Source organism: Phascolarctos cinereus, unplaced genomic scaffold (assembly GCF_003287225.1).
Source record: "Phascolarctos cinereus isolate Bilbo 61053 unplaced genomic scaffold, phaCin_HiC Scaffold_726;HRSCAF=1367, whole genome shotgun sequence".
NCBI classification, from domain to species: Eukaryota; Metazoa; Chordata; class Mammalia; order Diprotodontia; family Phascolarctidae; genus Phascolarctos; species Phascolarctos cinereus.
Genome location: NW_027556098.1, coordinates 416362486 through 416434574, shown reverse-complemented (window position 1 = coordinate 416434574; position 72089 = coordinate 416362486). Strand labels below are relative to the sequence as shown.

At 40.6% G+C, this 72089-nt stretch overlaps 1 protein-coding gene and 1 pseudogene across 2 annotated transcripts; one reads left to right on the top strand and one right to left on the bottom strand.

Moving 5' to 3' along the window:
* Positions 1-13767: 13767 nt before the first annotated feature.
* Positions 13768-29133, top strand: LOC110219975 (uncharacterized). Its single transcript, XM_078145935.1, is given in 5 exon segments — positions 13768-13999; positions 23292-23418; positions 24399-24494; positions 26845-27303; positions 27306-29133. Coding segments are annotated over 5 exon segments (2013 nt in total). The 5' UTR covers positions 13768-13789; the 3' UTR covers positions 28427-29133.
* An 11422-nt stretch (positions 29134-40555) lies between these two features.
* Positions 40556-71165, bottom strand: LOC110220171 (homeobox protein MSH-D-like; annotated as a pseudogene). The gene is made up of 5 exons (XR_013482636.1): positions 70984-71165; positions 70438-70574; positions 63373-63499; positions 62196-62291; positions 40556-41679 (listed from the first exon to the last, which is right to left on the bottom strand). The product of XR_013482636.1 is annotated as a homeobox protein MSH-D-like (transcript).
* Positions 71166-72089: the final 924 nt, after the last annotated feature.

Here is a 72089-nt window from a genome sequence, read left to right as displayed (position 1 = left end):
AGGGAGTACACCAGACGCTGAGGGCCTTGTCAGAGGCATGGACGTTGGGGATCTGGCAGGAGGAAGGGTCCTCAGGCCACCAGGGACAAAAATCCTGGGGCCAGGCACCCCTCTGTTTGTTCTGATAAGAGAACGTGTTCTGTAACAAGAGACAATGTTCTCACAGGACACGGGCCTACTGAGAAATTGAGAGGCTTCCCATGGACAGACATGATCTTAGGGCTGAGGCCCAAGCACCCCATCAGTGCCGTGAGAAGCCTCCTGAAATGCAGTTATCAGGGTGATCAATGGAAATGGCCTTCAGCTGGAAGTCAGACCTCATTAGACAGCAGAGAAGTGCTGCATATATGGAATGAAGGTGGGAAGGCATTGGGTCAGAACTCAAAGGGTGAAGGTAAAACAATCTTACCTCATGACTCATTTTTAATTGACCCTTCTAAATTTCAAACCAGAATGCAAATATATATGCACATAAGCAGTTTGGGAAGGTGGCTGTTTGGAATTCAGATCCTATTAGACATCAGGACATGTGTGCTGGAGAGAAGGCTTATAAATGGAATGAATGTGGGAAAGCCTGCTGCTTCACACCATTCCTCATTGGCCTCCAGAGAATTCACACTGGAGAGAAACCTTATGGATGTGGTTATTGTGAGAAGACTTTCAGTGAGATACCACCTCTTATTCACATCAGAAGATTCAGTGGGGGAGAGAAGCCTGATGAAGGTGCTCAGTGGGGACAAGCTTTTCTCTGGAAGGGGGAGATCATTGGACATTCTAATATCTGTACTGGGAAGAAGGCTCCTAAAAGCAAAGATTGTGGGAAGGACTTCCCCTGGAGCTCCTAGGTGACTGCACATTGGAGAAATCCTACTGGAGATAAAGCTCCTGGATCTGCTCAATACAGCCTGTTGCTGCAGCATAGATCTCCCTTAATGACCAAATTTCAAGCTGTGTGTGTGAAGCCCTGTTGTTGAGGTTTAGGGGTGCTGGGACCCCGAAACAGCAGCACAGGTCCTGCCTGAATGCATTTGACCCAAGCCTTCTTTCAGCCAAAGGCAAGGTTTATTAAAGATCTGCCATGTTGGCCAGACTTAAGGAATCTAAACATTTGTATTGCTAGTGCAAGCTAATCAGATTGAATTTGAGCCATTGGCCAGATTTTAAGAATCTGAGCACCTTAATGGAGGCCAAGATGGACCTTATATACAGAAAGACTGTGGGAGGGATCTAGGAGTGGCTGAGTAGTCTGGGGTGACTGGAAGGTGACAGAGGAGGACCGAGAATGCCAGGGATCTGGACCATGTGGCCAAGGGAGCCTGGGATCTAGTTAGGAACAAGGAATGGAGGTCTAGGGTGGGAGCAAGTGCAGACAATGAAAGGGCAGTTGACTGGGATAGGTCCATGCCTCAGGTGAATGCCAGAGACTTGACCATGTGGGGGATTTCAAGGAGAGGTCGAGAGTGGGGATGGGGTGGAGGGGGGTGTCTCCAGAGCCTGTACCTGTCACTATAGACAGAATAAATTCCTCTTTGAAATCCTAATGGTTGGCAGTACTCTCCAATAATGTTCCAAAGCAATCACATCCTGTAACTTCTTCAGCCATTCCCTACTCAGCTGGTACCCACTTTATCTTCTGTTCTTTGCTGACACACAAAAGAAGTCCTGGGAAAAGCCTTTTGGTATATTTTGGACATGCACTTCTGGAACGCTTTCTTTTGGAAGCCCCGGGACAGAGGGGTTAGAGTACTGTGCCTGAAGACACTAGATCTGAAGACCTGAATTCCAGTTCAGTCTCTGACACTCATCATGTGACCCTGGGTAAGTCACTTCTCCTAATTCCTGCCTGAATGTTCCCATCTGTGGAGAAAGGGTAATAATAGCACCAACCTCCATGCATGGATATGAGAATCAAGTGAGACGATGTTTGTGAAAAGCTCTGGAAGCATTAAATCACTGTGGGAATGCCGTCTATTATGGCTTTATTACCATCATTAGTATTACTTGGGTCATAAGTCTTGTAATAGAGTCAGCAGGCTAAAACCCATGGACAGTTTAGCCATTTTTAATCCCAGTTGATAAATATCATGAAGAAGAGTGTGGAGGAAGGCACTGGTTGTAATGGATAGGAGGCTGGGGTTAGAATCAGGAAACCCTGCATTCGAATGCTGCCTGAGATGCTCTGGGCAAGGAGAAACTTCTCTGTGCCTCAGTTTTCTCATCTCTAAAGTGGGAAGGTTGGACTCTGGCTCCAATGGTCCCATTCAATGCTTAATCTGTGTTCCCATGAAAAGTGTGCTGCAAGGGAAATTAATATCATTCTATAATTTGTTAATTTGTGAGCCATCCTTTTTCCTCCTACTTTTGTCAAGACCCTCCCCTCCTGAAAAGGTCAGGCAGTCTCTGAAGGGCTTGACCCAGTGATGGAGCACTCCCAGCCCCCAAGGCATCTGCCCCAAATGGGACCCTGGCTTTTGGTTACTCCATAAACAGGACCCAGTTGCAGTTAGACCCTCCCCCAGGGAGGATGAGCTTTGTCTTTGCTCCCTTCATTAAAATTTGGGGAGGGGCCTTCTGGTGCCAAGAAGGCAGAGTGAGGTAAGCAGCTGACCAGCCTGGCAGGAAAGGTCTGTCTCCCTAGCGTGGAAGGGGAGGCATAGCGCTCTGTGCCCTCTGCCCCGCAGCTTCCAAAGGAAATCATTACAGAAATTCATGTCCAAAATGTACCAAAGCGTTCTTCCCAGGACTTTTTTGTGTGCCAGCAAAGAAGAGAAGCAGCAGTGGCAGCCAGCCCCACAGCAGGGGGCCTGCAGCCAACCAGCCTGGGCAATCCACCAGCAAGACCCCGCCCTCCTGCAGACCAGCAGCCCCCTAGGCAAGCCGGCAGTTTGTGCAGCACAGCAGGGTGCCCCCCCCCCCCCAGTGACCGCACCCACAGCACAAGCCACCAGCTAGGCCTTGACCTCCTTGCTGACCAGTAGTGAAGCCCTGTCCTGGGGCTGGCCATCAGTGAGACCCCACCCCTGGGGCCTGCCAGCAGAGACACCATGTTTCCATAGCAACACAGCCTCACCGCTAGGGCAGACCAGCACCTAACTTCCACACCCAGAGAAATCCAACAGGTAGCCCCCACTCCCATCCCCAATACAAGCCAGAAGGGAAGTGAAAGCCAGTGAAAGCCAGCAGCTAAGCCCTAAAGCCCCGCGAAAGCCAGCAGCACAAAAACCCTGGGACAGTGCACAACCAGAGCCCAACTCTAACATAAAAACATCAAGTCACCAAAAAGGCAGGAAAAATGAGCAAAAAGCAAAAAGAGAATTTGACTATAGAAAGTTACTATTGTGATAGGGAGGATCAAGGCATAAACTTAGAAGAGGACAATAGTGTCAAAATGGCTACACGTGAAGCCTCAAAGAAAAATGTAATTTGGTCTCAGGCCCCAAAAGAATTCCTGGAAGAGCTTAAAAAGGATTTTTAAAAAACAGATTACAGAAGTAGAAAAAAAATAGGAAAAAAAAATGAGAGTGATGCAAGAACATCATGAAAAAAGACTGAAGAGAATATGAAAAGATATACAAACATTTAATGAAGAAAATAACTCTCTAAAAAATAGTAGTGGTCAAATGGAAAAGGAAGTACAAAAGCTCACTGAAGAAAATAATTTGTTAAGAATTAGAATTAAGCAAGTGGAAGCTAATGACTGGAGAGGATATCAAGATATGACAAAACAAAATTTAAAAGGTAAAAAAATAGAAGAAAATGTGAAATTTCTCATTGGAAAAACAAGTGACCTGGAAAATAGATCCAGGAGAGATCATATAAGGCTTCTTGGACTACATGAAAGCCATAAAAAAAGGGGGGGGGAAGCCTAGTCAACACCTTTCAAGAAATTATCAAAGAAAACTGCCCTGATATATTACAACCAGAGGGCAAAAGAGAAATTAGAAGACTCCTCCAGTCACTGCCTTGAAAGAGATACCAAAATGAAAACTCCCAGGAACATCATAGCCAAATTCCAGAGCTCAGAGATGAAGGAGAAAGGACAGCAAGCCGCCAAAAAGAAACAATATTGTGAAGCTACAATCAGGTTTGCACCAGATTTGGCAGCTTCCACATTAAAGAGCCAGAGGGCTTGGAATATGATATACTAGAAGGCAAAGGAGTTAGGATTACAACCAAGAATCACCTACCCAGCAAAAGTGAATATCACTTCCCCAGGGGAAGCATTTCAATTTTTTAAAATGCCTAGTATTTCCAAAGACTTATGCTAGGCTCTGACAGATACTAAGGTACAGAAAACATAGTTCTTTCCCTCACAGAGCTTACATTCTAGTAGATAAGTACGGTACATACACAAACTTGAATCAAACTAAAAATCATAGATAATAGAAAAGTGTGGGATTTTGCTTGGCTGTTCATACTTATTACCAGGGTTTGGTTTTGTTTGGAATGAAGTAAAAAATTCTCCTCTGCTTCCTGCAGTAAAGAGCTGCCCTTCCTTTTCCAGCATCCTCAACCTCTGTTAGTCAGTCCTTGAGCTGATAATGGCTTCCAATGCTTCGTGCGACTGAGCTCCTCAAATGCTGGGCTTTCTCTGCTCCCCTCACAATCATCTAAGGATTCAGTCAGCACCCATGGATCTTACTTAGCTCAACCATGGTGGGCCTGGAATGAATAAGACTTATTATAGGCAGCTGCAAAATGAGAAGGGAGGGAGAAGCATGGATGACAATAAAGGAAAGGCCAATGTGGTAGGTATGAAACACACAAAAATAATGGATTTTTATGAAGCTTATTTTGCTTTTCTCCAAAACTGTGATTTCATCATTGGGAGAGGATCCTTGACTCCTAGCCAGTTCAAATGGGCACCTTGTCTTTAATTTTCTTAAGAAAATTTCCTGAGGGCACTGAGAGGTTAAGTGTTTTGCCCAAAGCCACAAGTAGAAAGATAGAAAGATAGAACTTGAAAGCAGGTCTTCTTGACTCCAAGTATAGCCATCTACCATCATGCCATGCTGTCTCTCTAAGGACTAGCAGGCCTCTAGGTCAGCACTGGACAGAAGGGAGAGAATTCAGCAGCTATAACAGACCGTATACAAATATTACCAAAATTTGAGGGCTTGCACAGCGTGTTTCATTGTATAAAGGAAAACGGACTGAGGGCAGCTGGCCAACAGACATCTAACAAACTCTAGCTACCAGAAATGGTAGATTAATAATCAATTATATTAATGGTTATCTAATCATTATTAGATCAATGTTTTTAATAATGATTAGACTAAAATTATTTAATAATATCTGAATTGATGATTGTCATATTATTAGATCGATGATGAATAATGACCTTAAATATTAAACAATTATTATATTAATAACAATAATAAATAACCCTTTAAAGATTCTATGGTAAGGGACTTCTTTTTTTTCTTCTTAAAAGTCCACAACCTCCCAATGATTCTTACAAATATGGCTGAGTTATTTCCATACTCATCTTTGAGGTTAATTTAGAAAAACTTCTGGGAGTTGGTTCTTGGGAGCAAAGCTTCTAGATCCCTCTCTCTAGACAAGGAAGACAGGTTTTATGGTGAATTAGAAAGGAAAGGGAGACTGTATTTATAATTGATTTGATACAGCTAAAAGAACAGGGAGTTTGTTTTATTGCTTCGAGTGTTTTCTACTGTGAAGCCTTTTTTATTTAAATTAGAAGACTATGCTGAGAAAAGTAACGTAGGACTGCCTTTCCAACGTGACATATTGCTGTAGCAAAATGGAGCAAGCTATGACCATGATTATGGAAATTTAACCATAATACTGAAAACACACTGAATATTCAGGGCCTTTTGTGAAGGAAATGTTTATTTCTTTTAGAAATTACAATGATTCACTTTGTTGGGGAATTTCCTGTTGGCCAGATTTTTCACTTCTATTTCACATGAAAGCTCTTATAAATTAGGTTCTTTCAGACTGTAGAGTATTTAACAAGTTTTCTTATTGAAAACATTGACATATACAAAGTATGCATATATATTTGTAAAGTTCTATTATATTAACACTTTTTATGTCCGATTCTTCTCTCTCTCTCTCTTTTTCTCCTCCCTTTTTCATTCTTTTCTGTAAATGTCACCATAGATTAGTGGACAGAAAAGTAGATTACCCTTCTGAAAACATACAGCTTCTCCATGTAAATGTAAAGAAGGTGGTGATCCAATTTATTATGCCCGGGTTTTCATATCAACACTAAGGTTTCCAAGCAATGCGTAGAATCAATTGTTTTACAATTTTATTTACTGATCTTCATCGAATGGGCCAAAATGGAGAATGCATCTTTTTTTTAAAACTGTGATTATGTAGTAATTAACAAAAAGTCGTTTTTCAAGAATTGCTCATTAAATTTTCACATTAATACAAAGAGTTCAAAATGAATCTTGTGCATTCATAATCCACAACAAAGGAATTAAGAAATTACCTTACTTCTGCCAGAGATGTGTTGGTGTTTGGCATGGGGGTACTTTTGATAATTGGTTTCTGAGGTCTACCCACTGTGATTTGTGTGCACTTCATCTGAATTCACTACATCGTAGATTAGGTATGCTGTGCTCATGTCAGATCCCTTACCTAGATTGTTCAAAATGACCTCTGTACAGTGCTTTAAATAATTGGGCAGTGGCTTAACATTCTTTTGTTAGGCATAATGCTTGCTCTTGTCTTAAAAGATGTCCGAAGTTATGGCTTGTATTAGTGAATGAGTTATCAATGTATAAGCATTGCAATATGGGCTTTGGGGACTTGCTTAACATTTAGGCTCCATATGTCTAAAACATCCTTGTACAGTTTAAATATTTTTCACTGCTATTGGGAGTCCTGGCTTATTTCTAACTTGGCGTAAAGCCTGACTTGAATATATCTTAGCTTTCTTTGGTTTTGTTTTATCCTCCCCCTTTTCTTTTATTAAAACTTTCTCTAAGATTTTTGCTTTGCCCAGGCTGCTGGCACTCAGAAGAAAGAGCTACAATTTTTCTTAACTCAAGCAAAGGTAGCCAACATCTGCCATATAATCCCTGGACAATGGGCTTCATATCAGACTGCTGCAGACACCTTTGTTGGTGGGGAAATTATTAATAGCCATAGAATACACCCCTTTAGTCTTTCTTTCTCTTACCCTGTGGTTTCTTTTCATCCCTTCACTTTGTTTTTACCGTTTGGAAATATGACTTCCATTCAACCACCCATGTGCTAAACCTATAGAAATGAGGGGAGATGTTCCTGGGAGAGTACCATTTCTATTGAATAATTACCAAAGATGACAAAGGCATTCAATCAAGTCTTCAAATTTAGAACATAAAAATGAAAATATGCATATTTTCTAGCTATAGAAGAGTTTCTTCTGAAGCATTCATCTAAATTCATCTTGTTTGATCCAATAACCTTATCTAAATATCAGTTATCATCTTGCATGAGTGACTCCCAGATCTATATATCCAAGCCTAGTCTCTTTTGAGCTCTAGTCCCACATCACCAACTACCTTTTAGACATTCCCACCTTGGTCCCCCATAGATATCTCATGCTGAACATGTTCAAAGCAGTTGTCTCCTCTATGAAAATGACTCCTCTTCTGAATTTCTTTATTTTTAATAATTTTCCCTTCTTCCAGTCTTCCAGGTTTACTATCTTGTAATTATCCACAACTCTTCACTCTCTCAGTGACATTTCCTACATCAGTTGATGATGGTTTAACCACTGCAATTTATTTAGGTTTCCTTGACTGAGTCTAATTTTCAATTCTTTAACTTGTCCTTTTTCATTTGATAATACCATCATCTGAAGCCACCATCACACCCAAAAGGAAGGTGAAAACGAACAAACAAATAATTGTCAATATCCACCACAGTGGCATCCATACCCAGGCCAAATAAAGACCTGTGTCCATTTTTAAGCTAACTTTCTTGTTACTGTGGGCTCACCTCTTTATTCCCTTTGTGTCCCATTTTCAAGTAGCTCTTTGGAAAATTTTGTTTATTATCTTTGCTGCAGGACTCATTTTATTTTCATCTTATCCTCTCATAGAAAACAATCAAAATTGCCAGAACCTTTTCCTGTTTTGTATTTCAGTTCTTCTGAGGCTCCTAATCTTGTTTAGGAAATTAACCATGACTTCCACTAATAAGGAAATTTACACAAATCACCCTTCATTATGGACATCAAAAAAGCTTAAGTTCTGTGTGACCTCAGGCAAGTCACTTAACCCTGCTTGCTTTTTAAAAAAAAAAAAGCATAAGTATAAGGAAATTCACATTCATGCTCTTTTGACATCCATAATGAAGGGTGGTTTGTGTTTGCAATGATTCCTGGGAATCCCAATGAAAAACTTTTTTTTTTTGGCAATTGGGGTTAAGTGACTTGCCCAGGATCACACAGCTAGTGTGTGTCAAGTGTTTGGTCTGAGGCCACATTTGAACTCAGGTCCTCCTGATTTCAGGGCTAGTGCTCTCTCCACTGCGCTACCTAGCTGCCCCTGGAAAACATTTTCTATAGTAACATATTTGCAACAGCTAATCCAGATTTAGTCTCTTTTTTATTTTTCTAGTGTGGTTTACTTTTCGGCTTAGTTATGAACAATATAATCAAGTCCAGGGAGGGAACACTAGAGATTCTAAGAGGCAGAAGTAACTTCTAAGCAAGAGAGACACAGCCTGTGTAACAAAGGCATGTAAGAAAGAGATGATACACAGCATGCTGATTCTATGGAAGAGCAAGTAAGTCAGTGTAATTAGAACAAAAAGTGTATGAGAGGTAGTAAACCTATAGGCTGGAGTCAGATTATGAAGGGGGCTGCATGCTAAGGAGCGGAGACTGTGTTTCATCCCAGAAATGACAGAGAGCCAGTGGAATGATATGGTCAGACTTATGTTTAGTTATATCAATTTAGTAACTATCTGAGAGGTAGTTTGGGAGAGACTGGGAGAGTTTAGGAAGAGCAGATGGGAGATCTTAGAGGCAGGGACACCATTTAATAGGTTATTGTAGGAATACAGGTAAAAGGAATTGTGACTTGTGGGAGAAACATTGTCAAAGTAAAATGAATAACACTTTGTATCAAATTGGATTCACATCCAGTATCCCTGCTCCTCAGTGGGATAAGAATGAGGAAGAGGAAAGAGTAGAGGACGATTCTCAGCTTCAAGCCCTGTTGTGCTTTGTTTCCTCTTCCTGGTGCTTCCTCCCATTGGTTCTAATTCTTACTTACAACATCACTAATGTGAAAATATGTTTAGTAGGAATGTATATGTAGAGCCTATATTAGATTGGTCACCCTCTTAGGGAGGGAGGAAGGGGGGGAAATTTAAAACTCAAAAGGTTATGGAAGTGGTTGTTGAAAATTCAAAATAAATTCATAAAACATTTTGAAAAAAAATCATTTTCTTCAGTGAGCTTTTGTACTTCCTTTTCCATTTGACCAGTTCTGTTTCAGGGGAGTCATTCTCTTCATTAAATGTTTGTATATCTTTTCCTATGCTCTTGAGTCTTTTTTCATGATACTCTTGCATCACTCTCATTTCTTTTCCTAATTTTTCTCCTTTAAAAATACTTTTAGGGGCAGCTAGGTGGTACAGTGGATAGAGTACCAGCCCTGAAGTCAGGAGGACCTGAGTTCAAGTCCGGCCTCAGACACATAACACTTACGAGCTGTGTGACTCTGGGCAAGTCACTTAACCCCATTGCCTAGCCAAAAAAAAAATCCTTTTAAAACTCTTCCAGGAATCCTTTTGGGGCCTGAGACCAAATTACATTTTTCTTTGAGGCTTCATGTGTAGCCATTTTGACACTATTGTCCTCTTCTAAGTTTATGCCTTGATCCTCCCTATCACAATAGTAACTTTCCACAGTCAAATTCTCTTTTTGCTTTTTGCTCATTTTTCCTGCCTTTTTGGTGACTTGATGTTTTTATGTTAGAGTTGGGCTCTGGTTGTGCACTGTCCCAGGGTGTTTGTGCTGCTGGCTTTCGCGGGGCTTTAGGGCTTAGCTGCTGGCTTTCACTGGCTTTCACTTCCCTTCTGGCTTGTATTGGGGATGGGAGTGGGGGCTACCTGTTGGATTTCTCTGGGTGTGGAAGTTAGGTGCTGGTCTGCCCTAGCGGTGAGGCTGTGTTGCTATGGAAACATGGTGTCTCTGCTGGCAGGCCCCAGGGGTGGGGTCTCACTGATGGCCAGCCCCAGGACAGGGCTTCACTACTGGTCAGCAAGGAGGTCAAGGCCTAGCTGGTGGCTTGTGCTGTGGGTGCGGTCACTGGGGGGGGGCACCCTGCTGTGCTGCACAAACTGCCGGCTTGCCTAGGGGGTTGCTGGTCTGCAGGAGGGCGGGGTCTTGCTGGTGGATTGCCCAGGCTGGTTGGCTGCAGGCCCCCTGCTGTGGGGCTGGCTGCCACTGCTGCTTCTCTTCTTTGCTGGCACACAAAAAAGTCCTGGGAAGAACACTTTGGTACATTTTGGACATGAATTTCTGTAATGATTTCCTTTGGAAGCTGCGGGGCAGAGGGCACAGAGCGCTATGCCTCCCCTTCCACGCTAGGGAGACAGACCTTTCCTGCCAGGCTGGTCAGCTGCTTACCTCACTCTGCCTTCTTGGCACCAGAAGGCCCCTCCCCAAATTTTAATGAAGGGAGCAAAGACAAAGCTCATCCTCCCTGGGGGAGGGTCTAACTGCAACTGGGTCCTGTTTATGGAGTAACCAAAAGCCAGGGTCCCATTTGGGGCAGATGCCTTGGGGGCTGGGAGTGCTCCATCACTGGGTCAAGCCTTCAGAGACTGCCTGACCTTTTCAGGAGGGAGGGTCTTGACAAAAGTAGGAGGAAAAAGGATGGCTCACAAATTAACAAATTATAGAATGATATTAATTTCCCTTGCAGCACACTTTTCATGGGAACACAGATTAAGCATTGAATGGGACCATTGGAGCCAGAGTCCAACCTTCCCACTTTAGAGATGAGAAAACCGAGGCACAGAGAAGTTTCTCCTTGCCCAGAGCACCTGAAGCAGCATTCGAATGCAGGGTTTCCTGATTCTAACCCCAGCCTCCTATCCATTACAACCAGTGCCTTCCTCCACACTCTTCTTCATGATATTTATCAACTGGGATTAAAAATGGCTAAACTGTCCATGGGTTTTAGCCTGCTGACTCTATTACAAGACTTATGACCCAAGTAATACTAATGATGGTAATAAAGCCATAATAGACGGCATTCCCACAGTGATTTAATGCTTCCAGAGCTTTTCACAAACATCGTCTCACTTGATTCTCATATCCATGCATGGAGGTTGGTGCTATTATTACCCTTTCTCCACAGATGGGAACATTCAGGCAGGAATTAGGAGAAGTGACTTACCCAGGGTCACATGATGAGTGTCAGAGACTGAACTGGAATTCAGGTCTTCAGATCTAGTGTCTTCAGGCACAGTACTCTAACCCCTCTGTCCCGGGGCTTCCAAAAGAAAGCGTTCCAGAAGTGCATGTCCAAAACATATCAAAAGGCTTTTCCCAGGACTTCTTTTGTGTGTCAGCAAAGAACAGAAGATAAAGTGGGTACCAGCTGAGTAGGGAATGGCTGAAAGAAGTTACAGGATGTGATTGCTTTGGAACATTATTGGAGAGTACTGCCAACCATTAGGATTTCAAAGAGGAATTTATTCTGTCTATAGTGACAGGTACAGGCTCTGGAGACACCCCCCTCCACCCCATCCCCACTCTCGACCTCTCCTTGAAATCCCCCACATGGTCAAGTCTCTGGCATTCACCTGAGGCATGGACCTATCCCAGTCAACTGCCCTTTCATTGTCTGCACTTGCTCCCACCCTAGACCTCCATTCCTTGTTCCTAACTAGATCCCAGGCTCCCTTGGCCACATGGTCCAGATCCCTGGCATTCTCGGTCCTCCTCTGTCACCTTCCAGTCACCCCAGACTACTCAGCCACTCCTAGATCCCTCCCACAGTCTTTCTGTATATAAGGTCCATCTTGGCCTCCATTAAGGTGCTCAGATTCTTAAAATCTGGCCAATGGCTCAAATTCAATCTGATTAGCTTGCACTAGCAATACAAATGTTTAGATTCCTTAAGTCTGGCCAACATGGCAGATCTTTAATAAACCTTGCCTTTGGCTGAAAGAAGGCTTGGGTCAAATGCATTCAGGCAGGACCTGTGCTGCTGTTTCGGGGTCCCAGCACCCCTAAACCTCAACAACAGGGCTTCACACACACAGCTTGAAATTTGGTCATTAAGGGAGATCTCTGCTGCAGCAACAGGCTGTATTGAGCAGATCCAGGAGCTTTATCTCCAGTAGGATTTCTCCAATGTGCAGTCACCTAGGAGCTCCAGGGGAAGTCCTTCCCACAATCTTTGCTTTTAGGAGCCTTCTTCCCAGTACAGATATTAGAATGTCCAGTGATCTCCCCCTTCCAGAGAAAAGCTTGTCCCCACTGAGCACCTTCATCAGGCTTCTCTCCCCACTGAATCTTCTGATGTGAATAAGAGGTGGTATCTCACTGAAAGTCTTCTCACAATAACCACATCCATAAGGTTTCTCTCCAGTGTGAATTCTCTGGAGGCCAATGAGGAATGGTGTGAAGCAGCAGGCTTTCCCACATTCATTCCATTTATAAGCCTTCTCTCCAGCACACATCTCCTGATGTCTAATAGGATCTGAATTCCAAACAGCCACCTTCCCAAACTGCTTATGTGCACATATTTGCATTCTGGTTTGAAATTTAGAAGGGTCAATTAAAAATGAGTCATGAGGTAAGATTGTTTTACCTTCACCCTTTGAGTTCTGACCCAATGCCTTCCCACCTTCATTCCATATATGCAGCACTTCTCTGCTGTCTAATGAGGTCTGACTTCCAGCTGAAGGCCATTTCCATTGATCACCCTGACAACTGCATTTCAGGAGGCTTCTCATGGCACTGATGGGGTGCTTGGGCCTCAGCCCTAAGATCATGTCTGTCCATGGGAAGCCTCTCAATTTCTCAGTAGGCCCGTGTCCTGTGAGAACATTGTCTCTTGTTACAGAACACGTTCTCTTATCAGAACAAACAGAGGGGTGCCTGGCCCCAGGATTTTTGTCCCTGGTGGCCTGAGGACCCTTCCTCCTGCCAGATCCCCAACGTCCATGCCTCTGACAAGGCCCTCAGCGTCTGGTGTACTCCCTACACCTTCCCATCCATGGCTGCCAAAGACACCTGGACGCCGAGGTTACCTAATTAGCATCCCTGGCATTCCTTTCCCATGCCCCTTTTCCATATAAGCCCCAGCACCTTCCTCAGTCTCCTGCAGGTTCCCCTAATGACCCTTGCCTGCTTTTGCTAAAGCATTACATTCAGCTTTTTGCCATTTGACTAACAGAAGGCTTGCGTGTCTGAATTCATTCCAGGCAACTCTTCCCTGGCATTCTTGGGAGCCCAGCACCCCAAAACCTGGTCAGAACTCAACATGGGCTACCTGCTGAGTCAAATAATGCCTGTATTCACCACACTGAAAAAAGTCATTCCCTCAAGACCTTTTCTTACACTGAATTAGGACTGAATAGTGTGAATCCCTTTCTATCTTTGTGAAATTCACAGTGATTATTTTGATTTTCCTCTGTCTTTTTTTTTTTTATCAGTTACAGATTTCTCTCCACTCTGCCTGTCTTGTTGCCGGCCGGCCTGGGGGCGTGCTCAAAGGGCTGGCTGCTCCCCCCAGGGGCGTGGTCTCACTGATGATGTGCCCTGGGGGTGGGGTCTCCCTGCTGCTACTGGTCAGCAATGGGGGTGGAGCCTCTCTGGTGGCCTGTGCTGGGGGTGAGGCCTTGCTGTCCTGCTGGTCTGGGGCTGCTGGCTTGCAAGGGGCGGGACCTCTGCTGGTGCATGGCCTCGGGGCTCAGAGCCCGTGCAGCGGCCCCCGGCTGCACAGCTGCTGCTGGTGTGGCTCCCTCCTCCCCCACCCGGGTTACCCAGACCCTTCCTGCTGAGCTGGTAAGTTGCTTTCCTGCTCCTAAATCCTGCTGAGGCGTTTTTTTTTTCCGAGGCTGTTTGGAGGAAGTTTGGGAGGGCGCCAGGGGCATCCTCAAGCTGCCATCTGGGCACCGGAAGTCCACGCTATTGCTTCCATCCAAAGCTTCTCTGCCTGCTTTTCTGTGATTGATTTGGAATCTGCTGTCTTTTCTGTCCCTGTGACTGGGAATCCAGGTTTTTGTTTGCAGGCACTGATAGCAGAAGAATCTGTGGCAGAGAATTCCTCAGGGTGTCAAGACTTTCCCACGGTCTTCTCACAACTTTTAAATCATAATTTAGACTCTTTCCCAGCATCCTGTGAGTTGACTCTTGTATGGGATGCAGATGATATTTTGATTGGCTCAGAGACCCGGCAAGCTATTAAGGATACTATACAAAAGCCTTTTCATCATTTTAGCAGATAATGAAATAGAAAAGTTGTAGTTTTGCCAGCAATAAGTCCAATAGGGTGGACATCCAGTATGTCATAAGGGCCAGCAAAGCTTATTGGCTTGTTTTTTGTTTTGTTTTTTTTTAGTGAGGCAACTGGGGTTAAGTGACTTGCCAAGGGTCACACAGGTAGTAAGTGTCAAGTGTTTGGTCTGAGGTCGGATTTGAACTCAGGTCCTCCTGAATCCAGGGCCGGTGCCCTATCCACTGCACCACCTAGCTGCCCCCCAGCAAAGCTTATTGGCACAGGCACGGGCTGTAGGGAATACGAAGCGACCTGCTACCAAGTGGGAGTAAAGACGGGCTTCTTTGGACGCAGCAGACCATGTGTGCCTTCCTTTGCCTCGGTACAGCGCTCTAGGCTAACCCACCTGGGCCTCTGCAATGGTGTAAAGAGGAGTGGACAGGTTTTAGCAGTTAATGGGATCTCTGATCGCTCTTCTTGTCTTAAGAAGTCCAGATGATGAGAAGCCCTTTTGATCTGGGTTATCATGAGTAGGGCACATTGTGGAGCGCTAACCTAGAAACCTGCCACCGATTATGCAGCATGGTCAGATCCTGATGCTTCTGGATGTTCATGCTTTGCACAGTTGAGACCAGGTGCAAGATTTCACCTTGGACATTAAACCCGTGGCAGAGGAAGTGAAAGTCCATGAAACCCGGAATTCACTTATGAACAGGCTTTGTTCTCTGATCCACGTTAATCATTGAAAGATGCCATACAGGCACTCCAGCCATTCCGCAGATGGGGAAAGGCAGGAGCATGATTGTTTACAAGGCTTAGATGCTGATGCGAGCTCTAGGCCTGACATTCAGCTTCACCTCTTGTCCATTCTGATAGGAATCTATATGTGGGAGGGTCATGGCACAACCTTCCAGAAGACCTTAAAGCTGCATGTGCAGTTGTTCTAGATTTGGAGATGGTAGAAGCTAGACCTGTAATGTAAAAAATCAGCTCAGGCAGCCAAACTTAGAGCATTAATCAGAGCAGCAGAAATACAGAGTCAGTGAGTTCATATTTATACTGAATCTAGGCATGCTTTTGCTATGTCTCATGCATCTGGACACCTATGGAAAAACAGGATTTATGATGTCTGCAGGGACTCCGGGGGTGCCTGGGCAGCTGCTGGTCCACCCGTTGGGGGCTGTTCAGCCTCAGGCCCACACTGGTCAAGATGGTCCTGTTTCTGAGGGCAGTGAGAAGACAGATTTGGTGGCCAATGAGGCAACTACAAAACAAGAAACTGGAGACCTGGAAGCCTAGGAAAATGAGCTCGATGTACCCCTGGTGATTTATATGTTTGTGGCGGCCATGAGGCTCTAAAGTGGGAAAATAGCAGCAGCAGAGAAGCGGGTAGAGTTCCTCCCTGAAGAGAGAATGCCACTCCCTGGGTTACCTGGAACATGGATGATTATGCCACAACATAAGATACATCATTTGGAGCAAAAAATATGAAGAGATATCATTAGAGCAACGGCTGAACAAATTTTGGTATAGGAATTGAATGTAACACGAATATGTCTTACGAGATAGGCCATTTCATTGAAACTTAGGAGGAGCTGTAACAGACTAATACAGAGTGGGACTGATTGATAACTGTAACAACATTGTAGGTGGTACAGTGGTTCCAGCCTCTGGCCTGGAGTCAGGAGATACATTGTTGTGAGTTTCTATCTGGCCTCAGACACTTCCTAGCTGTGTGACCTGGGCCAGTCACTTCACCCTGTTTGCCTCGGTTTCCTTATCTGTAAAACGAGCTGCAGAAGGAATTGGCAAAGCACTCCTGTATCTCTGCCAAGAAAACTCCAGATGGGGTCACAGAGAGTCAGAAACAATTTAAAAATAGCAAAAAGGCCAACAACTTGGAAAGACATCATAACTCTGATTGTTCTATCAGCCACTGTACAGAGCACTTATAAAGGGGTCCTGAGTGAAAGGTAATGGATACGTGATGTAGAATCAAATACACATTTGGGAAACGGAGAGTTTGGGGATTTGTTTTGCTTGACTTTGTAAAATATTTCTTACAAATATTTTATTTTATTTTTAGTTTTGGGTAGGAAAGCATAACATTGTAAGGGGACTAGGAAGAGGATGTCCATCCCCCTGTCCTCCAAGAAAAGAAAGACTGATGGATTTTTAAAGAGGACACTGAATAGAACAGGAGGAAGGCCAGAAGGTAACAAGGACAGCTTTGAAAGGGCCATGCTGAATTTTTTAATTGCTCAAAAAGAAAATCCAGCTGTACATGTTAGAACTTGTTTAATATGCAATCCTCTTTCTGGTGTATATGCAATTTTTACATGTTTTATTTCAAGTTTGTGGATTTCAAAATATAAAAAATCATATATGGATGGTTTTCTTCTTGACATTCTCACCAATTTTGAAGGCAGGGCAGGAAATGGCAAATATGATTTTAATAGGATTTTCTCTGACCATTGGTGCTTTGGAAGATTTTTTCACATGTCCTTTATGGTTATCAGGACCTTTGAATTCTTATATCTTTTTAGCAATGAACTATTGGCAATGGCTCCTGGTCCACATTGGAAACTTTGGATAGAAATGACTTTTGTTGGTCATTTTTCTTGTAACATTGAATATATTTTCCACTCTACAATTTCCATTCTTATTTGAACTTCATTTATTTTATTCTTTAAGTTTTATGTAGTTATAATGATCTATTTTAAAATAGCTATAGCTTGGATTATGAATTCTCCTAGCCATAGTTTAAAAAAAAACAGGAGTGTGTTTTCTTCATTTTACAGATGAGGAAACTGAGGCAAACAGAGTTAAGTGACTTTCCCAAAGTCACACAGCCAGTAAGTGTCTGAGGCTGGATTTGAACTCAGCTCTTTGTGACTCCAAGGCCTGGAGGTCTATCCACTGAGCCACTTAGCTGCCATGAATGTACAAAGTTCTTTGAAGATCTTACTCTGTTTTCCATTCTTGGTATCCTCAGATCCTATTAGTTGCCTGGTCCATACTAGACGGTCTTCTTTGCCTTTATTAGACTACATTTAGAATCAAGGCTGGGTCTGTTGAGACTAATTTTTTTCTTTTCTTTTCTTTTTTTTTTTTTGGTGAGGCAATTGGGGTTAAGTGACTTGCCCAGAGTCACACAGCTAGTGAGTGTTATATGTCTGAGGTCAGATTTGAATTCAGGTCCTCCTGACTCTAGGGCCAGTGCTCTATCCACTGTGCTGCCTAGCTGCCCCCCTAATTTTTTTCAATAAGCAAAAATTCCACCAATCCTTCCCACCCACCTCAAATTGAAGAAGAAAACAAAACCCCTATTTACAAACATGAATAATCAAAAACAATATTCCTGCATTGACCATGAACAAAAATACGTCTACACACATATGTGTGTGTGTGTGTGTGTGTGTGTGTGTGTGTGTGTGTAATTCTGCCCTCTGAGTCCTTCTCTGCCCAGAGGTCAATAGCATATTTTGTTATTTGTCCCCTGGAGTGGTGACTGGTCATCATGTCGATCAGAGTGACTAAGTCAGAGTTATATTTCTTTAGGACAGTTTGGTTATTATGTAGATTATATTCTTGGTTCTGCTCACTGCACTTTGCATCAGTTCATAAAAGTTTTCCCAGGTTTCTCTGAAACCATCTGCTTTGTATTTTCTTACAACAAAGTTGCATTCCATCAAATTCATACCGTGTTTTGTTCAGCATCCACTCAGTTCCTAATTGGGTGTCACTGTGAAAAAAGATGTGAATGTTTTTAGATCCTTTTGTTATCGTTGAGTTGTTTCAGTTGTGTCTCACTCTCCATGACCCCCTTTGGGATTTTCTTGGCAGAGACACTGGAGTAGTTTACTATTTCCTTCTCTAGCTCATTTTACAGATGAGGAAACTGAGGCAAACAGAGTTAAGTGACTTTCCCAAAGTCACACAGCCAGTAAGTGTCTGAGGCTGGATTTGAACTCAGCTCTTCGTGACTCCAAGGCCTGGAGATCTATCCACTGAGCCACCTAGCTGCCATGAATGTACATAGTTCTTTGAAGATCTTACTCTGTTTTCCATTCTTGGTATCCTCAGATCCTATTAGTTGCCTGGTCCATACTAGACGGTCTTCTTTGCCTTTATTAGACTACATTTAGAATCAAGGCTGGGTCTGTTGAGACTAAGTTGACTCAAAGGTGTAACTTCAATAGAGACTATTCCAGGTGCAATTTTATAATTTTCACAGTCAGTATACAGATAAATTGCCATAAAAACACTTCTATAGTAGAAACAAGCTTGGATACGCTCCTTCCCCCTCCTCAAAAAAAAAGTTCAGCTGTGAGAGGTCTCAGTTGCTCAGTAATGCACTTCATTACTTTGGAATTGTACAACCTTCTTTCAGCAACTTCTTTCCCAGGGCTGTTGAATTTTAAGGTCCTGCCCAAAGAGAAGGTCCCGAGGCATCTGGGAAGGTCCCAATGGACTTTACAGATAAGGAGAATTTTCCAAGGTTTTTTGTACTGTTTCCAAACAGTAAGTTATTCTTATTATTCATTTCAAAGACAAAAAACCCAATTAAACACTTAACAGTTTTCCCACATAGGACCCATATTCTCTAACAACTTAGTTCATAATTCACAGCATTCATATCAAAAGGAGAGTTAATCTTCTAAGTATATAATCTGATTATCCTCGATGCACCATATTCCAAATTAATAGCTTTTCTTATGTAATAATTTCTCCCAAATCACAATAAAAGCAAACTTAGAAGGGTAATAATTGCATAAACAATATTATACATTTAATATATGAAATAAAACTTATTGCCAGTCAAATGACATCCATTCTGTTGAATGCATTTCTGAATTATCTTGCATGGAAAATCACTTTATTCTTTTATCAATTTGACTTTCTTTACTGATTGCATTCAGAGACCTGTATAGAGTCCTTTTGACCCAATGACGCTTTTAATTCTTATTCTTCAAGTTGTGAGAAATAACTTCTATAGGAAAGACAAAGATTTCTGAGGTAGATGAGGCAAGGTACTCTATTATATGTTCTTGCAAGAAGCAGGTGTGCTCCTAGAAGCAGACTTACCCTGCAGAAGCAAGAGCAAGCAGTTATATTCCTGTCCTGAAACATAAGGTCCCTCCGTCATTTCACCATTGGCTAGATACTTGGAGGTGTACAACTTTCCAGAACACCTACTTTATAATGCCCCTTAATATGTTCCTCCCTCCCGCTACATACAACATTGTGCCTAGAATTGAGTTATTCCCCCCCCCCCAAGTTAACATGCATAAGCTCATTAAGCATGCACAGTCTGAGCAATTTGTAACTGTCCTACTTTTCAGTACTTTTGATTCTGGGTATTCTTATTAAAAACAATTCTGAGTAAAACCGCTTCTTTCACAGCTATAGTTGACTTTAAGACCACTTCCTCTATATCTGTGGAAACATAATTTCTTATACCTTACACAGTTTCTAAATGTATTTCCACAGTGGCACATTTTAGGTGTACTTTGAATTAAGGTATTTCTAAATTATTAAATTATCAGACCTGAAATGAAACCATATTATTATTTAGTTAGGACAAACTCAAACCGATCCAATCAAGATTTAGCTTCAGATTGTATCATGGAGAATCTCGATTTTCCCAAGGCCCATTTACTGCCAACAGCTCAGAATACTGGCACTACTGCTTTCAGATGGACTAGTTCAGTTACTGGGCATGAGGGAGGGAGGTGATGGAGCTGGGAGGACATAGGAGCTGTCAGGGGTACCTAGCTTGGTGGGTGGTGGCCCAAGTGGAAGGTGAGCCCTGGGAGGAGCCCAGGGTTGCAGGAGGGTCAGTCCCATGGCCCTGGAAGTGCAGGGGATGGAGGCCAGGGCTAGGGGCAGAAAGGAAGGTGGGAGCCTGAGGTCCTAGCCCTGAGTGTGGAAAGAAAGATGCTGAGGCCTCAGGAGCTAGGCAAGGAGGGTCTCTTGGCACTGGGAGGACCCTCTTAGAGAGGGCAGGCCCCACTAAATCCCTTGCTACCTCTTCTTGCTAAGTGGCCAGCCTTTTCTAGGTGTACTGTGCAGGGATGACTCCTCCAGGCAGCCTGGGGAGGGAGCAGCCCTTAGAGCCCAGATCTCTGGGTCCTGGAAATGCCAGGTTCCTAGGGCTGCAGGGCAGGGCAGGGCTGTGGAGCCTGGAAGGAGCTGCCCAGAGCAGACTAGCCCTAAGCCTGAGATCCCCCTCCTCCCAGGAGCAAGCCAGGTGGGCCTGAGGCAGGCCCTGCCTAGCACCCTGCTTCTGCTGGCAGCCCCTTTGTAGGGCTTCATCCTTTCCATCTGACCTCTTGGTGAGTGCCCTCCAGGGACACCAGAAGCGCCTTCCCTCCCAGGCCCAGCTCCTGGCCCCTGCTTCCTGGCCAGGCTCACCATCACTCCCCAGGGTCCTGGGGTGCCATCCCCGCAAGGTCAGGGGTCCCACAGCCTGACCTCCAGACCTTGCTTGGACCCAGTGACCTGCAGCCAGTTTCCTCCGTGGGGGATGGGAAACCCCTTCCTGCCTTGGGGGTGTCTGTGGGGCGATGGGGGAGGGGAGCAGGGCAGAAGAGAAGCAATAAGAGGGTGGAGGGTGGTCACCGTATCCACCCCTAAGGGCAATGCCAGGGCTTTGGGACTCCTCGGGGGTTTCACCCTCCATAAATCCTTGTAGGCCAGCCCCCTGCCTGGGAGTGAAGGCAGAGACATCTCCCCCGGGATCCTTCTCCCTCTCTGAAGAGGACCAGGAGCTGGGCCAGGCAGGGAGCCCGAGGAAATGGCTCCCGGATCCCTGACCCCCATGGCAGGTGAGTGCGGGGCAGCCCCGGGCTCAACACTGTCAGCAAGGGTGGTCATTAAAAAAAATAGAATACAGTAGTAACAACACTGCCCTGCCCTCTTCTGGGTTTTGGACTGCTTCATGAGCTCTCTTTCATCTCTAGCAATAACTTCCCCCCAACTTGCTGCCCTCCTGGTTTTGATTTTTAAGGTGTCCCTCATCACACCTGACTGTCCAAGAAAACCATTTCATTTCTTGTCCTCTGTTACATATAGACAATTTCTTTGCTCTCTTTTTTGTATCACACACACACACACACACACACACACACACACACACACATAGACACACACATTCCATAAATATCATCTTTGATCCTCTTGCAAGCATTTTCAGGGTCCTTGCTGCCCACAGCAGCTAAGGCAGCGCAGGACATAGCCAGCTGGGTACACTGCACTTTTGTAGCCACTCAGGAAGGTGACTCACACCATGAGGAGGCAATGGACATGCATATGTTTCATTTGCAGAGTTTGTACACACATATACAAAACATAGTGTCTGAGGATTCTCAAACTGTTAAAAGGTCTTTCACATATTTATTAGAACCTTACCCCCCCCCAACAAACAAATAAACAATTTCTTTTTCAGCTAATTAGAATTTCCTACGTTACTACTTGCCTTCTTTACCCAGATTAAGAAAAAAGGTTTTATTTTTGGAGTTCTTCCTAGTCCTAAGGGTTCTTTAGTTATGGAGGGAAGGGAGGTAGTGGAGACCTTCTGTACCTATCAAAGAGGCAGGCTTTAAGTCTAAGGATTATAATAACAGAAAAATTCAGTTACATTTCCTAAAAATCCTTTTTGGGACAATTTTTGCTACAACACTATGAGTTAGAAGCTCTTACTAATTTTATTTCACTGTTGAGGAAACTGAGGCAAACAATGCTTAAATGACTCACCTGGGATTGCATAGCTAGTAAGTTTCTGGGGCCAGATTTGAATTCAGATCCTTCTGGCTCCTGATCCAAGATTTCATACCCTGAGTCACCAGATACTTCTAACTCGGGAGAGTTTTGGACCACTCCCAGGTCCCTAAATAGAAAAGAAACTAAGTTATTGAAGTGTCTTTTAAAATAGCCAGAAAGGAAGAGAAAGACTTACAGAAAGATGTAGCGACCAGGTGAACAGCATTGAAAAGAAGATTTTGAAATTATCATGGTCTTTTTTCTTGTTGTTGTTGCTTTTTGGCGAGACAATGGGGGTTAAGTGACTTGCCCAGGGTCACACAGCTAATACTTGTCAAGTGTCTGAGTCCAGATTTGACAATGAATACATATTTGTCATAGCCAAGTTAAATATTCATAAAGTAAAGACAATAAGATGTTTTGGCTGAGACAAATGTTATCCATGGCACCTCAGGCCCTGATATAACCATAAAAAACTCTTCTTCACTTAACTGGTAACTGTTTCATGCTCCTCAGCAAAGTCAAGCTTTTTAATTACTCTCTCTCTCTCTCTCTCTCTCTTAAGAATCCTCTTCACATTTTCATGTAGATAAGACCTTATTTCAGACTGTTAGGAGATTAACTGGATTATTCCTTGTTCTTTGCTTTCTCTTCAGTGAGCACAGTTAGTGGCTTTATCCCCAGAAGACACAGTATTGGCCAGCTAATGACAAACTCTTCATAGGATTTTCTTAACATATCACCATGAGAGTTCTGATGAGGAAAAGATTTCACATCACCTTCTCTCTTTCTCCTCTGCAGATTCTGATACCTCACTGATAGAACACACATGTTCTCCCTGATTCCATAAGGAAAAAAAACTTTCATAGGAAGATATTTGTGAACTTTGTTCCAACTGCGTATATGAATTGCTTTTCTCCTTTGCCCATTGGGTTTTTAATGAGTGTGGGTTTAAGTGTTGGGTCCAAGCCTCACAAGTCACATGACCTTTAGGAAACCCCTTCTCTGTGCTTCAGTTTCCTCTGTACATTGATGAGGGCTGGAGGAATTCTGCAGTCTCTTTCAGCTCTAAATCTTGTGAATTTTGATGGTTAGGAGTCACTGACATTCAAGGATGTGGCTGTGGACTTCACCCAGGAGGAGTGGGGCCTCTTGGACCATTCCCAGAAAAAGCTCTACAAGGAGGTGATGCTGGAAAACTCCCAGAACCTGCTCTCCCTGGGTAAGCAAAACCCCCTGGGAACTCTGAATCTGCCATCAAAGGAGTATCTTCCTCACTTCCCCAGAATGCAGAGGTTTTGAGCATTTATCAGTTATTAGAAACACCAAAGTGGTGGTCTCCCAACAGGGTCACTCTGCTACTTGGTTTTCCCCACCAAAGGTCTTTACAATTTGTGCTAGGAAGCTGTGACTTCCCTTTGTGGCTCCTGAAGCTGTCTCTTTCCTAGTTTAGGTTGCTGCGTGTTCCAAAACAAACAAGGGTTATAGACTCCCAGACTTGGAACTAGTCTTATCTAGCCTAGGCTCTGCCTAGATGAGAATTTTGTCTACAAAATCTCTGAAAATTGTTCATGCAGCTTTTCCTTGAAGCTGGGCAGTAAACCCCCTACCCAACGAGGTCACCCATTCCTTTTGGGGTGGGTCTAGTCTTTAAAATGGCAGTTGAGTTTCACAGTGGTTAGATTGCTGGGCTTGGAGTCTTACTGAATTCAAATCTGGCCTCAGACATGAGCTGTGCGGCCCTGGACAGGTCACTTAACCCTGTTGGCCTCAATTTCCTCATGTGTAAAGTAATCTGGAGTAGGAAATGGCAAACCATCCCAGTATCTTTGCCAAGAAAATCCAGAAGGGGCCACAAAGTGCCCTACGCGACTGAAAAACAACTGAACTACAATAGTCTTTAAACAGCCTTTTTTAACAGGCACAAATTTATAGCTCATGACTCCTAGCTGACTCTTCTTTCTAGATAATGAAAGCTATGGGATGTGACCATCTTCTAGGAAAGAGGCAAAGACAATTTTCTAGCTCCAACATTGGCTGCATGATCTCTCCCTTACCCCAAGCTTCCAACAGTAAATATCATGTCCACCATCTTTGAAGAGTCCTGGGAACTGTGCTGTGGTCCTGGCTTACGTGTCCACTTTCCCTAAAGAAGGGCAAGGTCTCCCTTTCTCTACATCCTCATCCTTTCTTTATTCCCAGGAATTCCAGTTCTGAGAGAAGACTTGATCTCCCATTTTGAGGACAGGGAAGCATCATGGATCCTGGATCAAAAAGGCCCAAGGAAGGCCTGTCCAGGTGAGTGAGACAAAAGCTAGTAAATGAGGACTGTTATCACAAACAACATCTGTGTTGTGGTGAAGGGAACACTAGGCCTGGGGGCAGAAAAACCTCACTTGGAATTCTTTTTAAAATGCTTTTTAGCAGTATGAGCCAGAGAAAGTCACTGAACCTCTTAGCCTCAGTTTTCCCATCTATGAAATTAGAAGGTCAGACTCCGTGGCGTTTCACTTTCCTTCTAGTGATAAATCTATGATCTTGTAAGAAGTCATTGTTTAGAACTTTGAGGCAAGGAAACCTTCTGAAAACACCCCAAAAGGGCTGAAGCTATCCCACAATGAGGTCTTTCCTAAACCTTCTTTAAGTCAACAAGCATTTATTTACGCACCAATTATGATGGCACAGTGGATAGAGTTCCGGGCCTGGAGTCAAGAAGACTCATCTTCCTGAGTTCAAATCCAGTGACATCAGACACTTACTTAGCTGTGTGACCCTGGGAAAGTCAGTTAACCCAATTTGCCTCAGTTCTTTGTCTGTAACAATGAGGTAGTAAGTGTCTGAGTCTGTATTTGAACTCAAGTCTTCTTGCCTCCAGGCCCAGTGCCCTATCCACTGTGCCACCCAGCTGCCTCAAGATGGAAAATGTTTCTCCTGAGAGGATGTTCCAAGTATAGGAGATGAAAAGGGCAGGAGACTTTTAGAATAGTGTTATAACCAGCCATCTAGATCTAGAATGGATGGATGACAAGGTGGGGTGAGGCGTGAGAATCAAGCCACTTCTATTCTAAATGACTAGTGTTCATCCCAGTTGCTTCCCCATCTATTTTTTGTTCCTAAAGATTAAGGGAGGACAAAGAGGATATTATAGAGGAAAGAAAATTAATTGTTGTTACTAAGTGTGCATGGGATAAATATACCCATAACAATGGAGGGGGGTAGCAGAATGATTAGGAAGCAGAACCTGAGTATATGTTGGGTATAAGTATACGTTGAAATAAAGATTCACACAGCATTAATATAAAGGGATGTCCTCTTGTAATGGAGTTTGGAACTCTACTCCCACTCTCAGCTCACCTGGATGCCCTCTGAGCCACTGATAACCACTAGGAGACCAGTCAATTTATTAAACAAAGAGGATTAAAGAGGATTAGTGAAAGAGGGAAAACACTCATAGACACAACCCAGAATTATAGATCCTGTTTTGTATTGTTGCAGGGAACTGGAAACAAAGATGTGAAATGACTAAATAGAGTGGGGGTTTAAGAATATAATGGAAGATAATTCAACCTTAAAAAAATGATTAAAGGCACAGTTTCAGAGAAACCTGGGAAGAGTTATCTTAACAGAGACAGAGATAAGTGAACAGAACCAGTAGAATAGTTTATACCATAGCGACCCTGATCAATGCAATGAACAACCATGACTGCTGAGTGCTGTTTCCCAAAATCTTTTATTCTCAGAACCTCCTTGACCAATAACTGGTGTGTTGTGACTCTCCCCAGTCATTTAATCTGCTCCTCGTGTAATTCCTACTTTTTGAGCACCATCATTTGTTCATCCTTGGTAAATTTCATATGCTAAGCTGAGAATCTTATGCCTCTGGTGAATACAAAATGAATATGGTTCGCAGTTGTGATGTGATCTCAGACATGGAAACTGAAAAAATAAGATTGAAAAGTATCAACAGGAAAATTACGCTGCGGTCAAAGATGAGGTAGATGATGAAATAATATCGGTTTTTAGCATATGTGCTGCAAATGGCATACCATTGATGGATCTGAATAGGATGAAAGAAGTTGAATATAACACTGAAAATGAATCCACGATAGGTGAAAAGTCTAAACGTGTTTCTCTGCCTATATGAAATTTACAAAGGATGACCAAGTAGTGGTGCATCAAAACTGGTCAATATAGACAAGCAGAAGGCTTTCCTGAGAACAACACGTTAAAAAGAACGATCAACAAAAGTCACGTGAATGGAGCATTGGAAGGTGAATGGAGAAAGGCCATCTCTGCTGGGGATGGAGCACAGTCAGTCCTGGGATTTGAGGCCTAGTGTCTCCTTCAGGAATGTTGGTCATGTCACTTGGCTCTTCCAAGCTTATGGCTTCAGGTGTAAAGAGTAATGAGAATCCTACCTGTGTCACGGGTTGTTGTGACCATCCAATGTCATTGTTTGTGAAGCTCTTCATAAATTAAATCATTTTGCATATGTGAGTTCATGGCATTTTCAACTGACTGATTCTGCCCATGTTTTGACTGGAGAGATAGAATATGAGTCAGCTTACTTTCTTCCAATGAACAGAAGAGGATTTTTTTTTGTATTTGTACGTGTCTCTCTCTCTCTGTATTTTTTTGCTTCCTTCAGATGCAGAGACCAGATTTGAAGTGAACAAATCTCCTTCAAAGCTGACCATTTTTGTGAAAGAATCTCACCGGCAGAGATTTGTGAGTAATGGTCCCTGTGACTTCAATCTGAGAGAAATCTGTGACTGGGATAGCAAGATACAGAAAAATCTCAATAATCACTGTGAATTTGATAAAGATAGAAAAGATTTCCACCAACGTTCAGTCCTGATTCAATGTAAGAAAATGACACTAGGAAATGAGTGTTTTCAGTATAGTGAAGATAGAGAATGCTTTACTAAAAAGAATGGTTTTATGTATTCTTCTGAGAAGCCTCCTGAAATGCAAATGTATCAAGGTAATCAATGGGAAATGGCCTTCAGCTTGAGTTCAGACATCATTAGACATCAGAAAAATTATGCTGGAGGAATGCTTTATATAGGAAATGAAAGTAGGAAGACCTTCAGCCAGAACTCAAAGCTCATGAACATCACAAAATTCACACTGCAGGGAAACCTTATGAATGTAATCTATGTAGACAGGCTTTCACAAATAGGTCCGGTCTTGGTGTACATCAGAGAATCCACAGTGGAGAGAAACCATATAAATGTAATCAGTGTGGAAAGGCTTTCACGCAAAACAACAATCTTTTGACACATAAAAAAATCCACACTGGAGAGAAACCTTATGGATGTAATTATTGTGGAAAGACTTTCACACAGAAAAACAATCTTTTGACACATCAGAAAATCCACACTGGAGAGAAATTTTATGAATGTACTCAATGTGGAAAGACTTTGAGAACAAAATCTAGTCTTGCTACTCATCAAAGAATCCACACTGGAGAAAAACCTTATATATGTAATGAGTGTGGAAAGACTTTCAGACAGAAGTCCACTCTTTACCTTCATCAGAGAACCCACACTGGAGAGAAAACTTATGATTGTAATCAGTGTGGAAAGACTTTCACAACAAGGTCCACTCTTTATTATCATCAGAGAATCCATACTGGAGAGAAAACTTATGCTTGTAATCAATGTGGAAAGACTTTCACAAAAAAGTCAACTCTTGCTGTACATCAGAAAATTCACACTGGAGAGAAACCTTTTGAATGTAATCAGTGTGGAAAGGCTTTAGCATATAGGGCCCATCTTGTTAACCATCTGAGAATCCACACTAGAGAGAAACCTTATAAATGTAATCAGTGTGGAAAGGCTTTCCGACAGAACTCTGGTCTTGCTGTACATCTGAGAATCCACACTGGAGAGAAACCATATATATGTAATCGATGTGGAAAGGCTTTCACACAGAATTCCAATCTTTTGATACATCAGAGAATCCACACTGGAGAGAAACCTTATGAATGTAATCTGTGTGGTAAGGTTTTCACACAGAATGCCAATCTTTTTAAACATCTGAGAACCCACAATGGAGAGAAACCTTATAAATGTAATCAATGTGAAAAGACTTTCAGTGTGAAATACAGTCTTCATGAACATCAGAGAATTCATACTGGAGAGAAACCTTATGAATGTAATCAATGTGGAAAGACTTTCACAAAAAGGTCCACTCTTGTTAGCCATCTGAGAATCCACACTAGATAGAAACTTTATGGTTGCCATCAATGTGGAAAGACTTTCAGACAGATGTGCACTCTTTATCTACATCAGAGAAGCCACACTGGAGGGAAATCTTTTGGAAATAATCAATGTGAATAGCCTTTCCAGAAAGAAGTGCAGTCTTCTTGTGTCAGAGATGCTACATTGGAGAGAAATCTTAGGAATGCAGTCAGTGTGGTAAAGCCTTCAAGGAGCAATCATCCCTTATTTCTCCTCAGAGAATTCCTAGTAGATAGAAATGTTATCATTGTGATGAATGAGGAAAGGCTTTCAAATGGAGTACAGAGCTTGTTCAGTGGCAGAAAATACCTTCTGGGGAGCTGTATGATATGGACTCAATAGGGAGAAGCCTTCAACCAGAGAGCATGTCTTACTTTACATCAGAGGATTCCTACTGGAGAGAAGCCTCATGAATTTGGTCAATGGGGACCTGTATTTCTCTGGAAGATGGAGATTCCTAGACATCCTTATGTGGGGAACAAGGCTGATAAAAGCAATGCCTTTTGTCAGTCTCAAGCTCTTAATGTAAAGCTCATGCATGATAATACATTAGCGCAATCATGCTGCAGGCAAACTTTACGGATCTAAGAAGTAATGAGGGAAGGCTTCTTGCTGCAGTATAGAGTTTGGTAAACATCGCAAATTCATACTATACAAAAAGTGCTATAAATATAATAAATTTTTCATTGTAATCCTGTTTGTCATTACTCTTTAATAATATTCCATAGCATTCATATACCATAATTTCTTTAGCCATTTACTAATTGATTACTACTCACTTTTTCCCTTGTTCTTTTGGTGACACTAAATGTCATGGTATAAATATTTTTTTTATTTGTTTGGACATTTGTTTCTACAGTGATTTCTTTAATCAGCAAAATGTCCCAGTGGACAGTTTGCTGTGCATGGAATCACAAGACCAGAGTTCAGATTCATCTCTAATACTTACTAGCTTTTTAACTTAGGTAAATCCCTTAACCTCTTCCTGCCTGATTTTCCACATCTGTAGAATAGGGATAATAACAGCAAATACCTATAGGGTTAATATGAGGAGCAAATGAGACAATATTTGTAAAGTGTTTTGCACGTATTAAATTGCAATGAAAAAGCTAGCTACTGATATTTCTTTGGCTCTAAGTCTCATAGTAAGTTTTGTACACTAGTCAATTTAGTCATTTTCATTCAAATTTATATTCAGAACACGGTGGAGGAAGTCATTAAATGTACCAGATAGGGCACTGAGTTTAGAATCAGGAAGACGGGTTCAAATTCTGCCTCAAGTTCTCTCTAGTTCTGTATTTCTGGGAAAGGAACAACTTGGAGCTTTAGAAATTTTCACTTGTGAATCAATCTGGCCCTGGGAATCTTTTATTAAAGAGATCATTGATTGATGTCTTGTTAAATTTTTTTTTGTAAGATTAGGTTATTTAAGCATTCTGTTTCCTCTTCTATTAATCTGGGCAATTTATATTTTTGTAAATATTCATCCATTTCACTTAAGTTGTCAGCTTTATTGGCATAAAATTGGGGGGAAATAGCTCCTAAGAATTGCTTTAATTTCATCTTCATTTGTGGTGAATTCACTCTTTTCATTTTTGACACTGGTAATTTGGTTTTCTTTTATTTAAAAGATAAAAATAATGAATAGTTTATGTATTTTTTTTCATAAAACCAGATCTTAGTTTTATTTTTTATTTCAATTCTTTTCTTAATTTCAATTTTATTAATATCTCCTTGGACTTTCAGGATTTCCATTTTGGCATTTAATTGGAGACTTAATATGTTTCTTTTCTAGTTTTTTTTTTAGTTGTATGCCAGATTCTTTGATCTGCTCTTTCTGTTTTCTATTGATGTATGCATTGAGAGATATAAATTTTCCTTTAAGTACTGCTTTGGCTGCATCCCATAAATTTTGGCATGTTGTCTCATTGTAATTCTCTTTAATGAAATTATTGTTTCTATTATTTATTCTTTGACCCATTCATTCTTTTTAAAATTAGATAATTAGTTTCCAATTAATCTTTAATCTATGTTTACCGAATGTAATTTTTGTTGCGTTATGCCCTGAAAAGAATAGGGAAGTAGGGGGGGAGATTGAATGGGGTGGGGACTTGAGAGAAGGGCAAATTGAGGCAAAACACTGGTGAGGAGGGAAAAGACAAAAGGAGAGAGAGGACAAACAGAAGGAAAAATAACTTGGAGGCAAATACACAGTAATTATAACTGTGAATGTGAATGAGATGAACACTCCCATAAGATGGAAGTGAATGGCTGAATTGATTAAAACCCAGAATCCTACAATGTTGTTTTTAAAGAAATACACTTGAAGCAGAGAGACACACACAGAGTAAAGGAAAGGGGCTGGAGCAGAATCTGTTATGCTTCAGCTGAAGTGAAAAAAAAAGGTAGCAATCATGTTATCAGAAAAGACAAAAGCAAAAATAAATCTAGTTAAAAGAAATAAGGAAGGAAAGTACATCTTACTAAAATGTCCTATAGACAGTGAAGTAATATTAATACTAATCAATATTAATATATATAAGCACCCAAATTCTCAAAAAAGAAATTAAGTGAGTTACAGGAGGAAATACACAGCAAAACTATAGTAGTGGGGGACCCAACTGTCTCCTATCAGAATTTGATAAATCCAACCAAAAAATAAAGTGAGGAGATGAATAGAATTTTAGAAAAAGTTAGATATAACAGACCTTTTGAGAAAACTGAATGGGAATAGAAAAGAATATACCTTTTTTTTCCCTCAGCAGTACATGGAACCTACACAAAATCTGACCATGTATTAGGGTATAAAAATATCAAAATCAAATGTAGAAAGCAGAAATAGTAAATAAATCTTTTTCAGATAATAATGCAATAAAAATTACATTCAACAATGGGCAGTGGAAAAATAGATTTAAAGTTATTTGGAAACTAAATAAGTGAATTCCAAAGAATAAGTGTGTCAAAGAACAAATCATAGAAATAATAATTTCATTAAAGAGAATGACAACAATGAGACAACATACCAAAATCTATGGTATGCAGCCAAAGCAGTACTTAGGAACAAATTTATTTGTCTAAATTCTTACATCAACAAAATAGAGAAAGAGCAGATAAATGAATTAGGTATGCAACTAAAAAAAAACTCTAGAAAAAGAACAATTTAAAAATCCCCAATTGAGCACCCAATTGGAAATCCTGAAAACTGACCTTATAAAAAAATAAGACCAACAAAAATGATATGATTATCTCTACAGATGCTGAAAAAACTTTTGACAAACTGTAGCACCCACTCCTATTAAAAACACTAGAGAGCAAAGGAATAAAGCATTTCTTAAAATGATAAACAGTGCCTGTCTAAAACTATCAGCAAGCATCTGTAATGGAGATAAACTAGAAACCTTTGCAGTACAATAAGGGGTGAAACAATGAGGCCTATTATAATCACTGTCGTTCAATATAGTACTAGAAATGTTAGCTATAATGGTAAGAGAAAAAAAATAGATCGAAGGAATTAGAACAGGCAATGAGGAAAGAAAACTATCACTATTTACAGATGATATGATGGTATATTTTAAAAATCCCAGAGAATCAACTAAAAAACTACTTGAAATTATTAATTACCTATTCATTCTTTTTTATTAGATTATTCAGTTTCCAATTAATTTTTAATGTATCTTTCCATGGCTTTTTACTGAATTTTTTTTCATTATCATCTGACGATGCAATTAATATTTTTGCTTTTCTGCATTCGAGTGTGAGGTTTTTATACCCTAATATATGGTCAATATTTATGTAGGGGGCATGTGCCATTGAAAAAACTGTATATTCCTTTCTATATCCATCCAGTACCCCCTCATCCCTCGCAGTCTAACATATTCCAACTTTTCTAAAATTCTATTCACTCCCTTCACTCTTCTTGTTTTTGTTTTGCTTGTTTGTTTTTGGTTAGATTTATCTAGTTCTGAGAGGGGAAAGTTGATGTCCCCTAGCAGTATAGTTAGATTGTCTGTTTCCTCCTATAACTCATTTAATTTCTCCTTTAACAATTTGTATGCTATAACATTTGGTTCATATGTTTAGTATTGATCTTACATCACTGTCTGTGGTAACTTTTTTTTTTTAACAAGAAACAGTTTTCTTCCTTATCTCTTTTAATTAGATCTATTTTTGCTTTCCTTTTATTTGAGATTGTGATTGCTACTCCTGCTTTTTTTTTACTTCACCTGAAGTATAAAATTCAGCTCCAGCCTTTTGCCTTCACTGTGTGTCTCTCTGCCTCAAATGTCTTTCTTATAAACACCATATTGTAGGGTTCTGGTTTTTAATCCACTGTGCTCTCTCCTTCTGTTTTATGGGTGAGTTCATCCCATTTACGTACTCAGTTATGATTACTAATTGTGTATTTCCCTCCATCCTATTTTTCCTGTTTATTATTCTCTCTCTCTCTCCCTCCCTCCCTCCCTTTCTCTCTCCCTCTCTCTCCACTCTGTCCCTCACCAGTTCTTTTTCCTTTTGACTACTGCCTCACCAATCCATTCTCCCTTCTATCAGTTCCCTCTCCTCTTTCCTACCTCTCCTCCTACTTACCTATAGAGTAAGATAGATTTCTATACTCATCTGTTTATTTTATTCCCTCTCCCATTCCAATGAGTAAGGTTCAAGTGACATCCACTACCACCTCCATCTTTCCTTCCACTGTAAAAGATCTTTTATGCCTCTTCATGTGAGATAATTTACCCTATTCTACCTCTCCCTTCCCTCTTCTCCCAATGTAATCATCTTTCTCATCCCTTAATTTTGTTTTTGGCATTTTTTTGGATGTCACGTCATCAAAGGCAACTTATATCTGTGCCTTCTGTCTCTGTGTAATCTTTCTAACGGCCCTAATATATGAAAGCTCTTAAAAATTACAAGAATCATCTTCCTATGTAGGGATGTAACCAATTTAACCTTATTGAATCCCTTATTTTCTCTTTCCTATTTACCTTTCTGTGCTTCTCTTTAGTCGTGTATTTGAAAATAAAATTTTCTGTTTAGCTCTGGGCTTTTCATCAGGAATACTTGAGAATCCTGTATTTAATTGAATATCCATTTTTTCCCTAGAAGGATTATACTCAAGTCTGCTGGATGGGTGACTCTTGGTTGTAATCCTAGCTCCTTTGCCTTCTGGCATATCATATTCTAGACTCTCTGGTCCTTTAAAAACTGCTAAATCCTGTGTAATCCTGATTGTGGCTCTGTGATCTTTGAATTATTTCTTTCTGGCTCCTTGTAGTACTTTCTCCTTGGAATTTCTGGGACTTTTCATTTTGGATCTCTCTCAGGAAGTGGTCAGTCGGATTCTTTCACTTTCTATTTCATCCTCTGGTTCTAGGATATCAAGGCTGTTTTCCTGGATAATTTCTTTAGGGATGCTATCCAAGATCTTTTTTTGATCATGGCTTTTCAGGTAGTCTAATAATTCCTAAATAACATTTCCTGGGCCTATTTTCCAAGTCAGTTGTTTTTCCAAGGAGATATTTCACATTTTCTTCTATTGTTTCATTCTTTTGATTTTGATTGTTTCTTGATGCCTTATGGTGTCATTAGCTTCCACTTGCCCAATTCTAATTTTTAAGGAATTATATTCTTCAGTGAATTTTTATACATCTTTTTCCATTTTTGTGATTCCTTTACCAAACTGTTAACTCTTATTTCATGATTTTCATGCATCACTCTCATTTATTTTTCCAATTTTTCTTCTACCTTTTATTTATTTTTGAAGATCCCCTTTGAGTTTTTCCAGGAGCTCTTTTTGGGTCTGAGGCAAATTCACATTTTCCCTTGAGGCTTTGCATGTATCTGTTTTGACAATGTTGTCCTTTTCTGAGTTTGTGCTTTTGCTCTTCCCTGATACCATAAATTTTCATTGTTGGGTAATTTCTGTTTGTGCTCATTTTCCCAGCCTATTTAATGACATTTCATGTTATGCTAAAGTTGGGCTCTGCTCCTGGGATGGAGGGAGCACTGTTCCAAGCTTCTCACACCAGGGAGGTGGGGCCTTGCTGCTGGCCAGTTGCAGTAGGAAGCAGGGCCATAGGGACTCATCACTGACCCACACCAGGGTTTGCTTGCCTGGATGTCACCTGCACTGAACTGTGCTCCCTTTTTACCTGAGTAAGATAGGCCTTTCCTGCTGATCTACATTGGGTTGGGCTGGAAGATTGTTTCATTCTTTTGTCAGTGCTGCTGCTCTGGAATGCATTTTTGAGTCATCATTTTATAGTTGTCTGGAGGTGAATTTAGAGAGTTCAGGCAAATTCCTGCCTTATTCTGCCATTTTGAATGTGTGAATATCTATAGCTCTTTTTTTAAATTAAACTTAGAATATTTTATTGACTGTTTTGTGCAAAATAGGAAACTTTATTCCTGTCCATTTGAGGCCACTGTACAAAACTATGTACGTTGTCTTTCCATAAACAGTTTCCTTAATTCTGATATGCACGCTATTTAAAAAAATAATCTTTTAAATATCTTTGAGAGGCATTGCCAAGCAGATTTCTGACTTCAATGCAACTCATATTAATCGATAAGAAAAAGAAAATCAAAAGTCTTGATCATTACAGGAGTCTGGTGCTATGGATGCTGCCTGTGAAGACTGACAGAGATTGAATTTACTGTCCTAAGACTTCTTACTTTCACAGATTTACACTGAAGAGGAAAACAACGATGACTTCCAAGGCTGCTGCCAGGGGCCTTCCTCCCTTTGTCAGGAGGAGGCCCTTAACTGCCTGGTTTTGACTGTTTTCCTCCAGATGACTAACCAATTTGTTGTATCTTGGTTCTATTTTTAGATTGCTTCAGAGGCTGGGGTAAAAAAAAAAATCTCCAAGGATATCTCCATAAACTGCTCTTGAGTAAGTCCAGATCAGGACTCTTCTTCTGGGAATCTAGAAACTTGGATCTAGAGCATCCCCAATCCCCCCTCCCCGATCTCTTTCCCCAGTCTCTGGAGAAAATTCCACACCATACCCAGATAGGACTTTATTCAATAGACTGATACCAGCCATGGTTTCCATCTCAAGCAAGTCATACACAGAACTTTTACCCACTACAGGGTTATTTCTCCTGGTCACAGATCAAGACACACTGCTTGGACCACATTTCCAGCCCCTTCCTGGGCATCCAGATCTCAGATTTAGGCCTAGGGCTTGTCTGAAGGACTCGAGGCTTGCTGAGTCTTTGGGGTTATATAAGCAGATGAGTGCTGTGAGAAATAACTCATTCGGACTCAGGAGGGATGAAGTTAAAAGCCCAGTTATTACGCAGTTGCAACTGCTGGTATCCTGTGGACTAGGATACACTGTACCGAAGCAGGAGTTCACTATTTATCTCCAATCTCCGCTGCAAAGTCCCTCCTCTGTTTACTAATTGGGTGAGTACTCCAGAGTATACAACTTTCCGGTATGCCCATTACACATCTACCCCATTATGTCTTCCTTCCTTCTACATACATCACATGTTCAGAAAATGGCATCTTAGTCCCCCCAGAAGTAGAGAAGTTAAACAAGATGAGACTGGCTTTATCCCATTTTACTTTGTTACTTTTATCGATTGTTTCAATTTTACAGAACCTTTTATTCTACTTTAACAGCAAAACAAGATAAGACCAGCTCTATTCTATTTTACTTAGTTACTTTTCTAGCTGTTTGCTCCAAATTTATGGAACCAAACATTTTCATTCTCTCTCTCAGTTTCTCCCTTTCTCTTTCAATGTGGGTTTTGTTTCCATAGTTTATTTTCCTTTTTAGCCCTTAAAATTTTCAAAAAGTTTTAAACATTCTTTCTCCTCCCTTTCTTCTCTAGACTGAGTTTTCATTTTTACTACCGTAATTGAGACATCTTGCTTTGTCAAGGAATCAAGCAAGGTATAAATAATAATCCCCCTAATCTTAACAGAGTTATCATTCCAAGCTGCTTCCACCATGACCCTGTCAGCCAATTAAAGCAGTTTGAGTCAAACCATCCTTTCCACTTTTATACTGGCCCATGTGCAACTTTACAACTTTTTGTAGCCCAATTTTTAACTATTTGCCCATTATTGTCAATTTGTAGACAGCAATTACTCATATTGAATTTTCCACAAACTCCCCCTTCTTTTGCCAGAAGATAACCTACTACTAATCTATATGGATGCACAACTGCCCATAATCTGGGTGGCTTGATTGGCAAGAAGTTCTAAAGCTTGTGTGGTTTGGTTAGTTGTAAGTTCTACCACTGCCTGGAGCCTAATTAATCTATTGAGGAGATAGAAGGGAGTTCTCTATCCCCAGCTCCCATCTTGGGCCCAATTCACTGGCCCATAAGTTTGAATTATTCTTTCAGGTGGCCATTCACTCCCCCAAACATTGGCATGTCTGGATTGGGTAATGCTGGTATAAGGTTCTTTTCTGTCTTTGGAAATCATCATATAATGGGATCCCAAAGTCATGCCCCTTTGGTCCTTCTAAAAAGAAAAAGCTTGATCTTACTAATACTGTATAACATACTCCTATCCAGTTAAATGGTAGGTGGGTGTAACTACAATCCCTACTAGATGTGCCATCTCCAGAGGAGCAGGAGAGCAGATACCATTGGGCTACTTAATAGGTGTACTATTCCACTGATCTCTATACTTTGTGCAATTCATGGGGCAACCACTTTCTCCTCTATAATCCTCTTCCCAGGAGTAGGTCTTCTCACAGCCACTTTCTCCCAAGTGCCTGCCTGCTCCTGTTTGGTTCAGGCAATATTATCCTCAAACACTCCTAGCCAAGGGCCAAGTATATTTTTCTGCTTGGTCCCCGAAACCAGTGCCATTCTTTACCTCTGACCAGTTACTGAGTATCCAGGCCGGATTCAGAGGTAAAGGGTAGCATGGACACAATTCTGCTGCTTTAGGACCTCCATAGACCCAACAGCTGCTCAGGTTGAAAGCATTAGCCACTATTTCAGCTAGCTGTAAAAAGGCATTAGGAGCAATGGGAAGAGGCACAGGATGGGCCTTACCAGGGAATATTAGGACTGTTATCACTATGTATAACAATGGAAGCATTTGCTGTGGTTCTGCCATACTTCTCTTAGGGAATATAGCCGTTCTTATAATTCCTAATAGTACACACACAGGAGCCCTACGCTTGTCATCCCTAACTAGCTCCTTCAATAAAGGGATCCCTTCTCTAGGTTTCTCGCAAGTGGCCACCAAGAATATTACTACAAGTATAACAAACAACATTGTAAGTGCAAGAATGATCAATTCAAGGTCTTTTGACGTCCCATTCCTTCCCAGATCAGGGCAACTTTGAACAGTCCATTCCCGGGGTTCATCTACTGGTCTCCTTTGATTCTGGCATAATGTGTCCACTCCCTTTCAGCTGTCTGGATTGCTATTTCCATGGTCAGCAACACTTGGTAGGAGCCTTCCCAGTCAGGCTGAAGTTTGGTCTCCTTCCAGGATTTGAGGAGTACCCAATCCCCTGGTTTGTACTTAGGCACCATGAATTTCAATGGTGGAGTCAGAGCCAAAAGTCCTTTCTTCTTCAAATCTGAAAATACAGTGGATAGCGCCAGTACATAGTTCCTCAAAAATCTATCTTTTGTCTCAAAAGTAGGGATGTCTCCCTGCCCTCCTGGATAAGGTAACTTAAACATTTCATAAGGTGATACACCCCGATCTTTCCAGGGTGAAGTCCTAATTCTTATTAAAGCCATTGGCAGGCATTTAATCCAGGCCAATTTTGTTTCTAATGTTAATTTGGAAATGTGTTTTTTTAAGAGTCTGATTCATCCTTTCCACCTTCCTGGATGAGGGAGGGTGCCAAGGGGAGTGAAATTCCCAATTCATTTCCAAATAATCCATTATTTGCTATAAAATTTGGGATGTAAAATGACTACCATTATCTGATTCTATGTTTTCTACTAAACCATATCGTGGAATTGCATGTTCCAAAAGTATTTTAGATACTCCAGCTGCTGTAGCATTAGGCAAAGGATAAGTTTCGACCCATCCAGTTAAATGATATTTTCTCAAAACTAGATCAGACATTGCTTGCACTCCCCAGTGACTTCCTTGATGTAGAATTGATAAAATTTCTCTCATGATTTGTTTATTAACCATTTCTCTCCCATCTGGTCATAACCAACAGCCTTGCTTAGTTTCAATCACCCCAAATTTAATCAAATCTTTCTTTTCCACTTCCGTAAACACAGAGATCACTTTTGTCTCAAGGACTTGGGGAATTAACACATGCATTTTTGTAGGTTCCATGGACAAGGCGGTTCCTTAGCCTTCTCGTCTGCTAGTCTGTTCCCCTTTGCTTCAAATATTCCTTCTTTTTGGTGGTCATTCACATATACTATGGCAATTTCATTTGGTAACAATAAGTTGGCTAGTTCCTGCTTTACCAATTTTTCATGTATTAATTCCTTCCCTTTGCTGTTTATCATTCCCCTTTCATACCAAATTTTTCCAAATGTATGAACTACCCCATAAGCATACTTGGGAGTCTGTATATATAGTACCCTCCTTTCCTTTCAACAACTTTAGAGCTTGATTGAGGGCACATAATTCACAAGTTTGAGCTGACCAGCTATTAGGTAACCTATCAGATTCCTCTAAAGAATTACTTTCACTATCAATGACAGCATACTCTTTATGTCTTTTTCCCTCTATTACTCTGGAAGATCCATCAGTGAAAAGACGACACCCCTCACGGAGTGGGATGTCTCTCAAATTTGTACATATGCCTGTTTGATATTCTGTGATGTCAAGGCAATTATGTTTCAAATTTCATATTCTGTCTCTCCTTTTTGAAGGAAAGAGGCAGGATTGATACAAGATTCAGTCACTAATACCAAATCATCCTTTTCCACATATTGTAATTTCTTTTTTGACACGCTAAGTAAGACCTTTCTTCCTGAGGAAATTTAGTAAAGCATTTGTTGCTTCCAATATATTTTTCTTTTCTCCTGATATCAGTAGATCATCTATATATAGCAGTAAAGTGGTTCCTTTTAGCACTGGAAATTTTTCTAATAATTGCTCCAAAACCTGCCCAAATAAATTTGAGGATTCTGTAAATCTTTGAGGTAGAACAGTCCGCCTAAATTGTTGTTTTCTTCCTGTAAGGGGATTCTCCCATTCCAAGGCAAATAAAGCATTCTTCCTGGTGCAGAATTTTTCCCATGATGGTATAAGGATTCAGGACCCTGTATATCTTACTGAAACTATCTTATTAACAGCCCATAGGTCCTGGACTAAATGATGAGACCCTTCTGGCTTATAGACTGGTAAAATGGGAGTGCTGTATGGAGCCATGCAAGATTCCAATAACCCGTCCCTCAATAACCGGCCATAGTCCCTTCCATGGGAATGGGGTATTACCTCACTCGTACTACTTCACCTTCTTTCTTCAGGGTACATTCAGCCATTTCCCAATTGATGGGCATTCCCTCAGTTTCCAATTCTTTGCCACCACAAAAAGAACTGCTATAAATATTTTTGTACATGTGGGTCCTTTTCCCATTTGTATGATCTCTTTGGGATAAGCCCTAGAAGTGCTATTGCTGGGTCAAAGAGTATGCACATTTTTATAGCCATTGGGCATAGTTTCAAATTGCTCTCCAAAATGGTTGGATCATTTCACAACTCCACCAACAATGCATTAGTGTTCTAATTTTCCCACATCTTCTCCAACTTTTATCATTTTCTTGTTTTGTCACTTTGTTGAAGTGAATAGAACCAGGAGAACATTGTACACAGTAATAGCTATGTTGTGTGATGACTAATGTTGCTAGACTTAGCCCTTCTCAGCAATGCAAGGATCTAAGACATCCCCAAAGGCCTCATAATGGAAAATGCTATCCACATCCAAAGAAAGAACTATGGAGTTTGAATGCAGATCAAAGCAGACTATTTGCTATTTTTTTCTACCTCTTTTCTTTTGGTTCCTCTTTCTGGTGGTTCCTCCTGTTGGTTCTAATTCTTACAACATCACTAATGTGAAAATATGTTTAATAGGAATGTATATGTATAGTCTGTATCAGACTGCATGCTGTCTTGGGGAGGGAGGAGGAGAAAAATTTAAAATTCAAAAGCTTATGGAAGTGATTGTTGATAAATCAAAATAAAATAATAAAAAAAATTTAAATAAATAAATTAATAAAAATCACAGGGTCCACCTCACCACCCTTTGGTGATGATCACCTCTCCACCTCGATGCCTGGTATTCTGGATGAGCCCTCAAGGAATTGTGAGAAATAACTTATTTGGACTCAGGAGGGATTAAGGTAAAAACCCAGTTTATTACTCCTTTGCAAAAGCGGGTGTCCTATTGAATAGGCACCACCGCCAAAGTAAGAGTTTCCTATTTATCTCTAATCCCTGCCACAAAGTCCCTCCTCTGTTTCCTCATTGACTGAGTACTCCAGAGGGTACACCTTTCCCATACGCTTATTACACATCTACCCCTTGATGTGTCTTTCCGCCTTCTACATGCATCTCATGTTTAGAAAAGGCAGCCTTAGCCCAGCCTGCAAGTGGAGAAATTAGTATTCATGAGCCTGATAAGCATGTGCACTGTAAGCAAAGCTTAACCTTTGTCTTACTGACTTCTAACAGCAAAACAATCCCATTTTACTCAGTTACTTTCAGCGATTGTTTCAATTTTATGGAACCTTTTGTTCTACTTAACTAACTTCTAACAGCAAAACAAGATAAGACCAGCTGTATCCTGCTTTACTTAGTTACTTTTCTAGCTGTTTTGCTCCACATTTATGGGAACAAACATTTTTGTTCAATTTCTCACTGCTCCCTAGGATGGGGGCATATGGGACTGGGGTTGTAGAAAGATCACTGGCTGCAGGGTACCCTGAGAAAAGGTGCTTGAGGCCCCCAAAAGAGCAGGTGACCCCTGTAGGTGGGCCCCCAGTGGGAAGGGCAGGGCAAGGGAAGGCAAAAGAAGCCTGGCTACCCCTTGAGTTTCTCCAGTGTGGCTTCCTGCAATCGCTTGGCTTTTGCCCTGCGATTCCCAAACCAGCTCTGGATCTGCGTCTCGGACAGGCTCAAGGAGCTAGAGAACTCCGCTCGCTCTATAGCCGAGAGATACTGTTTCTGTTGGAATTCTGTTCTAAGGCCAGCCGTTGTGCCGTCGTGAAGGGCATCCAAGGCTTTCGCTTGCTCTTGTGTTTTCGGGGGGTGCGCGATGGGAGACTGGAGGGTCCTGTGGGATAGAAACAAACACAGAGAAGCTACTTGGCATCCAATGACTCGGGCTACAGGCGCTGCAGATTCTGGGTAACAGCTCGACTGACAATTCTGTCCTCCAGTTTCACTGTTAGGACTCTAACTTTGCTGTAGCTGTCACTGGGAGGGCTGGCAGGGGAGCAACACAATTAGGGGCAGCCTAGGTGGTGAGAGAGAAGAAGAGAGAAGAGAGAGAGAAGAGGGAAAGAGAGGAGAGAAGAGAAGAGAAAGAAGAGAGGAGAACAGAGAAAGAGAAGACAGAGAAGAGAGGAGAAAGAAGAAAGGGAGAAGAGAGAAAGAGGAGAAAGAAGAAAGAGAAGAGAAGAGGGAAAGGGAGAAGAGAGAAGAGAGAAAGACAAGAGAGAAGATAGAGAGAAGAGGGAAAGACGAGAGAAGATAGAGAAAAGAGAGAAGAAGAGAAGAGGGAAAGAGAAGAAAGAGAGAGAAGAGAGAACAGAGAACAGAGGAGAGAGGAGAAAGAAGAGAGAAAGAAAAGAGAGAGGAGAGAGGAAGAAGACAGACTACAGAAAGAAGAGAGAGGAGAAAGGAGAAAGGAGAGAGAGAGAAAAGAGAGAGGGAGAGAGAAAGCAATCAGATAAGTCACAACTTAGAAGATGCTGAAACATAATATAATAATTCATTTTGAAGTTAAATTTTTTCCTTGAACAAGTTTGCAAGATTTGATTCAACAGCTGACAAGCCTGTTCTTCAATTTGGTTCTGCATCAACTTGATTTAATAACAACTCATTGATAACAATAACTAGCATTTCTATAGCACCTACTATGTGCCAGGGATTAAGTGAATGCCTGACAGATATTATCCCATTTAATCCTCAGAAAAACGTGGTGGTAGATCCCTATCATTCCTATTTTACAACTGGGGAAAAAGTGGCAGGTGGGAGGTTAAATGACTTGAGCAGGGTCACAGTGCTTGTCAGCATCTGAGGTGGGATTTGAACTCAGGTTTTGCTGACTGCTAAGCCCAGTGTTCTCTCCACTGCACCACCAGCTATATCTTGATTTACACCAGAATACAGCAAAAAATGCTCACTCATATATGGATAAAATAGAAAAATGGCAGAAGAATTTAACAAGCTCTCTTGCTGAGATGGAAATTCATTTTTTGTTTTATTCCTGAAAACAGTCAACAAAATGAACTGCCAGCCACCATGTCAAAGATTTACTTTCCCCTCGGCTACTGACAAGTAGTTATTGAGCTGTAAGTTCACTTGAAGTCCCTTTGCATATATTGCTTGCTTTCCTGGCATGGCACTGGCACACTGTCCGGGTTTCATGGGCATACAACAATGAAGCCAGCACAATGGCCCCGCAGAACTTCAGTTTGGTAGGCAGTCCAGTGCCTCCTCTCCCACATTTTCTTTCAGAGCCTCTCAAACTCTAAGCTGTCTCTGGCAATGCAGGCTTTAAGCTCATAGAATCTATGTGGACCCCTGGAAAGCATACTGCCAAGGCAAGTGAACTTCAGTACAGCATTCAAAATTTCTCCATTTGTTGTAATCAGTGATTCCACATTAGGATGGCATGGTGCTGGCTGGTAGAGGACTTCTGTTTTCTTGGTGTTAATTTTAAGCCAAAATTAGAACAAGCAGCAGAGAATTGATCCATACTCTGTTACATCTCAGCCTCAGAGGCTGTACTTAGTGCACAATCACGTGTGAACAAAAAGTCCCATTTACTGTCCCTCTGCTTTAGTCTTGGCTTGTAGCCTTTTCAAGTGAAATAATTTACCAGCCTTGTGGTAACTGATCTTGAAGGCAAAGGTACTAGGGTGGTTTTGCCATTTCCTTTCCCAGCTCATTTTATGGATGAGGAAACTGAGGCAAACAGGGTTAGGTGCTTTCCCCGGGGTCACACATCTAGTAAGTGTCTGGATTTGAACTCAGGTCTTCCTGACTGTAAGCTTGGTGTTCTATCTTCTACATTACTTAGCTGCTTTAATGGCACAAGATGGAATCAATATTCAAGAGACAGAATTCAGCGAGTTCTCTCACTTCTTATACCAAACCAACTCCCAGTTTGTAACTGGCCTTCATTCTGTCTAATCCAAGTACTTTCATCTTCCATGACCTTCTGCCTGTAAGAAAGTAATTACATGGAATTGTGAGAAGATGGTGGAATAAGGCATAAAACTACCTGGTTCTTCCAAATCCCCGCTCCCAATAACTTAAAATACTGACTCAAAGTAAATTTTACAGCAGCAGAAATATTCAAAGTCAGGGGAAAGCATCCATCTGGACTAAGACACCTTGAGAGGACTTTAAGATCTGACCTCCCAGGGTGGTGGTCGGGCCTCACTGAAGCACAGTTACCTCCAGGCAGATGCTATCGAGTAAACAAACAGTAACCACTGGGGCAGCTGTGTAGACAGCAGGCTTCATGTAGGGAGTTTGTGTCCCCTGGATGTTGTGGGGGTGAGACTGATCAGGGGAAGACTGTGGGACCCTCTGCTAACACAGGATACGTGGCCCAGGCTCACTGACCATTTGTGGTCCCAGGCTGTATTTGCAGGTGAGGAGGAGTGAGTGGATTCACATTGGTGAGTGAGCAAAGGTGCAGGGGTCCTGCTGGTTGTAGTCACTGAGAGAAGGGCAGAATCCCTGGTTTTGGTTCCAGGGCAGCAGGGCATGGAATATAATATTCCAAATAACAAAGGAGCTGGGTTTGCAACCAAGCTTTACTGCCTATCCAGTAAAGCTAAGTACAAGGGAAAAAAGGATATTTAATGAGCTAAAAGACTTTCAGGTTTTCTTGAGGAAAAGACCAGAACTGAACAGAAAACTTAGCACTATAAGAAGATAAACATGGAAGTGATTTGATGAGGTTAAACTGTTTAGCTCTTATACTGTAAAATGATATGTATAACTTCTAAGAATGTTATCATTATAAGGGTAGTTTAAAAGAGAATACATAGATAAGAAGGCTTGTGGTTAATTATGATGGGATGATCCTAAAAAAATAAAACTGGAAGGGGAGAAGTAAAATGGAGAAAATTATTTCATACAGAAGAGGTGTGAATGGAAGAATTGGCACAGTGGAGGGGAAAACAAGGTGGAGGGTGGGTATTACAAGAATCTTATTCTCATTGGAACTGGTTAAAGAGGGAATAACACATACACTTAGTAGGATTTAAGAGTCTTCTTAACTTACAGAGAAATAGGAAAACAAAGGGATAGGACAATGGAGAGCCTCTTAGAAGGGGAGGGATAGGTTAAAACAGAGAGAGGATAAACAGTGAGAAAAAATAGGATAGAGGGAAATACGCAACTAGTAATTATAACTTGGAATGGGAATGGAATAAGCTCTTCCACAAAATTGAAACACAGCAAAATGGATTGAAAACCAGAACCTGATAATATGTAGTTTATAGAAAACACATTTTTAAAAATGAGAGACACACATAAAGAACAAATAAAGAGCTGATGTTTAAAAAAAAAAGCAAGTTAGCAATCATGATCTGAGTTAAAGCTAAAATAGATTTTTAATTAAATCTAAAGAGATAAGCAGGGAAATCACATTATGTTGAAAGGTACCATGGATAATGAAGTAATATCAATACTGAACCTATGTGCACCAAATGCTATGGCATCCAGATTTTTAAAGGAAAAGCTAAATGAATTACAGGTGGAAATAAGTAGCACAACTACAACAGTGAGAGATTTCAGCCTTGCCCTCTCAGAACTAGATTAATCTAATAAAAAAAATTTAGTAAGAAAGAAGTCAAGATGAATAGAATCTTAGATAAGCTAGATAGGATAGCTCTCTGGAGAGAACTGAATGAAACTAGGGAGGAATATACCTTTTCTTTGTACAGGGTACCTGTACAAAAACTGACTGTACAGTAGGCTATAAAAACTTTATAGTTAAATGCAGAAATTAAAAGCAGAAATATTAAATGCATCTTTTCCAGATCATAATGCAACAAAAATTACATTTAATAAAGGACCATGGAAACACAGATTACAAATTAACTGGAGACTAAATAATCTAATCTTAAAGAATGAGTGGGTTAAAGAATAAGTCATAGGAGCCATGTTATTAAAGAGAATTATAATAATGAGACAACATATCAAAGTTTGTGGGATGCAGCAAAAGTGGTAATTAGAGAAAAATGTATACCCCTAAAAGCTTACATCAATAAAACAGAGAAAGAACAGATCAATGAATTGAATATGCAATTTATAAAACTAGAAAAAGAACCAAGTAAAAATCCTAATTTAAACACCAAATTAGAAATCTTGAAAATTAAAGGTGAGAGTAATAAAACTGAATGGAAGAAAACCATTGAATTAACAAATAAAATTAGGAGTTGGTTTTATGGGGGGGGGAAAACTAATAAAATAGATAAACCATTTGCTAGTATGATTTTTTAAAAAGAAGAAAACCAAATTACTAGTACCCAAAATGAAAAGGGGGAATATTGCATTAATGAAAATGAAATTAAAGCACTTATTAAGAGTTATTTTGCCCAATTACATGCCAATAAATTTAACAATTTAAGCAAAATGGAAGAATGCTTACAAAAACATCAACTGCCTAGAACAGATTAACAGAAGAGCAAATAAGAGAATCTAAATCAACCTGTTTTAGAAAAAGAAACTGAACACACCATAAATGAGCTTCCTAAGACAAAAACATCAGGACCAGATGGAATTATAAATGCCTTCTATCAAACATTTAACGATCAACTAATTCCAATATTAAATAAATTATATGGAATAACAGGCAAAGGAGTCCTACCCTACTCCTTCAATGAAACAAATAGGGAGGGTGCTGATGCCTAAACCACAAAGAGCAAAAACCAAACAAGAAAATTACAGACCAATTTCACTAATGAACATAGTTGCAAAAATCCTAAATAATAAAATAGCGAGGAGACTACAACAATATAGCACAAAGATTATACGTTCTAACTACTTGGGTTTTATACTAGAAATGCAGGGCTGGTTCAATATTTATTAACATAATTGATTAAATCAATAAGGAACAAAGGTCACATGGTTGTATCAATAGATGCAGAAAACGTTTTTGACAAAATACAACACTTATTCCTATTTTTTTCTTTTCTTTTTGACTGATGGAATAAAACAAGCATTTCTATAACATAGTACAGTAAAAAAGATGATTGTACATGAAACACTCATTCCTGTTAAAAAGACTTGAAAGCATATGTATAAATGGGGTTTTTCCTTAAAATGATAGGAAGCATCTACCTAAAACCATCACCAAGAAGTACCTGTTAATGGGGATAAACTAGAAGACTTCCCAATAAGATCAAAAGTGAAATGAAGATGCCCACTGTCGTCAGTATTATTCCATATCATATTAGAAATGCTAGCAATAGCAATGAGAGAAGAAAAAGAAATTGAAGGAATCAAAATGGGTAATGAGGTAATAAACTACTTCTTTTTGCAAATGATATGATGGTATACTTGGAAAATCCCAGGTAACTAAAAAGTTAGCTGAAACAATAATTTTAGCAAAGTAACAGGACATAAAATAAACTCACATAAATAATCAGCATTTCTATATATCATTAACAAAGCCTTGCAAGAAGAGATAGTTCACCAATATAACTGACAATTCTACCTAAATTAATCTACTTATTCAGTACCATACCAATTAAATTACCCCCAAAAAAATTATTGATCTAGAAAAAATAATGAAATTCATTTGGAAGATCAAAAGGTCAAGAATTAATAAAAAATGTAAAGGTAGAAGGTCTAGCAGCATCAGATCTTGAACTGTGTTACAAAGCAATAATTATCAAAACTATCAATGGCTAAGAAATAGAAAGGTGGATCAGTGGAATTGAGTAGATACATAATATACAGTAGTAAATGAATATAATAACCTTGTGTTTGATAAATGTAAAGACTTAAGTTTTCAGGACAAGAATTCACTGGTAAAAATTGTTGGGAAAACTAGAAAGCAGTCAGGCAGAAACTAGGCATAGACTGGTATCTTACACCCTTTATCAAAATAAGACCACAATGGATATATGACCTAGACATAAAGGAAGACATTATAAGTAAATTAGAAGATGAAACAAGTTACCTATCAGATTTATCGATAGGAGAATTTATGAGTAAACAAGAGATAGAGCATTGTGAAATATAAAATGAGTAATTTTAATTACAGTAAATTAAAAAGGTTTTGTACAAATAGAACCAATATAGCTAAGACTAGAAGGAAAGCAGAAAGTTGGGGGAAAATTTATACATGGTTTCTTAGATAAAGGCTTCATATCTCAAATACATAAGGAATTTTGTCAAATTTATAAAACTATGAGTCATTCCCTAATTGATAAATGATCAAAGAATGTAAACAGGCAGTTTTTGGAGGAAGAAGTCAAAGCCATATATGTCATGTGAAAAAATGCTCTAAATCATTATTGATTGCAGATATGCACATTAAAACAACTTTGAAATACCATCTTTACACCTATCAGATTGGCTAAAATGATAGAAGGGGAAAATGACAAATGTTGGAGGGGAATGTGGAAAAAATGGGACACTAATACACTGTTCATGGAACTGTGAACTGATCCAACCATTCTGGAGAACAATCCAGAATTATGACCAAAGAGTCATAAAACTGTGTATACCCTTTGACCCAGTCATACCACTATTAGATCTGTTTCCCAAGGTGATGATGAAAAAAGGAAAAGAATCTATATTTTCCAAAAGAATAATAGCAGCTCCCTTTGTGGTGGCAAAGAACTGGAAATTGAAGGGATGCCCATCAATTGGGGAATGGCTGACCAAGTTGTGGTATATGATTGCAATGGAATACTACCGTGTTGTAAGAAATGATAAGCAGGTTGATTTTAAGGAAAACATGGAGATATTGTATGTGTGAAATTGATTATTTATGGATTAATAGTTAAGTTTTACTAATCATAGCACTAACCATTATAACTAATTTCTAAAGGCTTAGATTTAGAACTATTTTGGATAGACCTTAGCAGTATGATACTTGGTAGGAGACTATGCATGTCACTTAGAGAGGGCCTGAACCTGATGGACATAAAGATGAAAAAAGGATGATTCAGTCTCACAATAGGATGTTTTTCTTAGCACTGGGTTTCTGTAGTACAGGGGAATGTGAGGTTGGGGACTGTCACGGATGCTGACTAACTGTGTCCCTGTTACCACAAGGTCTGGAAGACCCCTTTTGCAAGTCAGCATAATTATGGACCAATCACAATCTTAGTTTATTTTTTTTAATATAAATTTATTTATTTTTAGTTTTCAATATTTACTTCCACAAGATTTTGAGGTCCCAATTTTCACCCCATCTCCCCCCTCCCCCCACCCCAAGATGGCATGCATTCTGAATATCCCTTCCCCTAGTCTATCATCTCTTCTATCTCTCCCCACCTTCTCTTATCCCCTTCCCCTTCTATTTTCCTATAAGGCAGGATAGACTTCTGCACCCCATTTCCTGTATTTCTTATTTCCCAGTAGCATGTGAAAATATTTTTTTTTTAAACATATGTTTTTAAAACTTTAGGTTTCAAATTTTCTCTCTTCCTCCCTCCCTCCCCACCCTCATTGAAAAGGCAAGAAACTCAGTATAGGTTGTACATGTGCAGTTATGCAAAACACGTCCACAGTACACATGTTGTGAAAAACTAACTCTATTTCTCTTAATCCTATCCTGCCCTCCCATTTATTCTATTCTTTCTTTTGATCCTGTCCCTCCTCAGAAGTATTTACTTCTGATTATCCCCTTTCCCAATCTGCCCTCCTCTCTATCATCCCCCTGCTCTCTTGTCCCCTTCTCCCCCTATTTTCCTGTAGGGTAAGACAGATTTCCATACCCAATTGAACGTGTATGTTATTCCCTCCTTAAGCCAAATCCTATGAGAATAAGATTCATTCATTCCCTCTCACCTTCCCCCGTTTCCCCTCCACTGTAGGAGACTTTTCTTTTCTGTTTTTTTTGTGTGAGATAATTTACCCCATTCTACCTCTCCCTTTCTTCTTCTCTGAGTATAATCCTCTCTCATCCTTTAATTTTATTCTCCAGATATGACCCCTTAATCTTCAACTCACCCTGTGCCCTCTATCTATGTATCTACCTATACATACATATAATTTTTTTCCTCCAACTACCCTAATACTGACAAAGGTCTCATGAGTTATAAATATCATCTTTCCATGCAGGAATGTAAACAGTTCAACCTTAATACATTTCTTATGGTTTCTCTTTCCTGTTTACCTCTTCATGTTCCACTTGAGTCTTGTATTTGAAAGTCAAATTTTCTATTCAGCTCTGGTCTTTACATCAAGAATGCTTGAGGGGCAGCTAGGTGGTGCAGTGGATAGAGCACTGGCCCTAAAGGCAGGAGGACCTGAGTTCAAATCCGGACTCAGACCAAACACTTGACACTAGCTGTGTGACTGGGCAAGTCACTTAACCCCAATTGCCTAAAAAAAAAAAAAGAAAAAGAAAAAAAGGAAAAAGAAAGAATGCTTGAAAGTCTTCTATTTCACTGAATGACCACTTTTCCCCCCCTGAAGGGTTACACTCAGTTTTGCTGGGTAGGTGATTCTTGGTTGTAATCCTATCTCCTTTGCCCTCTGGAATATTATATTCCATGCCCTGCGGTCCTTTAATGTAGAAGCTGCTAAATCTTGTGTTATCCTGATTGTGTTTCCACACTACTTGAATTGTTTCTTTCTGGCAGCTTATAATATTTTCTCCTTGACCTGGGAACTCTGGAATTTGGCTACAACATTCCTAGGAGTTTTCCTTTGGGAATCTCTTTCAGGAGGAGCTCGGTGGATTCTTTCCATTTCTATTTTGCCCTCTGGTTCTAATATATCAGGGCAGTTTTCCTTGATAATTTCTTGAAAGATGATGTCTAGGCTCTTTTTTTGATCATGGCTTTCAGATAGTCCAATAATTTTTAAATTCTCTCTCCTGGATCTATTTTCCAGGTCGGTTGTTTTTCCAATGAGATATTTCACATTGTTTTCTAATTTTTCATTCTTCTGGATTTGTTTTACAGTGTCTTGATTTCTCATAAAGTCACTAGTTTCCAATTGCTCCATTCTAATTTTTAAGGAAGTATTTTCTTCAGTAAGTTTTTGGACTTCCTTTTCCATTTGGCCAATTTTTCTTTTTAGGGCATTTTTTCTCCTCATTGGCTTTTTGGACCTCTTTTGCCATTTGGGTTAGTCTATTTTTTAAGGTGTTATTTTCTTCAGTATTTTTTTGGGTCTCCTTTAGCAAGCTGTTGACTTGTTTTTCATGATTTTCTTGTATCACTCTCATTTCTCTTCCCAGTTTTTCCTCTACTTCCCTTACTTGCTTCTCAAAATCCCTTTTGAGCTCTTCCAAGGCCTGGGACTGATTCATATTTTTCTTGGAGGCTTTGGATGTAGGAGCTTTGATTTTGTTGTCTTCTTCTGGTTATATATTTTGATCTTCTTTTTCACCAAAGTAAGATAATATAGTCTGACTCTTTTTGCGCTGCTTGCTAATGATCCCGGCCAATTACTTGAATTTTAAACTCTTTGTTAAGGTAGGAGTCTGCTTCCAATGTGGAGAATGTACTGTCCCAAGCTTCAGGGGTTTGTACAGCTGTTTTCAGAGATACTTATAGGGACCTTTAATTTTTCAGTTCTTCCAAGGTGGTATGATAAGGGGGTGAGGTGTTTACTCCTTTCCTGGCCTGTGACCACAAGTACTCCTTTCTATCCTGTAACTGTGCGAAGGGGTTCCTCTTCACAGCCACTATAAGCTCCACCACGCCAGTGCTGCTCCTCACCCCAGGACCGCGGCCCAGAACTGTGACCCAGATCCAAGCACGGGCAAAGCAAGAGATTCCTGCCCCAGCACTGGCAAAGAGATTCCTACAATCCCTCTCTGATCAGCCACTGGGTTCCCCCTCAGTCTGTGGGCCGGAAACTCAGGAGGCAGCTGCCCCCCCAGGGCCATGCTCTTGGCGAATGGAGCTGAGACCCTGCGTTCATCTCTCAGCACCGCAAAAACAGACTTTTCCCAATGACCTGTTAAGTTGTCTTTGGCATTCGTGGATTTAGGAGTCTGGAAGCCACTACCACTGCCCACGATTCAGTCCTCTCAGGCCTGCTCCAGGTTTGCTGCGGCCTGCGCGCCCACACTGCGCTCTGCTTCCAGCGATACACCTTTCTGATCAATCATCCAGATTGTCTTGGTCTGGCAATGTGTTTCACTCTGTCTTTTTGTGGGTTCTGCTGCATTAGAATTTGTTTAGAGCTTTTTTTAATGAGTATTTGGAGGGGTTTGGGGGAGAGCTGAAGCAAGTCACTGCTTTCACTCTGCCATCTTGGCTCCGCCCCTCTCTATCACAATGTTAGTTTAGTAGGTATCAGTTGACATTACATAATGGATTTATATAACCAGACAGTATAAAAGGATGCTCTGATTGTATGGGTGGTTCTGTGCTCAACAAGGGACCATTGATCTATATTATTGGTAATCAGGAGCCTTACCAACAAATAGATTCTGCTCAGACTTTCATGCCTCAGTTTCCCTTAAATGCAGATTTGTCACAACACATGAAATAATAAAGAGTGAAATGAACAGAACCAAGAAAACTTTGGGTACAGTAATAGCAACATTGTGAATAATGACTAAATGTGAATGACTAAGCTATTCTGAGCTATATGAATAGTCATATCAACTGCAAAGTACTTATGCAGGAGGTTATACACATATATTCACACACACAAATATCTGTATCCATATCCATACACATATGTATGTGCAGACATATATACATACATATGTTAAATGTTGTCCTTCTCTAGTGCTGGGTTGGGAGAGAAAGAGGGATACAGCTTGGAACTCAAATGTAACAAGAATAAAATAAATATTAAAAGAGAGAGGGATAGAAGATGAATAACCTAAAAAAAGGCATCAGTGAAACTCATGCAAATCAATTACTTCCTTAAGTTTCTAGGTAAAGTGTTAAATGCAAGGCGGTGAGTTAACTGAGAATGGCTAGCTGTTTTTTAGTTGAGTTTCTGATAGGCAACTCTCTTCAACTCTAACATGGAGCAGAAAATATACAAAGTGTAAGAATTAACACTTGGTTATTGACTCAAGTTGAGATTCCTTTTATTTTTCTAAGGAAAAACAGGCAAGGTGGGAGAAGGAAATAATGGTAAAACTTTGGTTAGGAAGGTGGGACCACCTGGTTAAGGTGAGGAATCCACCTTCCAATGTTCCATTTTTTAAAAATCGGGTAAAACAAGGCAGTAAACCAAATGTGTAATACACTTTTAAGTGTAATCTACATTATTAACATTTTCTCCATCATTTTCTTAAGTCTGGGTGATCAACAAAAGAAAAAAATCAAGCCCTGGTTTACTTAAAAAAAAAAAAGGTCCTTAGATCACATTGCTATCAATTTGGTCTTCCACTTACCTCTGAGAGGTAAGATTACACTCTCACCTTTATTCAGGAGTTCAAAGAATGACTGGGAGAGGTAGCTGCCTGAGTCCTATTAACAAGCCACCTGAGATGGAGATGTGGATGGGAAAAGGTCATAGATGGTGAAAAAGTTTCTTCTTCCCTCAACTAACTTTGCTTTCTGGCTCACTGGGGCTGCATTCATGGCTTAGATATTGAGGTAGAAGAAATGGTTCAAATAGAAAAGAATCTAGCTCCTCTAACCCACCTGTGCTTCAACAACAGAGTACTGGGTACTGAGCCCAGCAGCAAAGAGGAAAAGGACGCTCCAGTCAAGACACTCACCTCACTGTTCTCTTCCTATAGAGAAACTGCTAATATTGAGCTGGTCCAGGAACTGAAGAACAAAATCACCTGCAGTATCTGTATAAACTACTCCAAACCAATCACTGTTGACACCACTGGGAAGTTGGGGCCACACTTTTCTCTCAAAAAGCTGACAAAAAAAAAAAGCTGACTGACATCGGCAGTCAGCTCAGCTCCCACCAACAAAGCAGGCTGGGGGTCTCAGACTAAACTGGGAGGATTATAGACTGCACCTTTGTTTCATGAAGCAAAAGGTTTATGTTCCATTCACCAAGTCATCAAGCCCTTCTGTGAGGAGGAGCACACTAGTCTCTGTGGGCCCTGTTCCCAACCCCAGCAGAATGGGGCTCACTCACTTTCTCCTATAGAAGAAGCTGCTCACAATTCATTATAGGGTGAATAATATGGATCAGTGGAAAGAATGAAGATAGCATGAGCTTCTTACTAACACAGGCAAACACATTGATCCATCACTTTCCCCTGTCCTTCAACATTTGGCCGCTCCCTTTGAACCACAAACAATGGGGAAGTATCTTAATGTTGAGGCAGTGAGTGCCCTGGAAGTCCTGTGATTAGGTTCTCAGTCATTTTCAGTAGTGCCTGACACTTCATGAGCCCATTTAAGGTTTCCTTGGCTAAGATACGGAAGCGGTTTGCCATTTCCTTCTCCCACTCATTTTACAGATGAGGTAACTGAGACAAATATGGTTAAGTGACTTGCCCAGGGTCACACTGCTAATAAGTATCTGAGGCTACATTTGAATTCAGGGAGAAGAGTCTAACTAACACACTGATCTTTTTTGCAACTTCACTATATATAGAAATGATGTGCCTGAACTAAAACAGCCAATCAGCAGAAAATAAATTGATGTCCCATTGGACATGTCCATTCCCTCATGTAGTTCACTGTCTCATGCGAGAGATAGTAAGGATACAACTATGTACAGAGAAGGGATACATAGGAGAAACAGAAATAGAATAAGAGGGATTGGAAAAGTGTCCCATAGATGACAGGATTTTAGTTGTGACTGTGATGAGCAGGATCTGAAACGACTGAGGAAACAAAGGTTTGAGCTTCTGAGCATATTGATTTATTAAGCAATGTCATGCCAACTGCATAACAAATAGGGCCAGACCTCTTCAGCTGGGCATTGGGTCCCCAGTACAGAGGGAGACAGATTTTTTTTTTTGTGCATTAAACACAATAAAAAAGACCAGTTAATTAAAAGAAAACAATTAACAGGTGACAAATCAGGATACAAAATTAGAGCAATCTGATTTTTAATTAGAAGAAAGATTAAGGGCTTTCTAAGTTGGGAGGAGGATGAGTAAGTTTTGAGAGTTGGGAGAGGGGAGAGTGAACAGGTGCAATTCCCTGAAATCACAAACAGAATTGTCCTGTTCCCCCTATAAGAAAGAAGTTGGGAAACCTTTCTTGGCAAAGAAAACAATCTTTATTAAGAGAAACAAAGGTGGGGTGTACAATCCTCCCAGTTTGGTCCAAGACCCCCAACCTACAAGATTCATGGTTATTTATTTGTAGGTCTCAATCCACGTATGGTGCAAATGGGCTAGTTATGTTACAAATGATCAGTGCCCTTTTACTGAAGCAGGCTTTTGGCTCAAGTAGGGCCCTTTTACATAACAGGCTGAGGGCAGCTCATTACATTTTAATATAAAGATTATTATTATGAGCACACACTTAATATAGACTTTATAATAAGTTAGTCACACTTCTAAGGTTAACTAACAGAGGCGTTCACCTTGGACTACACTTAGCTTCGGTTACACATGTGTTTACCCAGGCCTGTATTTCTTATCCTACCAAAATGATTATGGCTGATAAATGATTAGCAAAGCAAAGCAAAGAAAAGCACTCTGGCATTGATTATTGATCTTTCCTGTTATACCCCTAAGTGTTCATATTCAATCAAAGGAACAAGGAAACAGTAACTGATTGACCAGTATGGGGCCAGTTTTCAGATAAGACATATGGATGGCTTGAGACCATATAATTGTGGGAAAATTCCTTGTATCAATCTTTGGATGCAATTGGGTTTTTGGACAGCAAAAATTAGGTCTTTAGTTAAGAATCTCTGAGCAACAGTTAGGTGGCCCGGCTTCCCAGCTATGCACGGCTAGGTTCAAACAATGCAATAAAGTTTTCTCACAATTCCCATAAATGAACAAAGTTTTTTCAAAAGACAGAAACTGGATTAGACCCACAATAGAATAGAAAGGGAACTGAGCTAGATCTAGAATTGAGTCACAAGATAAAAGTCCCTGTAGCTCACTCACTTCCCACAATTTTCCGCACTTTGATTCTTAGAGGAGGGGCCAGCCCCCTTCCCCACGAATCACTTATCTGCAAGCCAAATCTATACGGTTTTTCATGTTCTCATATTCAAAATTATGTAAGTCAGGCAACAGATCAAACCACTTAGGGCACTCACAACAGAATAATTTTGAGGAGACTTACATATCACCAAGGTAAGCAAGAAAACCCAACATAAGCACCAAGAAACAAAAGGCAAATGCAAATACGAGGATGATCACCCCTATTAAATAACATCAAGTCTCCTTGTTTCCTAGTAACTCACTCTCTATGTCCATTTAATCATTTCATCTTGTCTTGAGTACCGCACGTCCCATCTAGTCATCCGGTCCTTGGAAAGATCATCTCTTGGACATCCTGGAATAGTCTTCGTCCTCAGGACAGCTCTAAAAAGGGCTCAGCTTCTATGGTTCCAAGTCACTTGTAGAGATTCTTAGATAATTCTGCTCAAATCTGTCAGTAATAAGACTTAGTATGATTTAGTACAGTTGGTTCTTCCAAAGGAAACTTTAGAGAATTTCAGTTTTAACATTCCTTTTGATGTCTTTATCTTTCCTAAACCATGTACCTGATATGGGAATCTTTAACAAAAAAAAAATAGTGAGGGTCTAACTTGTAAAATGAAACTCTTGTCTTTTCAAATCATTGGATTCTTTAAAATGGGAAATAATTTTACTTTCTTTAAATTACCAATGCAATTTTATATGTAGAATTCCTAATCCAATTTTGAGAGCTTATTACTAAAACATTCTTAAAATCTGAATTTCTATATTGGAAATATTTGGAAGCCAATCTTTTATATATGTATATAGTTCTTAGAGAAAACAGTCTAATCCTGTTGCTTTCTCAAATTTACTATTTTATTTAATTAGAAATTTACATTACATCTTTGTCTTATTACTTTTTCTAATTCCCCCTTTAGGAGAATATTATCCTTATATTATAATTTGACAACAAATACAGAAAAAATTATAAGATTCTTTTCATCATTTGTTCTAGTTGGTCAGTCATGTCTGACTCTTCTAGACCCCATTTGGGATTTTCTTGGAAAAGATACTGGAGTGGTTTGCCATTTCCTTCTTCAAAACAGGGTTAAATTATTTGTCCAGGGTCCCACAACTAGTCTGTGTCTGAGGCCAGATTTGAACTCAAGAAAACGAGTCTTCCTGATTCCAGGCTAGGCATTCTATCCACTGTACCACCCAGCTGTTCCCTAAGATTTGTCATGCTTGTATCAGTATCAATCCATTAATCAAGAGATTTAGTATTTTTATACTTATAAAATTTCTACTGCTCACCTTGCCTGATTATAAAAATTTGCTATGAAAGGAAGAGGAGGGATATCATTATAAAAATGTCAAGACTCATCCCTTCAAGTGCATACACTGACCTGACATATACCAAAGTAGAGGGGAAAAACTCCCTCAGCTGTATTTGATTCCAGGCATGAGTCATAGCTGACAGCCAGTCATGTAGTCACAGGGTATCAAAAGCCAGGCTCAGGATTAACCAGGTGGGGAAACTTCCTGTTCAGAAAGGAAATAACAAAATGTGGAAAATAAGTCTAGAGTCTCCTTCCTTACGCCATGCCAAGGTCATCCTGTCAACTTTTCCCAGGGAAAGACATCCACCTGTAGTAGTTCTCATCAAAAGTTTGTTCTGTGTGAAAGCCTTTCCACATTGATTATATTCATAAGATTTCTCTCCGGTGTGGATCCTCTAACGTATCAAAAGATTGGTGTTCGGTGTGACAGCCTTAGGACACTGATTTTATTAACAAGTTTTCTCTGCAGTATGGATTCTCTGATGTGTAGAAAGACTGGAATCATATCTGAAAGTCTTTCCACATTGATTACATTTAGATTTCTCTTCATTGTGAATTCTCTGATGTTGAGGATGACTGGATTGACTTCTGAGATCTTTCCACATTGACTTCATTCATAAGTTTTCTCAGCAGTGTGGATTCTCTGATGTATCAAAAGATGGGTGCTCTGGATGAAAGTCTTTCCACATTGATTACATTTGTGGAGTCTCTGATATATAGAAAGAATGGAAATCTGGCTGAAAGTCTTTCTACAATTTTACATTTACAAGGTTTCTCTCCAGTGTGAACTCTTTGATGTTGAGGAAGACTAGATTTCTTTTTGAAAGTCTTTCCACATTGATTACATTCAAAAGTTTCCTTGCAGTGTAAATTTTATGGTGGTCAATGAGATCTGAGTCATGGCTTAAGGCCTTTCCACTTTTATTCCCTATATAAACCATTTTTCCAGTATAACTCTTCTGATATCTAATGACATCTAAACTAAAGCTGATAGCCAGTTCTTGTTGAAAACTTTGAAATATTTGCACTGAGGAAGGCTTCTTCAGTCTTTTCAGTAAAGCATTCCTTATCATCACTAGGCTGAAAAAAGTCATTCTCTGACATAATTTTCTTACACTGAATAAGGGCTGAAAATTGTCTGAAACCTTTTCCATCTTTATCAAATTCACAGTGACTATTCTGATTTTTCACTATCTTGATATCTGAGCTACAGATTTCTCTCAAATTGAAGTCACAGGGACCATCACTCATAAATCTTTGCTGTCAAGATTCTTCTACAGAAATACTCAGCTTTAAAGTAGTCTCAATTGTGCATCTACTCTCTGAATCTTAAGGAAATACACACACAGAGATGTATGCATTGAAATAAATCCTCTTCCTTTCATTGAAAGAAACAAAACTGACTAGTATTCTATCTCACAAGTCAAAAGAAGAGTTTTCAAACTTAATGGACAGAATCAATCAATTGAAAATGCCATTAACTCACATCTACAGGATGATTTAATTTATGAAGAACTTCATCAAAAAATGACATTGGACGATCACAATAAATCTGTGATACAGGCAGGGTTCTCATTATACTTTACAGCTGAAGCTCTGAGCTCAGAATAGCCAAGTCACATGACTAACATCCCTGCAAGAGACACTAGAACTTAAACCCTGGGACTGAACATGTTCTTTCCCTAGCACTAGATGGCCTTTCTCCACTTCCAATTTTTTATTCAAATGACTTTTGTGATTATTCTTTTTAATTTGTTGTGCTCAAGTAAGACTTCCGCTTTTCTATATGGGTCAGTTTTGATCCACTATTACTTGGTCATCCTTTGTAAATTTCATCTGTTAAGCTGAGAAATAGGTTTAAACTTTTCACCTGTCATGTATTAGTTTTCAGTGTTATGTTCAACTTTTCTTATACTTTATTCAGATCCATTGATATTATTCCATATGCTGCACATATACTAAAAACTTAAATTGTTCCATCATTTACCATATCTTTGACCAGAATGTAATTTTCCTCTTGATCCTTTTTAATCTTATTTTTTTTTCAGGTTCCATGTCTAAGATCACAACATATCTTCCAACCTTACTTTTTCCTCTTCACCAGAGGCTTAAGATTCTGTTTTGACCCATGACTTCTAGCTACTATTTATTTTAAAAATTTTTATCTTTAAATGCCTGTGTCCCCTAAATAAAAGAGTCCTTATAACAAACAAAATGAAAAAAAAAATCCAAGCATTTCACGCATTCAAAAACATTATGTCTCATTCTATATTTTAAGGCCATCTTCCTTCTTATGGGAAGCAGACAACAGGATTCCCTATTAGTCCACTGTTAGCACCTCCCATTTAGTGGTTCATGAAAACATTGGAGGGTTCATGACTATGGTCTAAAAGATTACAGCTAAATATTCTTTAATGGTAATTTAAGCAGTAAATTACACAATTTTGCTACAAATATTTTTTTTCTCTGAGACAATAAGCATGTGTATGTTGGAAACATAACAAGTTTCTTTATGCAGTGATTCCAGAACATTATGATCAGGCATACAATGATTTTGGTGTTCATGCAGTGATTGCACCAAACTCTGATTCCTTCTGAATATGTAAAACATATTCTGTTCCTCAGCCCTTCATCAAATTTTTTCCAAACCACTAGAAAGGTTTCACATGCAAGTGCAAATCAATTCCCAGTCACAGGTAAGCACATACCAACATTTGCTTTCTGTAATATTCTGCCCCAGAGTAGTTCCCTCATTCCAGAATTACTTTGTAATTGCATTTCAGTGCAGTAATCATTATATCAAGAGCTCACAAATGTATATGTTCTTGGAGCACAGATAGCAAGTTCTTTGGAAAACATGCTCACTAATCATGGGCATTGTAGTGTTGAGGCTAATTTTTGATTTGAAATTATTTCCTGCTTGGGTTACTATTCTTATATTGGGCAGATTTTCAAACAATCAGGTTGGAAAGATAGGTCAGTCACTCTGTAGAGTTTCTGTGCAGATGTAGACATTGTGCCTGTGGTAGAAAGAAGAAATTCAAGTCTGGGGATTCTTTCCTTAAAAACCTTGCTTAATATAAAAGCATTTCTTTAAAAAATGCAAAGCAATATAGGCAATTGAACTTCAAAGGCATTTAACATTTAATTGTCAGCAAAAGGAAAAAGAAATCTTTTATTTATTATCTAGTGATTCATTTTGGTCACTGGTTTGTGGGCTAAAAATTTAAAAATGAGTTTCCATCCCTCACAAGGGAGGTTTTAAGTTTTCTTACCATTTTCCATATATGAATGAGCATTTTCACCCTGGTCGCCCCCCCTTCCCTTCTTTCTTGCCTCCTTTGGTGTTCCCCACCCCTCACTGTCTTCCATTAAACTCCTTAAGGGCAGGACTGTCTTTCTTTTGATTCATTACATCCCCAGCACTTAGCATAGTGTCTGACACATAGCAGGTACTTTGGAAATGTTTATAAAATTGTATTATTGGATTGAATCTTTTGTCTCAGAATATTCGCTCCTCTTTCATCTTCATTCTTTCCAATAATTTTCAATTCTGCCCATCTATTGGTTCCTTCCCTCCTGCCACAAATAAAACCAGGCCTCCCTGATACTCAAAAAAAGCCTCACCTGGTCCATTCATCCCCACTAGATATTGTCCTGTCTCTTCCTTTTCACTGCTAAATACCTAGAGATGGCCATCTACAACTGGTATCTCCAATTCCTTTTTTTGCTGTCTTTGAAATCCAGTGCAGTCTTCTTTTTTGACTAAAATAATCCTCTGAAAAGTTACAAATCATCTTCAAATGGCTAAGTCCAATGACCTTTTCTCCATCCTCATCCTTCTTGACCTCTCTGCCACCTATTACACTGTCAATCACTGCCCTTTTTCTGCATACTTTCTTCTCTCTAGGTTTTAGGAACACTGCTCTCTCCTGGTTCTCCTCCTTATATGTCCAAAACTAAACTCTTTATGTTTCCACCAATCTTTCCACCTTTTTACTCGATTATTGCTGTCAGGGCACCACCCTATCAATCGTCCAGCCTTACAACCTAGGAATCACTCACTGACCACCTTTCACACACTCACAACCCACATTTCAATCTTTTGGAAAGTCTTACTTTTCTACCCTCACTCCCAAAACTGCTCTTCTCTTGGTCCAGGTCTGGATAATCTCAAACCTGTGGTATTGCTAGAGCCTGCTGGTGGGTCTCACTGCCTTAATTCTCTCTCCAGTCTACTCAATCCTCCATGCAGTATCAAATTCACTTTCCAAAATAAAGTACACTTTTGACCATGTCACTACCTACTCGATAAACTCTAGGGGTTCCCTAGTACCAGGACCGAGTACAAAATCCTCTAGGAGCTCAAATTCTTCATCTTCTTCCCCTCCCTTTCATTGGCTGTCCCTCATGCCTGGAATGCTCACCCTTACTTCCCTGAAGTCACACCTAAAAGCCCACCCTCTACAATAAGCTTTTTCCAGTTTTCTTCATCTTCATTCCTTCCCTTTCTTGATTAGTTCAAATTTATCCTAGATACAGCAGACCTCCACATAACTGCTTGCCTATTTTCTTCCCCACTCGATTGCAAATTCCTTGAGAACAGGGATTCTCCCTTGCCTTTCTCTGTATCTAAGGCTCTTAGCATAGTGTCTGGCACTTACTAAGTATTTATTTAAAACATGCTTGTTGACTTGAAGAAGGTCTAGGAAAGAGCAAATATGGGGCAGCTTCAGCCCTTTTGGTATATTTTCAGAAGATTTCCATGCTCCCAAATTCTGAACAATGACTTATTACAGGATTAGAGATTTGTCAATAGAAGAGAAGCGAAAAGCCATGGTGTCCAACTTCCTGATTTCACACATGGGAAAACTGAGGCTCAGAGGTTCAGTGACTTTCCCTGAATCATATTGCTCAAAAGAATTTTAAAAAAGGATTCCAAGTTAGATTTTTCTGCCCCTAAGCCTAGCATTCCCTTCACTACATCACAGATTTTTTTTGTGCTAACAGCCCTCATAAACTTGCTTTCATCTCACTCACCTGGAGTGGAGTTCTTTGGGCCTTTTCGATCCAAGATCCATGATGCTTCCCTTTCCATCAAACGGGAGGTCAAATCTTCTCTGAGAACTGGAATTCCTTGGCATGAAGAATAAGGAATAGATGAGGACAGAAAGAAACTTAAGACTTTACTCCTCTTTAGAGAAAGGGGACATGCAAGCTAGGACCACATGAGGGCTCCTATAGGATTCCTCAAGGATGGCTGACATGATCCTTATTGTTGGAAGTTTGGGAGTTAAGAGGAGATCATGCAGCCAATTTGGAACTAGAAAATTCTGTCTTTGCCTCTTTCATAGAAAGATGATCATATTCCATAGCTTTCATTATGGAAGAAATAGAGCCAACTGGTAGTTCAGAGGCGAGAACCCGGGGCCTGGATTCAAGAAAACTTGAATTCAATCCAGTCTAAAACACTTAGTAGTTGTGTACCCCTTGGAGGGTCACTTAATCTATTTACCTTAGTTTCCTCAACTGTAACATGGGTATAATAATAGCACCAAACTCAAAGGGAATTGGGTTGATCAGATGAGATCATCTTTATAAAGTGCTTAGCACAGTGCCTAGTACATAGGTGTATGTCAATTTATATTCCTTTCCTTTCCTTTCCCATCAACTGTCTTGGAATTTAGGGTAACAATGAAACAAAGATAAAACTTGCTATAAAGGTAGGAGTAAGAATAATGAGTTACAAATTTATGTTTGTCAACAAGAAGAGCTTTTTAAAGACTAGAACCGTCCCAAAGAGAGAGGGGTTGCCTTGTCAGGTAAGGGGTTCCCTTCATTGCGCATCTGCAGGGAAAAGTTGAATGAGCAGTTTTCAGAGATTTTGCCAACAAAATTCCTATTTACGAAGGGGCTAGGCTAGATAACTTTGAGATTAGTTCCAAGTCTGAGATTTTATAAAACTTTCATTTAGTACCTGAAAACTACAAGAAATTGGAAAGATACAGCTTCAGGAGGAACAAAAGAACGTCCCAGCTCCCTAGCACAAAATGCAAAGACTTTTTATTGGGAAAAATGGGGAGCAGGAGGACCCTGTGGAGAGACCAGCATGTCACCTTTCTAATAGTTGGTAAATGCTCAAACCCTGTACACTAGGGAAGGAAAGAAGACACTCGTTTGATGGCAAATTCCAGTTCCCAGGGGAAGCTATACTTACCCACGGAGAGCAGGTTCTGGGAGTTCTCCAGCATCACCTCCTTGTAGAGCTTTTTCTGGGAATGGTCCAAGAGGCCCCACTCCTCCTGGGTGAAGTCCACAGCCACATCCTTGAATGTCAGTGACTCCTAACCATCAAAATTCACAAGACTTAGAGCTGAAAGAGACTGCAGAATTCATCTAGCCCAGCCCTCATCAATGTACAGAAGGAAACTGAAGCACAGAGAAAGGGTTTTCTAAAGGTTATACCATTTATGAGTGTTGGAACCAACATTTTAAACTGTAATTATTAAAAGCCCAATTGAATACTGAGAAAAACAATTTATATTTGTAGTTGGAATAGAGTTGACAGATCTTACTCTGAAATGTTTCTCCCTGTGGAATCAGGGGAAAGGTATGTGTTCTATCAGTGAGGTATAAGAATCTATATATAGGGAAAAAAGAAAGAAGGTGGTGTGAAATTTCTTCCTCATCAGAACTTTCTTTTTTTGGGGGGGGGTGCTAGGCAGTGGGGTTAAGTGACTTGCCCAGGGTCACACAGCTAGTAAGTGTTATGTATCTGAGGCCAGATTTGAACTCAGGTCCTCCTGAATCCAGGCCCAGTGCTCTATCCAGTGTGCCACCTAGCTGCCCCCTTATCAGAACTTTCATAGTACCATGTTAGGAAAAGCCTATGAAGAGTTTGCAAGAATCTGGCAAGTACTATGTATTCTGGGGCTGGGTGGGGTGGGGTAGTAAAGACATTACCTGTGATCACTAAAGAGAGAGCAAAGAAAAATAGGTAATATAGTTAATTTCCTAAAAGTCTAAAAGTCTTATCTACCTGAAAACACAGAATAGGATTCTTAAGAGATATTAATCACAATCTGGACTGTTCTGCGTAGTATGAGCCTGTTATCAGTCATGTGAAGAAGAGTTATTTATGGTTATATTGAGGGTTTGGGGTGACAATAGATAAGATTTGCCACAGCCAAAACATGTCATGTTTATAATTGCTTTTACTTAATAGCATCAATTCATTAATTTTCATATTTTGTTATATATTGTATATAATATATATTTCATATTTTGTTATATATTATTATATATATAAGAGTAACTATGATGGGGACCGGAGGGTTCCTTCATTTATTAAAAATATAATATTTCATTACCTGGGGATGGAAATTGGGCTAATTCATAAGAAAGACATCACCAGTATATAAGAAATTAATAATCCAAAAACACCACTAAAAGTCTAAGACACTGAAGAGCAAGCATCAGGATGATGAGTGAGGAGGCAGACTGATGGATGAAATACAGGAGATTGGCCAGATATGAAAATACCTTGATGCTTGAGAGGTGTTATCTATCTTTCCAATCTGTTACATATAGAACACATTTGGGCCAATGCATTGCTATTTCAAGCTCTCTCATTTCATTGCCTGCCATTTCCGTTAGTGCTATGATTTGCTTTTTCAGAGGTTCTATTATTTAGGAATGATTCTCAATCTTGTGGATAACAGTAGTCTTTTCACTTTCATCATTCTGTAACATATCCAATTTAAGGTTTTTCGAAATCCATATTTCTCTTTTAACTTTTTTATTTCTAAATTACTTAACTTCTGAGCATATAGACATTAATGGTCTTTTCCCACTGTTTTAGATCCCCAAGTGTTTAGAAACCTTTCCTTTTCACTAGGGCCTCCTGAGTCACTATTCTTCATTGCTCCATATTTATACATAGGATGGGCTCTCACTAGAGGAAGGCAGTACTTTTATTGATTGACAATGCATGTCTAATTGTTTCTCTAACTCACAACAGAAGCTATTGCAAACCTCTTCCTTCTCAAACCTCCCACATGCATCCTTCACTACCATGAGGTGAGACCATGAATTCCAAACGTCCGTTTCAGGAGAGAATGCAGCTCGCACATTTCCTCCATTCTTTCCTGATGCCACCACCTTTGGACTTCTCTGAAGGTCTTCTCCACCATTCTCCAGGAAGCTTGTTATTGGGATAACATCATCTTGTACCATTTTATCAGCCTTAGTACTGTACCACATCCCTACCTTCTGCCTTTCTGATTAGAGGGTAGGGCCAAGAACACCAAACTTCCATTTAAGGAAAGAGCTGAGCTCAGACATTTCATTTCTCACATTTTTTCACCTGGCTGCACTACTCTGGGACTTCTGATTAACTTCCACACCCAGTATCTGCTGTGTTCTCCTTGCCCTGGTAGGCTAACTTTCTTAAGTTCTCTTCCCCTTTGAGTCTGTAAACTTAATGAGATTAGGGATTGCCTTTTTTGGCATTAGAATCCTCAGTCTTTAGCACAATGCCTGGCTTATCGTAAACTTGAATGAATGTTTGACTATTGACCACCCAAACACTCTCATCTGAATATCTTACCTCTTATTTAAATTTAAAAATTGAGGCCATTCAATGTGAGTCACCTCTGATCACTAAGTCCTTTCAGAAATATCAATTGCTATCTTAAATTTAACATGCCCAAAATAGAATTTATCTTATTCCCTAAAGCTCTCCTACCTTCCCCGTGCTTTTAAGGGCAACAGTATCCTCCTAGTCCCTGGAGCTAACAACACAGTTATCATCTTTATTTCCTATCTCTCATCCCCCTTATCCAGTCTGCTGCCAAGACCTCTTCCAATCTGTTGCCAATATCTCATTTCACTTTTGAAACATCACTCAAAAAACCTCCTTCTGATGATGCAGCCACCTTGGTGGAGACCCTCATCACCTCATCCCTGGACTTTATCGATAGCTTGCTGGTGGTTTGGCTGGCCCCTAGACTCCCCAATGCACCCTCCATTTGGCCAACGAAGTGATTTTCCTATATTGCAGGTTCAAATGCGTGATTTCCCTACTCAGTAAATTTCAGTGGCTCCCTATCACCTCCAGGATTAAATACAAAATCTTCTTGCACTCAAAGCCCTTTATGACCTAGAAATCACCTGCTTTTACAGTCTTCTTATACCTTAACTATGATGAATGATACCGCCTTCCTTGGCTTTCCAGAAAGAAGACATTCCATCTCTATGCATTTCCCTGGCTGTCCAAATGGCTGGAATCCTCTCTATCCTGGCTTCCTTCAAGACTTCACTTCTACATGAAGCCTTTCCCAACCCCTCTTAATTCTAGTGCCTTCCTTCTTTTAATTATCGCCTATTTATCCTGCCTGAGGCTCACGTGTACATATTTGTTTGTTTGCTGTCTCCACCATTACATTGTGAGTTCTCTGAGGACAGAAATTGTTACTTTGATTCTTTTTTGTATCCACAACATTAAGCTCAGCCTGGTACACAGTAGGCATTTAATAAATGTTTACTGACTGAATGCTTGCATTCTCTTCATCTCCAAACCTTTTCATGTCATCTTCCAGTGGCTCCTTTTCTCCAGTCTCCAACAAAGGACTGGGCCTTGATTTTGCCAAGGAAAGCTCTCTCTACATGGATCTCGGCATTCTCAACCCTTCTCTCAAATTTTCAAAGTTTCTCTATCAGCTGATTCCTTTCCTACTGACTTCAAACCTTTGTGACTCCCCCATTCGTAAACAAACCTTTAAGAGACCCTAACCACCCCTTGAACTATTATTCTATCTCACCTCCTTTTCTTGGCCAAACTCTGGCCATTTCTCAGTGCTAATCCTTACTGATCTCCCTGCTTTCTTCAAACACAGTTGGGCCCCTCTCCTCTAGGTTTCTCATTCATCTGGGTGGTTTTCTCTGCAGCTTTATCTGCCCACACCTTTTCAGTCTCACTAGAAGGTCCATCAATCACATCACAACCTCTTGGTTCTTCTCACCCTCCATTCTAGTGGGATTGATTCACTCCTCATCTCTATGGATATGACTCCTACATCTCTATAGCCAGATGCTGGGCTTCTGTACCAACACCATTTTTTACCTTTAGGAAATTTCCAATTTAACGTCTCAAAGACAACTTAAATAAATTCAGTGCAGTGTATCTACTCAAGGACTCCTATGCCTTCCCCCTCTAGCAAACTTCTTTCTGTAGAAGACAACACCATTTTCCCATTCTCTCAGGTTCAGAAAATCGCCATTATCATGGAATCCTTTCTGTCCCCTACCCACATATACCATCAGCTGCCAAGTCTTGACTTGTCTGCCTTCCAAACATCTCTCAAAGCTGAGCCCTGCCCTCCACTTACACAGCAGCCACCTTCATTCTGAACCTTATCACCTCTCCCCCAGATTGGAAGCCTGTGTTCTGGGATGGGCTTGACTCAAGGTAGACCCTAGGAGTTTAGATTCTTTATGACAATATCAGACCCTCCCAGGTGAGTCAACAGTTAACAGCAAGTCTGCTTAGCCAGAGCAGGAAAAGGCTATTTAACAAGAACCAACATTGAAGAAGAGGATAACTGGTTTGGCTCAATGGTGCTCCCATCAGGCTCTATCATGTTGGCCAAGCATCTGGGCACATCTGGAACTCCTTGGGGCTGTGGGTCCTCAGGAGACTAGGAAGTAAAATTAATAGCCAGAACTTTTGTTCCCTGAGCCAACCTAGACTGGAGAATGATCTCATTACTTGTTAAAGGGAAAACTATCCTCCTTTAGAAGTTAAGATTGTACATGTGGGTCCTTTTCCAATTTGTATGATCTCTTTGGGACACAGCCCTAGAAGTGCTATTGCTGGGTCAAAGGGTATGCATATTTTTATAGCCCTTTGGGCATAGTTCCAACTTGCTCTCCAAAATGGTTGGATCATTTTACAACTCCACCAATAATGCCTTAGTGTTCCAATTTTCCCACATCTTCTCCAACATTTATCATTTTCCTGTTTTGTCACTTTGTTGAAGTGAACAGAACCAGAGGACATTGTACACAGTAATAGCTATGTTGTGTGATGGCTAATGTTGCTAGACTGAGCCCTTCTCAGCAATGCAAGAATCTAAGATATCCCCGAAGGTCTCATGATGGAAAATGCTATCTACATCCAAAGAAAGAACTATGGAGTTTAAATGCAGATCGAGACATACTATTTGCTATTTTTTTTCTTCCTCTTTTGTTTCCTCCTATTGGTTCTAATTCTACCTTACAACATTACTAATGTGAAAATATGTTTAATAGGAATGTATATGTATAGCCTATATTAGAATGCATGCTGTCTTGGGGAGGGAGGGGGAGAAAAATTTAAAACTCAAAAGCTTATGGAAGTGATTGTTGATAAATCAAAATAAATTAATAATAATTTTTTAAAAAAGAATATGGAGGAAGCCCCCCCCCAAAAAAAAAGAAGTTAAGATTGACAAAGTGAATTGAGCCAGGCTGGGACTGGAGTCCGGAAGATCTGAGTTAAAATCTGATCTCAGGAATTTTACTAGCTGTGTGAATCCTAATTTAAGTCACTTAAGCACTGTTTGCCTCAGTTTCCTCAACTGTGAAATAAAAGTAGTAAGAGAATCTAACCTCATAGGGCTGTGAAGAATGTCCACAAAGGGATTTTTGAGAAACCTAACTGACTGAATGTTTTCTGTTATTAAAATCCTTAAAGCTTGCCTGTTTGATAGATAGCTTTGATAGATACCTCCCTTCCCTCTATTACTATAGAACTCCTAGGGCTTGGAAAAATTCCAGGAATTCACCCTTTTTTCTAAATCCAGTCAAAGGAGGCAGCAGTAGCTTAACAAATGCTGATTACTGACTGATAAAGCAATAGTTTTTTGGGTCAGAGTCAAACTGCTCTGGGAAAGATTAAGAATCCTCCTTTTTAAAATAAGGTCCCATTTCTCTACCTTTCTCTCCCTCAGTGTCCTACTACATCTTACCCAAAACTGCTTTATACAATCTCTGGGTCAAGTAGCCCAGGAAAAAACTAAGTTTGTACTTGTAGGCGCATGTAATCAGTGAACAAGAAGAACCCACCAGTCTATTACCTCCTCATAGTGTGAGTCACCTTCCTAAGTGGCTACAAAAGTGCAGTGTACCTGGCTGGCTACATCCTGCACTGCCTTAGCTGACTGTGGCCAGCAAGGACCCTGAAAATGCTTGCAAGAGGATCAAAGAAGATAATATTTATGGAACACACAAGGCGCCATCTGACTAGGCCCACCCACCTTCCTCTCTGCTAACCCCTCGCTCCCTCCTCCACCTCCTCTCACCCTGACACAGACCTCCTGGCTGATATTTGCTTAAGACCCTCTGTGTCCTGACTCTGGGCCTTTCCAATGGTCATCTCTCACGCTTGGAATGTTCTCTCTCCTCACCTCCACCTGCTGGCTTCCTTCAAATCTCAGCTCAAACCTCACTTTCTAAAAAAAACCCTTTCCTGGTCCCTGAAACTGCTGGATCCTTCCCCTCCCCACTACAGTGTCTCTAGCTTTTATGGACACAGATGCCTAAATGTTGTCTCCCACATCAGACTGTGAGCTCCTTGAAGGATGGGGCTGATTTCTCCTTCCTTTGTATCCACAGGAGGTTTGAACAGGGCCTGGCACAGAGGAGCCACTTTCTAAATGCTTTTTGACTTGAACTAAGAAATGGTAAATGGGAGGGATTGAGAGACCTGGGAAGACTTGTGTGAACTGAGGCAGAGTAAATGGATCATGTTTGCTGTGACTGCAAGACTGCAAAGGAAAACAGCTGGGGAAGATGTCGGGGCTCTGCTCAGTCCAGACCAGGTTGGGGGGGGGGCTTTTCCTTGACCTTCAGTTGCTACAAGGCAGAGAGAGAGAGAGTGTGTGTGTGTGTGTGTGTGTGTGTGTGTGTGTGTGTGTGTGTGTATGTGTGTGTGTGTGTGTGTGTGTGTTGGGGCGGGGGGGTGTTAGGAATACAAAAAAGAAAGCAAAGAAATGGTCTATATGTAACAGAGGATAATAAATGAAATGGCTTTCTTGGACAGTCAGGTGTGATGAGGGACAACTTAAAAATCAAACCAGGAGGGCAGCAAGTTGGGGGGAAGTTGTTGCTAGAGATGAAAAGGAGCTAATGAAGCAGTCCAAAACCCAGAAGAGGGCAGGCCAGTGTTATTACTACTGTACTCTATCTTTTTTAACAACCACCCTTGCTGACGGTGTCGAGAACGGGGCTGCCCTGCACTCACCCGCCATGGAGGTCTTGGGGGTCCGGGGACCATTCCCTCGGCCTCCCTGCCTGGCCCCGCTCTTGGTCCTCTTCAGGGGAGGGAGAAGGATCCCGGGGGGAGACGTCTCTGCCTTCACTCCTAGGCAGGGGGCTGGCCTACAAGGATTTACAGGTGAGACCCCTGAGGAGTCCCAAAGCCCCTGGCACTGCCCTTGGGGGAGAAAGTGCAACCAGAAGAGGGGGCAGCAGGGTGGGCATGGTGACCACTCTCCACCCTCTTATTCCTTCTCTTCTGTCCCACTCCCCTCACTGGTCAACCCCTAAAGACCCAAGAGGCAGGAAGGGGCTTCACATCCCAGATGGAGGAAACAGTCAGGCTCCAGGACTCCTGAGTCAGAGCGCTCCCTCCCACAGAGGCTCTGGGCAAGGTCTGAAGGTCAGGCTAGGTGACCCATTGGTAAGGCAAGGGCTGGCACCCCAGGACTCTGGGGAGATGATGGAGTGCCTGGACAGGAAGCAGGGGCAGGGGTCAGGCTTGCTCCTGGTGCTGCTGGAGGGCACTCACCAAGAGGTCAGATGGGAAGGATGAGGCCCCCTGGAAAGGGCATGCAAGCAAAAGCTGGGTGCTGGGCAGGATCCCGGCTCAGACCTCCTGGGGCATTTCACGTGCACAGTAGTTCTGCTTCCTGGAAAGAGGTGACCTCTTAGCACCAAGTCCTCAGGCTTCCTGGTAATCAGCTCAGGGAGGCTCCTCCCAGGCCCCAGGGCCCCACCCTACCCCACCCCCTGAGGCCCCGCATGGCTGGCAAGCCTCCAATGGCACTCAGGGCCACAACCTGAGGACCCTGCCTGCCTGTGGGCCACAAGCCCGGCCCTCCACCTCTGGCCTGTTCACTGGCCTCCAAACTCCTCCCCAGGATTCAAATCTCCCCCCATTGCCTGCTCACCCTGGAGAGCTCCACCTCCCCCATGCCCCACCATCTGTCCTCCTGCCTCCCTACCCGGCTCTGGGACTCCAGACCCCCTCCTCTAAGCAGGATCTTCTGGTCTTTTCCCATCTCTTTGGTGCTCCTCTCACCTTCTTCTTCCTCCTCACCAGAGTATCCAGGCCCTGTGTCCCTCCTGGCTCTCCCACCCATTCCCCACAGGCAGAAAATGGAATTCGTTGTCTTCTCTGCTTTAGAAACATCTGTTTTCTTTTTTTAATGCCTTATTTCTTCCCCAATTACATGTAAAAACAATTTTAACATTCTTTTTCTCAAATTTTGAGTTCCAAATTCTCTTCCAACCTCCTTCCCCTCCCCCATTGAGAAGGCAAGCAATTAACATACATTATACATATGTAGTCATACAAAACCTGTTTCCATGTAAGTCATGCTGTGAAAGAAAACACAGACAACCCTCCCCCCCATAATGAAAATAAAGAAAAAGTATCTTTGATCTGCCTTCAGACTCCATCAGTTCTTTCTCTTTCATCATAAGTCCTTCTGAATGGTCTTGGATCATTGTATTGCTGAGAATAGCTAAATCATTCACAATAGATTATTGTACGATATTGCTATTATTGTGTACAATATTCTCCTAGTTCTGCTCATTTCATTTTGCATCATTTCACACGAGTCTCTCCAGGTTTTTCCGAGAGCATCCTGCCCATCATTTCTTTTTCTTTTT